Here is a 72,089-nt window from a genome sequence, read left to right as displayed (position 1 = left end):
CAGGAGTAGCGAGACAGGGTGGGGACTTCAGCTGTGAGTAAAACATGGACTGGTAAGTCTTTTTTAATTTTATGTCATAACATTATTGTAGTGCCGTAAAATTTATTTGGCAGATAGGTGTAAGGTCCTCTTTAACATCAGGCGATCAGCACAGAGAAACCAACTGGTCAGGACAATAAAAACTTTGTTACTAATGCATATACTCTACTCATGCCCATTGTTCAATATTGCATGATTTCTACATATACTGTGTTTTGAGTGCTTCAGTAATCAATTCTAAATCTGTAGCCAGTGGTGCTATAGCTGCCTTAAACACTTCAGTACTGGGCACTTTCACCCCCTTCCTGTCCAGGCCAATTTTCAGCTTTCAACATTGTCACATTTTCAATGACAAGCATGAAGGATCTGGACAGGAGGCACAGGAGGAGTCAGAGAGGACAGCAGGAGCTAGTACTTCAGTCTTCAGGAGGGAACCACCGTTCGCAGCCAGGAGGGCTGGTGAGTGACATGTGCAGTCGAGAGAACTGGAGAGGCATGCCAGAGAGCATTGAGAGGAAACAGTCAGAGCTGGGTGTGAAGCCAGTAGAGAGGATTGCAATATCAAGGGCAGTGAAGTCGGGCAGCTGCAGCCAGGAGGGCTGGCAAGACCTGAAGAGGACTGACTGGGAGCAGTAGTCCACCAGAAGGACAGCTAGCACTAACAGGACTTTCATATTTTCTGCTACATTGTAGGGACCCACGGTCCCTGCCTGCAAAGGGCAATTCCTAGGGCCTGGCTGAGCCAGTGTCAGGCCTAACCACGTGCTAGCTGCACCTTGAGAGAGAGAGAGCAATAGTCTGCAAGCAAGAGGTGTGCAGGAGGAGTTTAAAGGAGTGTACAAAGAGAGTACATAGTTGTCCCTAGCAACTTTACTATAATTCTAAGGGGCATCCCATATTTCCCACACCCCATCCTAGTTGAATTCCCCCAATAAAACAACAAAAACAAAGCAACGGACTATTCATTGTCTTGGAGTGTCTGGAAAGGGAATTCCGGGCTGGGCAGGGTGACAGGTGGGCTACATTTCTTAGCAGCCTCTATGGGGTGTACCGCTACATCTTTAAAACAAAGTCTCATATGACAAAAAACTGTTTTAAAAAAAATACAATCTTCAACTTGGTGTCCCCTCACTTCTTTAGGTTATTTGAATTTGTATATATGATATTTTGCAGTACCAAATAAAGTTATGCACATGAACGGCCAGCCCGACTCCTGTGTAACTGGTCAAAAATAATAGTAGATGACACTAGTGGTGTATGTAGGCTCTCTCAAAGCGCAAAGTACTGCGCAGTTCTTACCAGTGGTGGATGTGAGCAGATAACGTATCAAATCACAGGTGTTACATTTATTCATAGATTCATTTATATATTTACCCTTTTAGATATGTGGTCAGTAAATGCAAGGATTAAAACACACAAAACAAAGAATGTAATAAAAGAGATTTACTTAGCTTCGATTAAAGATGTATTACAGACAGGGCCGTCTTTAGCGCAGGGCAAACGGGGCACTTGCCCTGGGCCCAATTTTTGTTGGGGGGGCCCGCGCTAGCCATGAATTGGGGCCCTGATGACAGCTTTGCAGAGCGCACAGAGGACACGGGAGGATGTATTCCTCGCTAGCCAGCTGAGAGGGGGCGGGGCCAGGAGCTTCACTGACGCTCTGACCCCGCCCACATGCAGCCTGTGTACTCGGAAAAGAGCTTCTGTAGTGAGAGCCAGTGATCGGAGTGGGAGTGTCAGTGGAGCTTTCGGCCCCCCCCACCTCTATACTGGCTGCTGAATACAGAGGTCCGGGGGCGGGGCCGGGAGCTCCAATGACAGAAGTCTCTGATTGTCTCCTGCAGTATGTCCACAGTCTCTGATTGTCTCCTGCAGTATGTCCGCAGTCTCTGATTGTCTCCTGCAGTATGTCCACAGTCTCTGATTGTCTCCTGCAGTATGTCCGCAGTCTCTGTTAATCTCCTGCAGTATGTCCACAGTCTCTGATTGTCTCCTGCAGTATGTCCGCAGTCTCTGATTGTCTCCTGCAGTATGTCCGCAGTCTCTGATTGTCTCCTGCAGTATGCCCGCAGTCTCTGATTGTCTCCTGCAGTATGTCCGCAGTCTCTGATTGTCTCCTGCAGTATGTCCGCAGTCTCTGATTGTCTCCTGCAGTATGTCCGCAGTCTCTGATTGTCTCCTGCAGTATGTCCGCAGTCTCTGATTGTCTCCTGCAGTATTTCCGCAGTCTCTGGTAATCTCCTGCAGCATGTCCACAGTCTCTGATTGTCTCCTGCAGTATGTCTGCAGTCTCTGATTGTCTCCTGCAGTATGTCCGCAGTCTCTAGTAATCTCCTGCAGTATGTCCGCAGTCTCTGAGTGTCTTCTGCAGTATTTCCACAGTCTCTGATTGTCTCCTGCAGTATGTCCGCAGTCTCTGATTGTCTCCTGCAGTATGTCCGCAGTCTCTGGTAATCTGCTGCAGTATGTCCGCAGTCTCTGAGTGTCTTCTGCAGTATTTTCACAGTCTCTGATTGTCTCCTGCAGTATGTCCACAGTCTCTGATTGTCTCCTGCAGTATGTCCGCAGTCTCTGATTGTCTCCTGCAGTATGTCCGCAGTCTCTGATTGTCTCCTGCAGTATGCCCGCAGTCTCTGATTGTCTCCTGCAGTATGTCCGCAGTCTCTGATTGTCTCCTGCAGTATGTCCGCAGTCTCTGATTGTCTCCTGCCTTATGTCCGCAGTCTCTGGTAATCTCCTGCAGTATGTCCACAGTCTCTGATTGTCTCCTGCAGTATGTCCGCAGTCTCTGTTAATCTCCTGCAGTATGTCCGCAGTCTCTGATGGTCTCCTGCAGTATGTCCGCAGTCTCTGATTGTCTCCTGCAGTATGTCCGCAGTCTCTGATTGTCTCCTGCAGTATGTCCGCAGTCTCTGATTGTCTCCTGCAGTATGTCCGCAGTCTCTGATTGTCTCCTGCAGTATGTCCGCAGCCTCTGAGTGTCTCCTGCAGTATGTCCGCAGTCTCTGGTAATCTCCTGCAGTATGTCCGCAGTCTCTGAGTGTCTCCTGCAGTATGTCCGCAGTCTCTGATTGTCTTCTGCAGTATATCCGCAGTCTCTGATTGTCTCCTGCAGTATGTCCACAGTCTCTGATTGTCTCCTGCAGTATGTCCACAGTCTCTGATTGTCTCCTGCAGTATGTACACAGTCTCTGATTGTCTCCTGCAGTATGTCCACAGTCTCTGATTGTCTCCTGCAGTATGTCCGCAGTCTCTGGTAATCTCCTGCAGTATGTCCACAGTCTCTGATTGTCTCCTGCAGTATGTCCGCAGTCTCTGATTGTCTCCTGCAGTATGTCCGCAGTCTCTGGTAATCTCCTGCAGTATGTCCACAGTCTCTGATTGTCTTCTGCAGTATTTCCACAGTCTCTGATTGTCTCCTGCAGTATGTCCGCAGTCTCTGATTGTCTCCTGCAGTATGTCCGCAGTCTCTGATTGTCTCCTGCAGTATGCCCGCAGTCTCTGATTGTCTCCTGCAGTATGTCCGCAGTCTCTGATTGTCTCCTGCAGTATGTCCGCAGTCTCTGGTTGTCTCCTGCCGTATGTCCGCAGTCTCTGGTAATCTCCTGCAGTATGTCCACAGTCTCTGTCTCCTGCAGTATGTCCGCAGCCTCTGATTGTCTCCTGCAGTATGTCCGCAGTCTCTGATTGTCTCCTGCAGTATGTCCGCAGTCTCTGATTGTCTCCTGCAGTATGTCCGCAGTCTCTGATTGTCTCCTGCAGTATGTCCGCAGTCTCTGATTGTCTCCTGCAGTATGTCCGCAGTCTCTGATTGTCTCCTGCAGTATGTCCGCAGTCTCTGATTGTCTCCTGCAGTATGTCCGCAGTCTCTGTTAATCTCCTGCAGTATGTCCGCAGTCTCTGATTGTCTCCTGCAGTATGTCCGCAGTCTCTGATTGTCTCCTGCAGTATGTCCGCAGTCTCTGATTGTCTCCTGCAGTATGTCCGCAGTCTCTGATTGTCTCCTGCAGTATGTCCGCAGTCTCTGTTAATCTCCTGCAGTATGTCCGCAGTCTCTGATTGTCTCCTGCAGTATGTCTGCAGTCTCTGATTGTCTCCTGCAGTATGTCCGCAGTCTCTGATTGTCTCCTACAGTATGTCCGCAGTCTCTGATTGTCTCCTGCAGTATGTCCGCAGTCTCTGGTAATCTCCTGCAGTATGTCCACAGTCTCTGATTGTCTCCTGCAGTATGTCCGCAGCCTCTGATTGTCTCCTGCAGTATGTCCGCAGTCTCTGATTGTCTCCTGCAGTATGTCCGCAGTCTCTGATTGTCTCCTGCAGTATGTCCGCAGTCTCTGATTGTCTCCTGCAGTATGTCCGCAGTCTCTGGTAATCTCCTGCAGTATGTCCGCAGCCTCTGAGTGTCTCCTGCAGTATGTCCGCAGTCTCTGGTAATCTCCTGCAGTATGTCCGCAGTCTCTGAGTGTCTCCTGCAGTATTTCCGCAGTCTCTGATTGTCTTCTGCAGTATGTCCGCAGTCTCTGATTGTCTCCTGCAGTATGTCCGCAGTCTCTGATTGTCTCCTGCAGTATGTCCGCAGTCTCTGATTGTCTCCTGCAGTATGTCCACAGTCTCTGATTGTCTCCTGCAGTATGTACACAGTCTCTGATTGTCTCCTGCAGTATGTCCACAGTCTCTGATTGTCTCCTGCAGTATGTCCACAGGCTCTGTCTCCTGCAGTATGTCCGCAGCCTCTGATTGTCTCCTGCAGTATGTCCGCAGTCTCTGATTGTCTCCTGCAGTATGTCCGCAGTCTCTGATTGTCTCCTGCAGTATGTCCGCAGTCTCTGTTAATCTCCTGCAGTATGTCCGCAGCCTCTGATTGTCTCCTGCAGTATGTCCGCAGTCTCTGATTGTCTCCTGCAGTATGTCCGCAGTCTCTGGTAATCTCCTGCAGTATGTCCGCAGTCTCTGGTAATCTCCTGCAGTATGTCCGCAGTCTCTAAATTGTCTCCTGCAGTATGTCCGCAGTCTCTGATTGTCTCCTGCAGTATGTCCGCAGTCTCTGATTGTCTCCTGCAGTATGTCCACAGTCTCTGATTGTCTCCTGCAGTATGTCCGCAGTCTCTGGTAATCTCCTGCAGTATGTCCACAGTCTCTGATTGTCTCCTGCAGTATGTCCGCAGCCTCTGATTGTCTCCTGCAGTATGTCCGCAGTCTCTGATTGTCTCCTGCAGTATGTCCGCAGTCTCTGGTAATCTCCTGCAGTATGTCCGCAGCCTCTGAGTGTCTCCTGCAGTATGTCCGCAGTCTCTGATTGTCTTCTGCAGTATGTCCGCAGTCTCTGATTGTCTCCTGCAGTATGTCCGCAGTCTCTGATTGTCTCCTGCAGTATGTCCGCAGTCTCTGATTGTCTCCTGCAGTATGTACACAGTCTCTGATTGTCTCCTGCAGTATGTCCACAGTCTCTGATTGTCTCCTGCAGTATGTACACAGTCTCTGATTGTCTCCTGCAGTATGTCCGCAGTCTCTGATTGTCTCCTGCAGTATGTCCGCAGTCTCTGGTAATCTCCTGCAGTATGTCCGCAGTCTCTGAACCTCTCCTGTAGTATGTGTATTAATGTGCCCCTTTACTTGCTCAATTATTTGGGATTGCTCCACTGCTCAGTGAGAGGTAATGATGTGCATGAACCTCTAGCAACCAATCAGCAAACAGTAGTGATCTGATTTAATCTCTAGCAACGAATCAGTAAGTGCTAATGATGTGCTGTAACCCCTAGCAACCAATTAGTGAGCGCTAATAATGTACATTAACCTCTAGCAACCAATCGGCAAGCAGAAATTATGTGTTGTAACCTCTAGAATCCAGCCATTGAGCAGTAATGAGAGTGATCTGCTACCAGTAAACTGATTTTGAGTCTACCTGCTATTTTTTGTATGTCTCAGAATGGAGGGGTGGCCCCAAGATAATGTTTGCCCAGGGCCCAATCAAAATTAAAGACGGCCCTGATTACAGATGATACAATACAGGATAAATTCAGCATTCAATCCAGGGAACCCCTCAACTTCTGAATTTTCAGATAGTTCTGGAAGCTGACAGCCTGTTCAAGATCTAGGACCCCTCAACGAAGTTCACCGGCCTGCTCTATTGTCTGACCTTTTAAAGGCTAGATGGAAGGAACGAAAAAGCTGGTTTTATCTGGTGTAACAGAAGAAATAGGGAGTCCGCGCTAATGGGTGTAATTAGAAGCCTAGGTGGGAAGTATATTCCTAAATTGATAGACTGCTGCCCTCACATACGCTGACTCCACAGGGGGTGGAATGAGCTGAAAAAGTGAAAAAAGAAAAGTGTGTGAGTGTGGCGCTGTCCCAAAGTTGCAAAATAAATGTCTGCATATATACAATTTTATCAAAAGTGTCACGTGTGTATTCCCTTAAGTGAAATATGTATGGCAGTTATTACCACTCCTGTGGGTTAAAGTGACTGGTGATTTAAACATGAGAAGCATAATGAGTGCAATAAATCGCATCCAAGGTGCCTAGTGCTATATTCCCTCAAAAGGAAAAAACAGTATTAACCACTGCTAAGAGCATGAAGTGGTCTATGTCTAAACACTAGAAAACACAAAGTTGCAATAAATACATCACACGTGACATGCAAAAAATTCTAAAGTGTCTAGTGCTAAATAAATAAATATTAAAATGTTGTTCTACAAACGTTGCAAATAACAAAGTGACAAGTGCCCTATGAAGAGGTCACTCTGAAAATTGCTAAACACACGTGCCATGCAAATGGTTCTATGATAGTAAACAGTTCATATGGGTATGTGCCCGGTGCACTATAAGTGAAAAAAGTCGTCCTTTGTGGGATTCCTCAAAGCATACAACAGGTGTTAATCCAGTGCTGGTGTCTCGCGTTGTGATTGTGCAGAGACTCACCAGCTGTATATCCCCTGCAGGGGTAACGAGTAGTCACAGTATGTGCCACTGTGCAGCAGTACTTGGCAAGACCAGGACCAGGATGATATCATAAGGACATAAGAAGAAAGGATTCCATAGTGTGAAACCATTTAAAACCACTATTTATTAGGTCAGATAAAAAGGGTACTCACATTGTAATGGAAAAAATGAGCGGTGTACAATGCTTACAAAGATGTTCCTAAGCGTCAGCTTTGCAGGGAGATGTCAGCAAGGCGTTCAGTCAAAGGCCACGCCCTTTGCATGGCACGTGTGTTTAGCACTTTTCAGAGTGACCTCTTCATAGGGCACTTGTCACTTTGTTATTTGCAACGTTTGTAGAACAACATTTTAATATTTATTTATTTAGCACTAGACACTTTAGAATTTTTTGTATGTCACGTGTGATGTATTTATTGCAACTTTGTGTTTTCTAGTGTTTAGACATAGACCACTTCATGCTCTTAGCAGTGGTTAAAGGGGTTGTAAAGGTAAAAATTTTTTCACCTTAATGCATTCTATGCATTAAGGTGAAAAAACTTTTGACAATACCGCCGCCCCCAGCCCCCCCCGTTTTACTTACCTGACGCCTCGAATCTCCGCTGATCGTTCTCGTCATCTCCATTGCAGCTCAGCCTGGTCGCTGATTGGCTGCAGTGGATGGATTGAAAGCAGCGCAGCCATTGGCTCGCGCTGCTGTCAATCGCATCCGATGACGCGGCGCGCCGGGGGGCGGGGCCGAGTGATACAGCGAGCGGCTATAGCCGCCGGCTGTATCACGGGAGCGCGCCCGCAAGCACTCACCACCATGCGAGGGAGCTCGCATTAAGGTGGTGAATGCTTGCGGGGAGGAGCTGAAACAGCCGCCGAGGGACCCCAGAAGACCAGGTTCGGGGCCACTCTGTGCAGAACGAGCTGCACAGTGAAGGTAAGTATAACATGTTTGTTATTTTAAAAAAAAAAAAAAATTTACCTTTACAACCCCTTTATTACTGTTTTTTCCTTTTGAGGGAATATAGCACTAGACACCTTGGATGCGATTTATTGCACTCATTATGCTTCTCATGTTTAAATCACCAGTCACTTTAACCCACAGGAGTGGTAATAACTGCTATACATATTTCACTTAAGGGAATACACACGTGACACTTTTGATAAAATTGTATATATGCAGACATTTCTTTTGCAACTTTGGGACAGCGCCACACTCACACACTTTTCTTTTTTCACTTTGGTTTTATCTGGTACTAACAAAGCCTTGCCCGAGACAATGAGACCACCTGTGAATGACCGTCTGTGAGCTCAGAAACATACATTTTACATATATAGAAATATATATATATATATATATATATATATATATATATATATATATATATATATATATATATTTCTATATATGTAATCACCTTAAAACTATTACCAAGTTTCTTGTAATTCAATAACTAAAGTTATATATGAATATACAGGTAGACCCATACTACACATAGTAATATATAGATAAAAAAGGTCAAGGCAGGCAGTCACCATAAGGAACCAGGTGGTTTTCCTGTTTTTGCAAGAGCTTGATTTACAAACATGTTATCATAAATTAGGGAATTTTAATTATAAAAAATGGCTACCCAAAAAAATCCAGATGTCCGGAGGAAATTATGTAAGTGTTATCTTTAGCCTGCCTGCACATATATGTTGATATGATGGTAAAGAGGTAAAGGAGTTGATTTGCTAAATAGTAAATGAGGTAAAGCTTTGCTTTGCAAAAAATATCCAATCACGTGCAAGGAAAATAGAAGAAACAGCATTTTTGCTTGCACATGATTGGATGATGGAAGTTAGCAGAGATTCTGCTCATTTACTAAGCTCCGGAGCAACTGCTCTTGCAAAGTGCAAAGTGCAAAGTACAAAAACCAATAGACATGCAGTGCTTAAGCCCGGGTTCACACCTATGCGAATTAGATGCGGGTTACACCGCATCTAATTCGCAGGACATTTTAAAATACATTCATATGAATGTATCTGGTTCACATATGTGCGTTGCATTCGCACTGCGCATTGCACAAAAAACGTGTGCGTTTTTTGGGCATTGCGGTGCGAACTACAAGCCTATTATCTCCTATGGGAACGCATCTGATTCGCAGATGCATTGCGTTCTGAACAAGGATTTTCTCTTTCTCCTCACTACACCTCCCCCTCTCTCCCCCCCCCCTCCCTTCCCCTCTCCCTGCTCTCTAATCCTGAGCAAAAACGCAATGAATCCGTTGAACAGGAGATTGTTATCTCCCCAGTGAAACCTGAGCTTCAATTCGCACCGCACATGTGTGAAACCAGGCTTAAGTGGAGGGCCACCCAAAAAAAAAAAAATTGCACCAAAAATCTTAAAAAAATGTAAAAAAAAAAAACATGTGAAAAAAAAATTTTTACTTACCTGAAACCCTTGTTGCTAGGCAGTCTTCCTAATCTGCCTCTTCCTATTCAGCGGTGTGTCCTGCTCCTCGGTGAGCGGCCCCGTTGCCTTCTGGGAACTGTGTGTGTTCCCAGAAAACCACAGGGCCATTCACAGAGTGCCACGCCGCTCGCACAGTAGGAAACTGGCAGTGAAGCCGCAAGGCTCCACTGCCTGTTTCCCTTACTTAGGATGGCGGTGCTGGGACCCGAGAGCCGAGGGACGCGTCGGCGTCAGGCGGCCGACATCGCGGGCACCCAGGACAGGTAAGTCTACGTATTTAAAGTCAGCAGCTACAGTGTTTGTAGCTGCTGACTTTAAAAAAAAAATTATCCTGGCCGGAATCCCGCTTTAATGGAGGTATTATATTAAAATATAAACGTATAAATAGTTTATACAAAAGGGGTAAACAAGAACCCAATGTCCTTAAGGTATGAGAAATGTAAAAACAATAGTCCATATAAGAGAATCTTTTCCCTCTGTGATAGGTCGTAATCAGTTCTGATATATTTTAGAGCATCAGTCCATGCATAGGAGAAAACCTATCAACATATAATTGACAGTAGTCTTATCAGCTTACCAGAAGCAGTAAATGATAGAGCAAGATAAAATATCCATCCAGCATCACCACGTGCATAGGGACATCTTCATGTGTGAGCCTTCACCCAAATATTACACTCACCAGAAATACATTTCTATGACAGGAACATAAACCTCTTCAGTGGATGTTGCAGGATGAATGGGAATGATATCCAGATCACCACACTCAATAAAAAAGCTCACCAGCCAGGAGCCCAGAAAAGATCCTCAGCTGTCACTCCAAACACATAGAACCTGCAGCAAGACATCAGCAAATGGGCCTCTCACAATGTGTTTTGTGCCACGTACGTTGTCAAGGGAATGCCATATGCAGATGTGTGCGGGAGCCCTCAGTTCTGGCACGAAGCTCTGAAGGTCCGGCACCTTCAGAGTGCATGCGCCAGTGATATAACTGGCTGCATTCAGGGTGAATCTCTCCTAAATGGTGCACGTTTAAGGGATATTCATTGTACCTACAGGTAAACCTTATTATAGGCTTACTTGTAGGTAAAAATGACCAAGTGGGGTTTATTACCACTTTAACATTTACTCCTCTTTATTCTCCCAATGTAAAACTTGTTAAAGGAGAAGTAGGGCTAAAGCTCTTTTGGCTATACTTCCCCTGTGGGTCACAGGAGTGCACTTAGTTCAGCAGCCTTTGATCACTCAATTCTCAGTCTTAGAGGTGACAGATACAGCATCGGACCAATGATGCATGCACCCAGGTGAGTATGATTGTTTAATTTTTTAAATCCTGAACTTCTCTTTTAAGAGCCTTTCTCCTTCTCTGAAAATCCCTTCCATGTGCAATATGTCGTGTTTTGATCGTTAAGCATGTCAGTTACATTTCAGGGAACATACTGTTCTTTCGTAAATTATTTACTAATTCCCTTACCAACACTTTCCAGGCTATATTAGACATTATATTAGAAAAAAATTGTTTCATTTCATTTCGTTTGATTTGTTAATCTAGTTGTTTAGTTCAATTCTGTAGATTAGTTCAATTTGTATTTGGAATTCGTATTCAGAATTTTCAAATTTTTCTCGAATTTACTCATTTTTTTGATTTGAAACGTTCAAAACGATAAATTGTCGAAACGAAAATGTTATATTGTTTTCGATTTGAATGCAGCAAAGTGAACAAACAAAAGAAAAATCTTCATCAAATGATTACAATGACTCTTTAAATCACCTTTGGCTTAATAAAAACAGCATTATTTCGAAATGGTACTCTAATAACACACACAGTCTTTGATTTCAGCAATATGTGTAGTTATAATTTGACTGGAGTTCAATGTAAAATTCGATTCGCATTTCAGTCCGAATTTCCGAAATTCGGACGAATTTCGTTACGTTATTCGGAGCATTCGGTAAAATCTGTTTAGATTGTAATTCGGGTATTTGGATATATCTTAATCTCCGAAAAACCAAAAAATTGGCAGAATATTAATTCGGAATGGAATGGAATGAACCGCACATGTCTAGGCTATATCCTTCTAATTCAGGGTTCTTAAAGGGGTTGTAAAGTCTCATGTTTTTTCACCTTAATGCATTCTATGCATTAAGATGAAAACCCTTCTGTGCTGCAGCACCTTACCTGAACCCGATCGTTCCAGCGAAGAGGGGAAAAGCCCAGTACCTCCAGCCACGGTCTTGGGTCCTCATTGGATAAATTGATTGATTGTCAATCAAATCCAGAGACACAGGAGCCGGGGGCGGGGCCAAGTCTTGCTGTCTGTGTCAATGGACGCAGCAGCAGGCCTCGGGAACATGCCCGCACGGATGCCTCCATGGGAATCGGCTCTCCATTGGGGCACCCAATAAAGAGGAGGGGCTAGGAGCGCCTCTGGGGGACCCCAGAAAAGGAGGATCGGGGGCCGATCTGTCAAAAAAAACCCTTGCACAGACCAGATAAGTATAACACGTTTGTTATTTAAAAAAAAAAAAACCTTTACAATCACTTTAACTTGGACGCCTAAGTGGTCCATAGATTGGTTTCAGGGGGTCCATGAGAGTCAGATAAAAAATAACATTTACATTTACTATACAGCCCTCCCTCTTGTCCTAATCAATTGTTTCCCAACAAGAAATGAAAGAAAATGCACCCTGCCACTGCTTATAGTGCCGACCACCAAGCATCCCTTGACTTGTTGTTGGCTCATATTTACCATTTAAATTTGTATCATCCTTCTCATCTTGTGCCACTCCATATTAGCAAGTGTTAATTTTCATTTTCCTTGGTTTATCATGGCTTGATTCTCTTCTCATATACTGGGGAGGCCCAAAGCAGTATTAAACACAAAAGCAAACATTATACAGTATTGCAGCTTATCAATTCTTAGATACGATGACTGTATTTGTTTCCTTTTTCAGGCTTTCTTTCTTCTATTTTCATCTGGTGATCCAGCCAACCGGTCTGTTGTTTTTCAAAAGCACAACCTCTCCAGCAGAATGAATCAGTTTACATGGATGAGACAAAGCCATTTAACTCGGGCGGGGGTCATTAAAATAATCAGCATTTAATTATTCATTTAAACTTTGTAAATTCATGTATCCCAAAAGGAAGAAAACTGTTTACTGTAACTGATTATAAGGATCCATGCACACTGGATGTCATAACAAAAGCCAATAGCTTTAGCTGTAGAAAGCTGTAGCTGTAGAATAAGTTTTGCAGCATTTTTGCAGTAGCGTTTTTCAGCATTTTTAAATTTTTTTGTGTTTTTTAGCTGTAGCGGTTTTTAGGGTTTTTTTTTAGCAAAACTATACTCCCACAAAAGCTAATGGCTCAAAAACACCAATAAATGCAGAATATCCACATTTTTCAGTGTTTTTTTTAGCTTTTAGCAGAGTTAGAGCATTTTTACAGCTGAAAAACTCCTCTCAAAACCCACTAGTTCTGGAATACCTCCCAACTGTCCCAGATTCTGCGGGACCGTCCCGCTATTTGAAGTAAGTCCCGAGGTCTGACCTGGGCTGGAGTCCTGGAACCCAGGGCTGGCTCCACTCCGTAGTGGTATCCTCAATGGGTGCAATATGTGTTCATACACAGCACCAAGTGAGGATTCATGAGAGAATATCTGGCCGGCAACCTCTGCTCCCCCTTCCTCAATGCATTCACTGGTTGTTAGGACCGCCGGCGTCCTAGCAACCGATGACATTATTTTCAGGCCACCTCTCAGCTCTGCCCCCCTCTTTGGCCCCCAATCCCGCCTCTCATTTGCCCCCATGCCGGCTCTCAGCGATCCCCATGCCATCTGCCAGTGGCCCGATCTCACCTCTGAACAGCCCCGATTCTGCCTGTCAGCGCTCGTGAAAGGTAAAAGGAACTGAGCTCTTTCTCACACAGAAGCACTCCACCTGCACTCTAATACAGTGTGTTAATGGGCAGATAACCAGGAGAAAACAGAGAGAAAAAACAGAAGAAAATAAAACCAAGGGAGCTACCACATCTAATGATTGGAAAGCTGCAATATATTTCATTTTTGCCTTTGGGTTTATTACCACTTTAATTGACCACAATCTCTTTCACAGTAAGGCTGAAGAGTGATATGTGTAGCATGTGTAAGATAGATAGATAGATAGACAAGGTTTTGTTTTATGTGTACAAGATTATCGTATGCCATTTTTGTAATGAGTGGCCATTACCTTTGCATAAAAAGGAGTGAGTCTTTTGTTACGACTGTTTACTTTGACCAAACTTTGTATATGTCATATGTGTGGAGCAATCAAAGAACATACATTAATTGCATGCAAAGTTGCATTTATGTGAATATTTCTGGGGAGGGGGTCCATAGCTTTCTTCAGATTATTAAAGGGATCCGTGACTCAAAAAAGGTTAAGACTAGGGTTGTCCCGATACCACTTTTTTAGGACCGAGTACAAGTACCGATACTTTTTTTCAAGTACTCGCCGATACCGATTACCGATACTTTTTTTTTAAATGTCACGTGACAGTGTTTTTTTTTTTTTTTTTTTTTGCTTTCTTTTTTTTCGGGGAGGGGGGGAGGGGGTGAACGGTGTCTGTGTTGTTTTTTTTTATCTACAATTTTTATTTTTTACAATAATATTTTTTTTATTCTTTATTGCAATATGTGTGTTTTTTTTTTTAATCAGCCCTGTTGGGGGGCTTTGGTGAGATATCAGGGGTCTTAACAGACCTCTGATATCTCCCCCTTGAGACAGAGAAAGAGACAGAGGATAGAGATTCCCCAGTCCCTTTCTCTGCAGCCTCAGCTGCACTGAGAATGAATGGAGAGAAGACAGCGGCTCCTCTCCATTCATAAACTGACACATCGTAATCACAAGAGATTACTATGTTTCAGTTATGTGAATGGACAGAGTCAACTGACTCTGTCCATTCACAAAGGAAGGAGGAGGACGGCGGAACGGAGGGGACAGCGGAGAGGGACAGCAGAATAGAGGGGACAGCGGAGAGGCACAGCAGAACGGAGGGGACAGCGGAGAGGCACAGCAGAGAAGAGGGGACAGCGGAGAGGGACAGGAGAACGGAGGGGACAGCGGAGAGGTACAGCAGAACGGAGGGGACAGCGGAGAGGCACAGCAGAACGGAGGGGACAGCGGAGAGGGACAGCAGAACGGAGGGGACAGCGGAGAGGTACAGCAGAACGGAGGGGACAGCGGAGAGGCACAGCAGAACGGAGGGGACAGCGGAGAGGCACAGCAGAACGGAGGGGACAGCGGAGAGGCACAGCAGAACGGAGGGGACAGCGGAGAGGCACAGCAGAACGGAGGGGACAATGGAGAGGCACAGCAGAACGGAGGGGACAGTGGAGAGGCACAGCAGAACTGAGGGGACAGTGGAGAGGCACAGCAGAACGGAGGGGACAGGGAAGGAGAGGGGAACGGCGGAACGAAGAGAGACAGTGGAGGGGGACAGAGGAACGGAGGGGGCATGGAGGAGGATGCAGTGACAGTCAGCAGTGATCGCGTGTGGGGGAGTTACAAGCACCGATCACCGCTGTATGTCACTAAAGCAGCTGAAAGCCACTGGGGGAGAAGCTTATAACTCCCCCAGGCGCCGATCACTGCTGACAGTCCAGGTATCGGGGTAAGCATCGGGAGCATTTGCCCGAGTACAAGTACTTGGGCAAATGCTCAGTATTGGTGCCAATACCGATACTAGTATCGGTATCGTGACAACCCTAGTTAAGACCCCTTTCACACTGGAGGCATTTTTAAGGCACTTTAGCGGTAAAAATAGTGCCTACAAAGCGCTTGAAAAAAGCCTCATCTGCAATCCCAGTGTGAAAGCCCGAGTGCTTTCACACTGGGGTGCTGCGCTGGCAGGACGTCAAAAAAGTCCTGCAAGCAGCTTCTTTGAGGCACTTTAGGAGCGGTGTATACACCGCTCCTAAAGCGCCCCTGCCTATTGAAATCAATGGGCAGCGCCGGCAAAGCACCGCAGCAGCGGCACTTTGCGGGCGCCTTTAACCCTTTATTCGGCCACTAGTGGGGGTTAAAAGCACCCCGCTAGTGCCCGAAAAGCGCCGCTAAAAATAAAAACTACTGACACCATCCACTGCCCTACTGACACCATCACCGACACATACTCCCCACCCCTTCTCCAGAAGCACTGTGAAAAAAATATTTAAAAAATCTATTTAAAAAAAATAAACAACAAAATTGTAAAAAATAATAGAGAAAATAATACCAACAAAAAAAACTACTGACACACTGCTCTACTGACACCATCCACTACCCCCACCCCCAATCATTGTGAAAAACAAAAAAAAGAAAAATTGTACAAAGTAATTAAAAAAATAAAATTGTAAAAAAATAATAACAAATATACCATCCACTGCCCTACTGACACCATCCTGCACATACTACTCACCGCTGTACACTCCACACTCCTCACATGCACATTATACCCACCTACATACGCTCCGCACTCCTCTCCTGCACATACTACCAACCGCCATACACTCGGCACTGTACAGTCCCTAGTTAACGTTACTACATTCTGCACTATGTAAGTCATCTCAGACTCTATAAGACCACACCCCATTTAAGCCACGTTCAATATGTAGCACGGTTTAAGCCATGCCCACCTCCCTGAAATGAGTTTGCCACCTCCCTGAAATTAGTTTTTGCAGGTTGGGATGTCTGCAAGGTCTCAAGTGTGAATGGGGAGCAGGTGTGTTACATTTGGTGTTATCGCTCTCACTCTTTCATACTGGTCACTGGAAGTTCAACATGGCACCTCATGGCAAAGAACTCTCTGAGGATCTGAAAAAAAGAATTGTTGCTCTACATAAAGATGGCCTAGGCTATAAGAAGATTGCCAAGACCCTGAAACTGAGCTGCAGCACAGTGGCCAAGACCATACAGCGGTTTAACAGGACAGGTTCCACTCAGAACAGGCCTCGCCATGGTCGACCAAAGAAGTTGAGTGCACGTGCTCAGCGTCATATCCAGAGATTGTCTTTGGGAATTAGACGTATAAGTGCTTCCAGCATTGTTACAGAGGTTGAAGGGGTGGGGGATAAGCCTGCTGTCAGAGCTCAGACCACACGCCGCACACTGCATCAAATTGGTCTGCATGGCTGTTGTCCCAGAAGGAAGCCTCTTCTAAAGATGATGCACAAGAAAGCCCGCAAACAGTTTGCTGAACACCAGCAGATTAAGGACATGGATTACTGGAACCATGCCCTGTGGTCTGATGAGACCAAGATAAACTTATTTGGTTCAGATGGTGCCAAGCGTGTGTTGCAACAACCAGGTGAGGAGTACAAAGACAAGTGTGTCTTGCCTACAGTCAAGCATGGTGGTGGGAGTGTCATGGTCTGCGGCTGCATGAGTGCTGCCGGCACTGGGGAGCTACAGTTCATTGAGGGAACCATGAATGCCAACATGTACTGTGACATACTGAAGCAGAACATGATCCCCTCCCTTCAGAGATTAAGCCGCGGGGCAGTATTCCAACATGATAACGACCCCAAACACACCTCCAAGACGACCACTGCCTTGCTAAAGAAGCTGAGGGTAAAGGTGATGACCAGCTCCATGATATTGTCATGGAGGAGTGGAAGAGGACTCCAGTGGCAACCTGTGAAGCTCTGGTGAACTCCATGCCCAAGAGGGTTAAGGCAGTGCTGGAAAATAATGGTGGCCACACAAAATATTAACATTTTGAGCCCAATTTGGACATTTTCACTTAGGGGTGTACTCACTTTTTTTGCCAGTGGTTTAGACATTAATGGCTGTGTGTTGAGTTATTTTGAGGGGATAGCATATTTACACTGTTATACAAGCTGTACATTCACTACTTTACATAGTAGCAAAGTGTAATTTCTTCAGTGTTGTCACAAGAAAAGATATAATAAAGTATTTACAAAAATGTGAGGGGCGTACTCACTTTTGTGAGATACTGTATATACGTGAAAAAATAACAATTATTTAATTTTTCTTGCTATATATGTTTTATTTCATTTCCCTTCATTACAGGATCATCATCACAGAAAAGAAACTAAGAATGCAAAATGTACAGTAACCACACTTTAGTAAAACATTTTATTCTCTTAGGCTTCTCCCTTGACAGAAGCACTCAGTTGCTTTTATTTGTCTTTTTTCTGAGTATTTACTCTATGACTTTAATGTCCAACCTGCTCATAATCACCCTGGTGACATTCCAGAGATCACTTCACAAACCAATGTATTTTTTCATTGGAAATTTCTCTTTCCTTGAAATGTGGTACACAACGGTTACTGTCCCCAAGATGCTAACAGGCTTAGGCACGGGAAATAAAACTATCTCCACCAGAGACTGCATTTCCCAGTTCTACTTTCTGTTCTTCCTCGGGGCCACACAACATTTTCTATTGACCATAATGGCCTATGATCGATTCTTGGCCATCTGTTACCCACTACGTTACACCACCCTAATGAGTAGATCTATCTGTGGAAAGCTTGCAGCTATGTCTTGGTTTGCTGGCTGCTTATCCATCTCTCTGCCTGCTGTTATGATGACACAGTTAGTGTTCTGTGGTCCAAGCACAATAGACCATTTCTTCTGTGACTTCAGTCCTCTACTTCAGTTGTCCTGTACAGACACTTGGTTGAATGAGATAATCTTTTCTGCAGTAGCTTGGGCAGTTATTCTTGGATGTTTCACCTTTACATTTATGTCCTATGTTTCTGTGATCATTACTATCTTAAGGATACCATCTTCTCTTGGCCGCCAAAAGGCATTTTCCACTTGTGCATCTCATCTTGCCGTGGTTGGCATATTTTTTGGCACAATTATTTTTATGTATATACGTCCAAAAGCAAAGAATTCTTCCCCAGTTGACAAAGTAGTGTCTGTATTTTATTCTGTTATTGTTCCCCTTCTCAACCCTATGATCTACAGCCTGCGAAACAAAGAAATGAAGAATGCACTGTTCAGAGCTATATCCAAGTTAAAAGGAAAATAACTCATATAATATGCCATATCATGCCATATATCATTTTTCACATGAAAAATTACTTTATTACAACATGATGGAAATACACACTGGTGACTTTTCACCTATTGAACCTTCAGTTTAGAGCATTAATGGTCCTATAGCACAAGGGCCTAAGCAGAACTCCACACAAAGATAAGACAATAAAAATGAATAGCCCGTTAAAAGATCAATTAATAAAATCAGCTTTCACTGCAAATATTCATCTTCCATCCAGAGCTTCCCACAGTATTTTTTCTGCCAAAAGATTTCTTTAATTTTATGGCCAGCATCATTCAAACCTCGTCATGCGAGCTCAGGTCATGGACTTGCCAGAGTAACTGAAAAGTGGATGGAGAAGCAGTGGAGTGATGGGACCATTTCCCTAATATTCTGCCTTCTCCTCTTCTATTGGCTCCTTGTACTGCTTCTCTCTCTCATACTCCAGCCCTGCTGTACAGAGACAGGACAAGGTATTCAGGTACTTACACTGCTTGCATTTTAAAAATGAATGTAATGATGGACGGCACAGTGGTGTAGTGGATAGCACTTTCAGCTAGCAGTATGAAGGGTCACTGGTTCGAATCCCGACTATGACACTACCTGCCTGGAGTTTGCATGTTCTCCCTGTGTCTGCATGGGTTTCCTCCGGGTACTCCGGTTTCCTCCCACATTTCAAAGACATGCTGGTAGGTTAATTGGATCCTGTCTAAATTGGCCCCTAGTATGTATGAATGTGAGTTAGGGACCTTAGATTGTAAGCTCCTTGAGGGTGTAGGGACTGATGTGAATGTATAATGTATATGTAAAGCGCTGCGTAAATTGACGGCGCTATATAAGTACATAAAATAAATAAATAAATAAATGTATTAAAGCAGTTCTTTTTTTATTTAAATGTTTTCTTGTCTGTATTTGAAGGTATAGACAGCCCACTTAATTTCACTATCAATAAGAATCATTGTACAAAACGTGTAAACGTGTTTTCATTTATTTTTAATAAACCTCAATTTTTTATGGAAGATTTGTCTGGAGGTCCTGGCATGTGTTTCACTTTTTGGATTCCATATTGAAGGACAGTGTAGTTTCAAAAACAACTGCATATTGGTAGGTGTATTCTGAAGTACCAAAATGCAAGTATAAATAAGGTAAATTTTTCCAAAAGTAAACATGCTTTGTGCATTCTGGCATATATGGGTCTGGTTTAGTTTTTACATTTACCTATCAGCATATCTATGTAGTCAATTAGGAGGTAAGATAAGGGGGGGGGGGGTCTATTTCAAGGCTCATAGCAAATAAAGGCCCAACATTTTACAACATGATGTATCTATGGTTTTTTCTTAAGGGCACAAAAGCTAATTTCTTTGAGCAAATTCAATTAACACATAAAAAGAGCGAGGCTGGATATACACCTATGTGTTGCATAGGTGTAACACTTTTTTTTAACAACAACCAGTGCACCTTCTCAATGCACTCACATAGCAATGCACTGCAGCTTACAAACGACAACCATCTGTGCATTGTGGTGCGGCGTATTTGTAGGTAGCCTCCTCACATACACTTAACTGTGACAGGACAGTCTTGCTGGCTGGGAGGAGAAGTGGGACTACAATTGTATCATACTTACTTTCCCATGCAGAAATGTCATATTATATTCAGAATGTGTTTGTGTTTTCCTGCTGTTTTGTGAAATCCTTCTGAGGCTGTAACTGTTCTCTGAACTTGTCTCCAGCAGCCATCTTGGAGAAGCCTCATGTTCTGCTTGGTACCAAGTTCTCTCGAGATTTTGTCCACCATTTTCTGTTAGCTTCCATATAAAAGAGGGCCCAGACACCATTTTGAGAGACATGTGTGTGGAATGAGTGAGGGAAACATGCACTGCTTGTGAGGGAAAGCTAGGCCTTACTCAGGGAGAGTGTTCCAGCCTGCAGGGACAGAACAAGGATCCTCAGGAGCTCTGCCTATCAACACTGCTTCTGTGCTTGTGATAGAAGATCATCTGAGACAGTGTATCTTCCTGTTAAATCATCTCTACTGCATCTGTGGAACCTGCTTATGGACACCAGCCAATGGCAAGTAATCAAAATGTGCCTTGTATACCACTGATGTGCCTGAAGAGAGGAATAATAACTACAATGGCAGTTTACTGAGCTGCATTCTGTATTTTTGGTGAATGTACTCTGAATCTGTGCCTTATATGCTAACAAAAGAACTGTTTACTCCACTTTTGTAAACATAATTTTCCACTGCTGTTTAATCGGCAATTAAAGTTACTTCATTTACAATACCATGCAGTGTGTTTCCCTATATTTTACAGCCACGCTAATTCCCTCGCTTACATTTTAGAACCGTCATCCATGGCGTTAGGAGTGGCTAGAGGGTTAACCATGGCACCTTATGGAGCAGCTCTGGCACTGATCCCTAAATTTAATGGCACAAATATCTCCCTGGCAGAATGGGTGGAGAGATTGGACAACTCAGCCCGCGTGTTCCAAATACCATTTGAACGCATTGCAGATTTGGCTATTAATGCACTAGAAGGTGAAGCCCGCCGGGCTGTGATGGTTCTGCCAGAAAAGGACAGAGACACCAGGACAGCTATTGTGGTTCGTCTGGAGAGTTTGTATAGTTAGAGCACCCTTATAGCTGATCTCCGGAGGAGATTATATACCCGGAGCCAGCATGACCAAGAGACTATGGGGTTGATTTACTAAAACTGGGGCGTGCAAAATCTGGTACAGCTCTGCATAGAAACCAATCAGCTTCCAGGTTTTATTGTCAAAGCTTAAATGAACAAGCTGAAGTTAGAAGCTGATTGGCTTCCATACACAGATGCACCAAATGTTGCACTCTCTAGTTTTAGTAAATCAACCCCTATGTCTCAATATGCTGCCAGGACCAGTGTTAGAATGTTATTCCAAATTCATAATTCGGCACTTATAGGTGTTATATTACATTTATGGCAAGCTTGCAAAACATATTTGGTTTTATGATTAATCATAATAAATAGAGTATGTGTAAATGACCTTGATCAATTGATTTGACATGATTCTTCATCTAAAGCTGAGCATTGCTGGATTTTTCTGGTGTAGCCAATTTAAGTATGACATTTAAGGTTTCTTGGTATAGAATGTCACGAGAAGACAAAAATAGGCACGTGTCAACGTAGCTAAAAGAATATACATTGTGGATTATATCCTGTTAAGTTAGTTTGTAGTTCCAGTCATATTAATAAGTACTAGTATATAGTTACTTAAAGTGGAGTTCCACCCAAAAGTGGAACTTCCACTCATCAGATTCCTCCCCCCTCTGGTGACACAGTTGGCACCTTTCAGGGGGGAGGGGGGTACAGATACCTGTATATTACAGGTATCTGTACTCACTTCCGGCATAGATAGCCGCAGAATCTGCGGTTATTTACGCCACTTCCTGCTCCCTCCCCGCTGCCTGCTGGGAAACACACGGGTCCCAGAGGCAGCAGGGACCATCCGTATTGCGCTGCGCGACTCGCGCATGCGCAGTAGGGAACCGGGAAGTGAAGCCGCATGGCTTCACTTCCTGATTCCCTTACCGAAGATGGAGACTATCAATGCTATTCATCCGGAAGCCCCTCTGAGATACAAGAATATTAGATATTAATAATATTCTTCAACCAGTTTCTCTTCGGTGTCCAGTCCTCTTCATTAAAGAGAGCCTTAAGAGATAGAGTGAGGGCTGATGACACAGTAAAGTTTGCTGTTATCCTGCAAAAGGCCATTGAGAGAGAACAGGAAGAGCTGAAACACGAACAAGCTATTGCCAGAAGCCAGGTTACCTGCATTCATGGAGTCAGGTGGCCATTAGAGCTCAAGGAAGTGACTGCTCCATGCCCCTCAACAAAGCCCCTCAACAAACCCAGCTGTTGTGTTGTCCTCAATAGAAAGAATTGTAAAGGACCTAGCTGATTCCATGACCTCCCTCAAACAGGAAATGCCAGCTACTCGGTGCGGGTATATCCAACCTAGAGCTACACGCAGCCCACTCTGGAGAGACCCGGATACAGATCGCAGGTGCTGGCAGTGCGGACGGTTAGGCCACATTTCCAGGAACTGTGTGGGAAAGAGAGCAAAGATTGCCCAACAGCATCCTTTAAACTAGAGGTTCCCGTGGCAGAGGGGCAACTCATGGGATGCGTTTCTTCACAACCCCAACAAGATCCTATGATGATATCTACATGCCCAGTTGTAACTGTGACTTTCAATGGCCAGCCGGCCAGCTGTTTGGTAGACACTGGATCAGAGGTCACTGCCATGGCATCTCACTTCTACCATCACCATTTTGGCAACACCCCAACTCAAGATCCTTTCTGGCTAAATCTAAAAGCTGCAAATAACCTGCCTATTGCTGTAGTAGTGGTCACCTGGATGTCCCTAAAAGTCTATGGGCAGACCCTCACCCAGGTTGGGGTGGTGGTGAACCGTGATGTTTCCTTCCCAGATATTCCAGTGGTATTGGGCATGAACGCCCTGAAGGAACTGCACTTAAAGTGGTGTTCCACCCAAAAAAAAAAAATACATGAATGTGCATAAAAAAAATAAAAAAAAACTAGGGGGTCCCACGTAGTCTGCCTCTTTCAGTGCCTGGGCTGGTGACATCACTTCCCCTCGGCACAGGAAGGGCTCAGCTCTACTTCCTCCCCCTTGTCAATCATCTGGGACCCATTACAGGTCCCAGATGACTGAGCGGCCAATCATGGCACGCAGCACCGCTCGCGCATGCGCAGTGGGTGCCCGGCTGTGAAGCCACAGCCCGGTGCCCACAGTTGCAATGCCGGCGCAGCTGAACGGAGGGGGAAATGAGGGCTTCGATCCCCCGCATCGCTGAACCCTGGGACAGGTAAGTGTCCAATTAAAAGTCAGCAGCTGCAGTATTTGTAGCTGCTGACTTTTAATTTTTTTGTTTTTTTATTTGGAACTCCTCTTTAACCTGCCTTCTTCAGGAGCCTTCTACACAGGGGTCTAAATGGCCAGAAACCCAGCTACAGAATTCAGACATCAAATCACAAATATACAGAGAAAGTTGGGGTCATCCGCCTTCCCGCACGCCAGCGGATTACTATACAACCCCATCAAGAGCTGGTATGCCCCCTTCCTGTTGTGGCTAGAAGTCACATAGAAGGAGCCACTGTGATGGTAGAACCACAACGCAATCTAGAAATAAAAGTTGAATGGTTAATAGCCAGGACTGTTGTCCAGCGGGGACAGGTATTTGTGCAACTTGTTAACCTGGGGTCTGCTGCTCTCCATGTACCCACTGACTTGGCTATTGCAGATGTGTATACAGTACCTAGAAACGGCATCACTGATCCTTGCCCTGGAGTGGAAGCTGCATGTGCTTGTTTGCAATCTGCTCTGCCTGATTCCGAGGACTCTTATATTTTGCAATTATTAGTACAACTCGCACTTCCAGTTCAAAATATGACTCCTGATCAATTAACTAAAATACAGCAGTTGTTTCACAAACATATCATTGCATTCTCTCTGGGCCTGGATGACTATGGCTGTACTACTGCTTTGGATCATCCAATCCACACTGGTGATGCTGCTCCCATCCGTAAAAGGTATCGTAATATACCCCCTGCCCTTTGTCAGGAAGTTAAAGACTTACTACAAGGAATGCTACAAGGGGGGGGGGGGGGATAGGAGAGAGTTGCCATCCTTGGGCTGCTCCCATAGTTCTTATCCAAAAGAAAGATGGAAATTTACGTCAAGATGCTTACCCACTGTCACAGGTCGAAGAATCCCTAATGGCCTTAGGCCAGGCTCATTATATTTCTACTCTAGACATGGCCAGCGGATACTGTAAAGGAAGACGACCGTGAAAAAACAGCTTTTATTACCCCTCTGGGACTGTACGTGTTCAATCGTATGCCTTTTGGCCTAACCAATGCCCCCAGCACTTCCCAAAGGCTAATGGAACATTGCTTGGGAGACTTGAACTTTGACTCCGTTCTGATTTACTTGGATGACATCATCATCTTTTTCAAAATGTTTGAGGACCATTTGAAGCATTTGGACCAAGTCCTCTCTCGGCTAGCTCAATATGGACTTAAGCTTAAACCAGAAAAATGCCATCTTATGAAGACCAAAATCCACTATTTGGGGCATGTGGTTGAGACAAAGGGGGTGTCTCCAGATCCAGATAAGATTCAGGCTGTGCAGGCTTGGACCACTCCAAAAACGGTGACGGAGCTTCGCTCCTCCTTGGGGCTTCTGGGTAATTACCGCAGATTCATTCCGATTTTTGCTAGTGTTGCGGCCCCACTCACCCACTCAATGTGTGGTCAACCTGCCCATAAAAAGGGAAAATCTTCCCCAAGTATTAATGAGAGTTGGGGGCCAGCACAGAGTGAAGCGTTTAAGACCCTCAAGGCAAAGTCGACTTCTGCACCAATAATAGCTTACGCTGACTACCGTAAACCCTTCCGGGTGTACACCGATGGCAGTCTCCAAGGCTGGGGGGTTGTACTTGCTCAGGAGCAAGATGGGACTGAGCGAGTGATAGCATACGCTAGTCGCAGCATTGCAGCCTACAGAATGTAATCCAGCCAACTACAGCTCTTTTAAACTTTGGAGCAACGTTGGGTGGCCCGGCTTGCCCAGTTCAGCTATACTATTCACTACAAGTCAGGGCGCTCCAATGGCAATGCTGACACCCTCTCAAGATTTCCGCTTGACCAGCCTCAGGAGGATAGAGATCAACAGCATGAAGAGTATGGGTTTGTCTCCTCTAGAGTCAACCTACGAGAGCAACGAGCATTCTTTTTAAGTTTCTAATTTCTTCTTCTTTTTTTAAGATTTTTTTCTTACATCCTGTAATCAGGATAGTTCATTGTCGCCATAGTGACACTGTACTACTCGGGGGGGGTCAGGGATTTTTTTTCTTTTTACACAGTGGTCACAGGTTTGCGTCGCTGCACGCCCCACGGGGTGTGGCAACTAACATTCGCCAGCGCACCATGGATCCTCAAATATCGGCCGAAGATTTTTTTGCAGAAAGATCACATCACAAAGGACTAAGTGGAACAATTCGGAGCCACGCAGGACCCCTTTGTCAGGCATGTACGTGTACATTGCTGTGTCTTGGGGATGCTGCTCGCCAGCAGTTGATGTACTGTTGGCAGGTGGCAAATAGTTAATTTACGTTTTCATTTAATTTTATTGCTATCACAAGGGGGCTAACAAACCCCCTATGTAATAGCATTGGGCAGGTGACGGGTACCATTTATGGAGATATCAGAGGTCCTGCCCTCTGTTCCAATGGATCAAACACAGAAGTGTGCTTGATCCCCTTTATACACGACTTTTTAGCTAACAACTGTGAACCTGGAACACTTCCAGGTTCACACTCAGCAGAGGAGATTGGGCGCTGTCGTTCCCTGATCTCCTCCCACTCAACATTCTGAAGCGGTTTCTATTCGTGTAAATAAAGTTTTTTATAAAGACCTGTTGATCCTGGTACTTTTTGCTTTCTCTCTGAGGCATTTTTAAAAGAGTTACCAGCAGCTGTCAGTTCTGCAGGGTGGTGGTCTCCCTGTGTTTTTATACAATCTAATACAGTCAATGCCAATGCTGGTTGATTGACATTTGCTCTGATTATTAAGCAGCTGAGACAAGGATTTCCTGCAATTGTGACTGCATCTTTTTTTGTTTTGTCAGCTTGGTACTGTAAAATACAGCTAGTGAAAAAAATAATGTGTCTATTTTCAGGATCAACAGGTAATACAACAGGGGGACTCATTAAAAAAAAACACTTCTGTGTTTATGCTAGTGACAGATTGCATCATATATGCCATATTCTTTATTTGTGCCCTTTAGTTACACATTAACCCCTTTACTGGCATGTACATCACCAGAAAACTGCTCACAGAATGCCTGTTCTGTAACCCTTACGTACAACACAGTCTCAGAGTCAATGGGTTTGATTTGCTAAAGGCAAATAAACTATGTACTTTGCAAAGGAAGTTGCAATTTTCGAAAAAAATAATCCTCAGAACAGTGAATGCATTTTTTTTCTTTCCACTTGCACATTATTTGGTATTCTTTGCAAAGTAATACGTTGCTGTATTTATTAAGGTCTGGGAAAAATTCCCAACCTATTTGCCGTAGTAAATTATCCCCTGTAACAGTGGTCTCTAAACTGTGGCCCATGGGCTGAAAGAGGTCCTTTGCTTGCCTGTATGCAGCCCTTGGGGTTTGTTCCTCCCACAGACAACAATAATGTGGCTCATACCTTCAACTGTTACCAATGATGGGGCATTTATGTACACACAGAAAGCATGCACCAGCAACTCAGTTTTGCTGGCGACCAGTTGTCATCCTACACACACGATTAGATCAGTTCTACTTGGTGAGTCTATAAGGCCCCTTTCACACTGGGGCGGTGGGGGCGTCGGCGGTACAACAGCGCTATTTTTAGCGCTGCTGTACCGTCGTTCTTGCAGCGGTATTTGGCCGCTAGTGGTGCGGTTTTAACCCCCGCTGGCGGCCGAAAAAAGGGTTAAAATCCCTCGTACAGCGCGGCTATAGCCGCGGTATTGCCGCGGTATAGCCGCGCTGTCCCATTGATTTCAACGGGCAGGAGCGGTTTAGGAGCGGTGAATACACCGCTCCTTCACCGCTCCAAAGAAGCGGTTTGCAGGACCACCGTCCTGCCAGCGCACCACCTCAGTGTGAAAGCCCTCGGGCTTTCACACTGAACAAACAGCGGAGGCTGTTTAGGGCTCGGTTTGCAGGCGGTATTTTTAGCGCAATACCGCCTGCAAACCGCCACAGTGTGAAAGGGGTCTCAGAGTTAAGAGAAATTGTTTCACTGAAAAAAGCTTTGTCCAGGAGTGTGACACAATAACCTCTAGATTAGTAGCATGCAAATATAACTCCAGGGGTGTTAACAGAGCAATAGCCACAGCTGCAGACAGGGACAGATCCACATTATTAAAATACAAATCCCATAAAAACGGTAAATCTGATGGCCAAGATATTCTTACTTTTGTTACCACCTATTCAGGAGAATTTAATCTAATTAAGGATATCAGTAAAAAACATCTACCTGTCTTGTCCACCAGTTGTGATCTCTCTCCATTTCTAAAGCAAGTGTGTAGATTTTCCAGCCGTCGAGCTAAAACTTTGGGAGGAATGTTATCACCTAGCTTGTTTTTGTCCAAAGGTGTGGAGAGGACATGGTTAAGTGCCAATGGATCATATGCCTGTGGCACAAACACATGTTGTTTCTGCCACAAACATACCAAAAAATCGAAGTTAGTACAATCTTGTGCAACAGGGAAGGAGTTTTTTCTGCGGGACTACATAAACTGTGGTTCCTCCAACATAGTTTATGCTATAGAGTGTACTTTGTGCAGTCTGCAGTATGGGCTGTACGATCAGATCTCTCAGGACATGGGTGAGAGAACACTTTCATGGAGCTTCATATCAGAATGATAAGGGTTTATTGAATGTATCTAAACATTTAAATATGTGCATCATGGTAATATGTCCTTCTTCACTTTTTATGGCCTAGAGAGAGTAAAAAATCCACCTAGACGGGGAGACACCCACCGCAAGCTATTAAGCCTCGTACACACGATCGGATTTTCGGCAGGGAATTGTGTGATGACAGACTGTTTGCCTAAAATCTGACCGTTAGTACGCTCCATCAGACAATTGTTGTCCAACTTTCCTCCAACAAATGTTGGATGGCAGGCTAGTAAATTTTCGGCGGACAATGGTCTGTTGTCAGATTTTCGTCTCATCTGTACACAAAATTATGGATGGCCTCAAAAACAATTTTAGTGACGAGATAAAATCAAGTAAAGATTGTACCATCATCCAGAAATTCTTTTGAAATAGGGGGTTGGGAGCCTGGTTCTTACCAAAAAGCTAGGGGGTAATTGGACTATCAAGGTACAGTACAGTGAGGTAAATCCACATATATGAACAATCATGTAAAAAAGTATACAAAGCTTTATTAATACAAAATATGTAACAAAATTGACAACAATTTATTAAAAATAGGTGACGGTTATATATTTATCACCAAGATAATGCTCCCCTGATGGGGAGAAATCACAGTGGGATAGCTGGTCATGGACAATGTTTCTACTAGTTTTGCGGACTCAGCCGCTTCATCAGGAAAATATCTGCGATTTAATTAATGCACAATCAAAAACAGTGCATTTAATCACATCCAGAAAAAAGACATTGTTTCAAAAGATATATGAATTAGGCAATATACAGTTGTTATAAAGGGATGGACCGCTTACCTAAATCCCAATGTGCAGGAGACACAAAGCGTCACCAGTAGGGGTCTCCCACGGCGACCGAGTGTGTGTACACAAGTCCATCACACAAAAGTCCAAAGTACAAACACGCATGCTCGGAAGCAAGGACGTGCCGGAAGCGGACGGTCTTGTAAACTAGCGTTCGTAATGGAGAATTAACATTTGTGACGCGGCAAATTATGAAATCTCGAAATGCAGCGCACATTCTCTTCTTCTTTAATGGGATAATAATGAAGCTGCTTTGCTGGTTATACTGATGGAGTTCTGCCAAACGTATTTACAAAGGCTTTATTTTTCTAGTGATATCAAGAATAATATTTTTATGCTTGTTTTTTTTTGGCCAAGTTACCACAACACTATTATCCCGTAGTTTTTAATATCAAAGATACAACTTTGTTGGTGTCCCTTGTTAATTTTACATTGTATTTTTGAAAAAGTACTGGCCTACTCCCAAACTGCCATTTGAAGTAAAACACATAGCCAGGAATTATTCTACCCATTTTTTTTTTATTGTGCATTAAAAAAAGAAAACAAATAAAATTAGACATGCTATCTGCCAATAGAACTTAACCAAAAAGTGCATTCTATGCATCCAAAAATATATAAAATAAAACAAATCAAATCATTATTCAAACAAAAAAGAAAATAATAATTAATAAGTGTGGAAGGGGTGAATGTCCCCAGACCAGCAGCCTTGTTGGGGGTCTTGGGGCTGGTATTGCCATTGACCGCCATGCTGCTGTGGTGGATGGGGTTGCTGTAGTGGGTGGGTTGGCTGCGGAGGTTGTGTATGTGGGCCCACAAAATCACACAGGTGGGTGGTGGCATAGATCTCACCCATCGCCCCCCCTGGTGAGGAGCTGCAGGATGAGCTCCTCGCACCTTCTCCTCTGGTCACCGGGCCATCCCTCTTAACCTATTGCTGTCACCATGCCAAATCCCTCGCACTCATCTGGGTCAGTACGGATGGCAGTAGTGGCCTGGCTGAGGAAGGCAGCTATGGCCTCGTCCAGATTCCTACTCTTCCTGGCCCTTTTAGCAGGAGAGCATAGGGGAGGGATTTGGGACTCCGTCTGGCTGCTGGCCACAGGCTCTTCCTGACTGACACTTTCCTGTGTATGAAAATGGGACATAATTAGCATCTTTTTTAGAGTTTGGTCATCAATCACACACAATTTTGATCTCCTCACTGTTGCAAATTGAATGTGGACAAATAGAAAAGACTATCATTCTGACCTCAGCATTTTTTATTCTTGTACAAATCATTTTTGGTCACTACTGTCTATTGATATGGAAACCACTTTGTTAAGGCAGAAATATTTTAACAATAACATCTAGTTATCATCATTGTATTTTTGTATACAAATATGTTCAACAATGCTATACTTGGGTCAAGCTGGGCTCCTCCACATCTTCATCCTGTGCAGCAGGACCTGTGTGGACCTCTGGAGCTGTGGCCTCAGCAGATGTCGAAGGGAGCGTAGACAGCAATGGCCTGGGTTCTATCTGGTCCGACAAAAACCGCAGGCTGTTGTAATACCACAGCCTGGGGACATATATGTCATCTGCTGATGCTCCAGATCTCTGTGAGTCCATGACCTTGTTGAGCTCCCTTTTAAAAGTACTCCTCAGGTTTGATATTTTTGTCTTGACATAGTTGATGTCTGCCCTGGGGTACACTGGCTTCACCAACTCAAGCAGTTTCTCCAACGCTGCCTTCCTTGAGATTTTATTCCAGTAGTCTCGACTCTTGACCTTCCAGAGACAGGGCAGCTCCCGCTACAGGTCAATGAATTGGGGCAAAAAATCAGGACCAGTAAATTTATCTGTTATGATAAATGATATGATGCCTACAAGACAGAACACAAGACAAAACATAATGTCTGGCTTAACTCATAAGCTGCTCCCAATCTAGGCCTCAATCTAAGCAGAATAGGCCACTAACCACCAATGCCCCAATTTCCAATTGTCCCTTCGTTTTCTGGCTCCTTTTGTGAGTTGGGGATGGCGATCGTTCGTCCTCCACTCCAAGATCATTCCTACAGTCATTCCATCGACCGTGCGTTATGGCTTTATATACACTGCGCATGCGTGAAACTCCACTCTCAGTGCGTCATGGCGCTGGGGCGTGACCATCTCTTCTGCATGCGACACACGGCGCAACATTCGGTAGGGGCAACATGGCGGATTCGGCAAATTCCAGGCAGCCCCGCGGTGGTGGAGCTCCTAGGAGGCATAAAGCAACCCCCATGAGCAAGGATGAGATGGTGGAGACTACGCCTGCAAGCTGCACAGTTATGAAAGGCTCAACAGCCGAAAGGACAGCATTTTGGAGAAGGTCATCGCCGTTTTGCAGAGTGATTTTTTGGTGGAATGATCAAAGGACCAAATCAGAAAACGATGGTCTGATCTCAAGCACCGTGAGCAAGACCAGATAGGGTATATACATCAGATCATAAAAAAAAGTAAGTAAGATTTGTATCTAACCAATATGTATATGTGTAAATTAGCTGTCTTTATATGTTCTTCCTCCAAGTAGCTCTAGAGAATTATATATAAGTTTATCTAAAATCTTTGTATGACTTGGTATTCGAAAGATGAAGGTAAATATAAAGCAGATATGAACATGACCAAATCTTATTTGGTCATGTTTTTGGACATTTCTTTATTTTTGTAACAAATTTTTTAATCTCCTTTCAACAGGGAGGCACCAGCCAAGCCACCACAACGCACGAAGGGAGGCTACCCTCACTTGGGCCCCAACAGGGGAGGCAACAAGGGCATCTTCCCCCAAAAAAGTAAGTGACAACTTAAAACACACTTATTTAGCCACCGACAGGGGTGCTTTTAGGTGGGCCAAAGGCCATGGGCTTAGGTCAGAACTTAAGGGGTAAAGAACACTTTCTGGTTGCTGCCTGCCTCAACAGTGCCCATTAATGCATCTTTGCCAGTGTAGACATGGGTAGAGGAGAGGCCCCGGGGATCACAGTCACACAGAGTCACGCCTGCTAAGATGATCATCATATATCCCCTTTCCCATAGGAGACAAGAGGGGTGGGGGGCAACTGCTGTTGGCACTTGTCCAGTGTTTGCCATCTGTAAAATGACATCACCATCCCTTTTCTTTGCATTTTTCACAGGAAAACAACCAGAGTGCAGCATGGTGGAGTCAACAAGTCAGGAGCAAACATTGACATCAGACCAAGTGCAAGGTTGGTCAACTAATGTAGCAAAATGGATGCTAGAAAAAGATGGGACTTGGGGTGGCTTAATGAATGGTGTACTGTTTCTTTTTAGATGAAAGAGAGTGTGGTGTGCTCACCCAGGATGTTGTTTGGGAAGCATGGGATCTGACTCCTGGACCCAGGACAGATGTACAATACTCTGACGCAAGTCACACTTAGGGCCAAAGCGAAGAAAGAGGAAGAAATTATTCGGCAGCCATTTGTTTGTGCAAGTAAGTATTGTTGGACTCTTGTTTGGACATCAAAACACTCAACATGTATACACATTTGAAGCCAAACACCAACTCCACACATTAGCAAAGTATGTAGTGCATTAACATTAGCATGGAGAAGGAAGAGGTGGAAGGAGCTGGCAGTGTTGCTAGGTATCCGAGTTTTGTAGACCCAGGCACCAGGGCCAAGATTAAAGAGTAGTTGCAGTGCGTACATTCCTAGTAGTGTAGGTGTCTGAAGGGCAAGCAGGCTGCAAGCAACAATAGACTGGGTAGGTAAGTATTTACTGAATTTGACCATAACTCACTATGTAGGGCCTCAGCCACTTGACCATCGTTACCTTAATACTTTTTACTTTTCTTACTAGGTCATGATCTTCCACAATGCACTATTGGCCGATATGTTGCATTGTTTGAACATACTGGAGAAAAACAAGGAGGCTGCCACTGCTTTACAGCGAAGAATCAGAGATTTTGTGGACATGCTTGCCAAATTTTAATTTCCTCTTGCCTGTTTTAAAGTTTTTTATTCCATTTGTTGGCTCCTGTTTACCCTTTTCTGATTTAACATGTTTTTCAGACTTGGAAATGTGAAAGTTTAGGGACAGAACTCAGTGTTTCTCCACTCCAGTCTTCTAGGTGCACCATCAGGTCATGTTTTCTGTATTTTCCTCAGTCAAAAAATGACTGTGTGAATTACTAACAGTGAACTTGACAACATCACCTCTGCCAAATTCTACAAGTATAGAAAACATGACCTGGGTTTGCATCTTGAGGAGGAGAGTTGGGAAACACTGCCCTAACTAATGTGAATTGTAATTTTTCAGCATTTTTAAGAATATAAAACCCCAAATTTGAAGGTGCTCACAAATTGTGCCTTAACATTCTTATTACCCTTATGATCCCATGCCTAAAATGTGTGGATTTCCATACATCTAGTTTGCCAAAAGCCACAAAACACACAGTGTGTCAACATGTGCTATCTACCGTCACTGGGTATCAATGGACGCATTTTGGGGGTGCAACCCTTTTGCTCATAACTATAGAAGCTCAGAGGAAGGGGTTGCACCTCCGAAACATGTCCATTTATACCCCGTGATTGGAGCTAGCACATGTTGACACACTGTGTGTTTTGTGGGTTTAGGAAAAAAGTTGTTTGTAATTACACACATTTGCGGTATGGGATCATAAGGGTAATCTAGTTGTAATATGTGTACGTGGCTTCAAATTCTAGCTTTTAAAGGGGTGAGATCACCCCATATGAGGAAGGCAACATCCACACAGTCTTGGGATACTAATGTCTCATTTGGCCTGCACTTTACCAAAATCAAACTTTGTAATTTCCTGAGTTTGGGATGTTTATCTGATGTTTTTAAACATGCCTGTTTAGCCCCAAAAAAGGGGAAATAATGCAAAAATAATGCAAAACATACATGTTATACACTAAGATGTTGTTTTTTTTTTAAAACCTTAAAACGCACATGTGAATGTGCTTTGAGTAAATAGTTTTTTACTAAACAATGTGTGGCTTATTATTTAAAAGCTCAATAGCAGTGTATTTGTTAAGTAGTTGCATTTATAGTGACAATGTGCTCTTAAAATGTGGCCAACTCCTCATTTTTAGTCCTTCAAAAAATTATAAGAGTTGAAAAGGCATAATGTTTTTGAACTTCATGCATTAGATCCATTAAGAACAAAAATTTTGTGTGTGTGTGTGTGTAGCAGACCCACAGCACACCATAATAGTTAGCTGAAGAAGATATTGTCACCTCATGTAGCAAATAAGGTACATTTGCACTATTGGAGCAAGTGGCCACAATAAAGCCCATTTGTGAACATATTAGACCGATAAGAAACACAGACAACAGTAGTTCAAATGAAATATGAGTTTATGATCTCGAAATTATATTAGGCATAATCAGCTACAATTTGCTGCCAAGCCACTGCTCCTATACCCACAAAACAATCAAGGTATTTCTGACGTACAGCTCTAGCAATTTGTGAGGGCAATCCAGCATGGGCATTTTCAAGAGCCGTCAGCACACCCACAGACGGCCAAGCTGCAGCCTCTTCAGCTGGGCCTGCCACTGCAGGGTCCACGTCACTTGACAGTGAGGCAAGGTAGCTAGTCGCATTCCTCCTTAAAAAATGATGTAAACAGTCTGGCGCTCTGTTGGCCAACAATCGGATCGTGTGTACGAGGCTTTAGAGAGAGAAGTTTGGTGGATTTTTAACCTAAAAACGAGAATGCCGACAGGAATTAATTTTAGATATGATGTTGATGTATTTTTACGTTAATAAACACATCTAATAGGTTGGATGCGTAATTTTCTCATCTATATTCATATACCCTAATTTTCCCTCAATAGTTCTCACTATGAATCAGTTCTTTTCCTAAAACCTTAGTTTTGACCCACAAATGTTTTTTTTTATTCAGATTTATTAAATCACAGAATTCATGTATGTATGATGATTATTATCATTGTTTTTTCATGTTTATTGTGTCAATGTATAAATGCATTTTAAATCTATGCAAAAAAAGGTTTTTACCTTCAGAGAGTCTCTATACAATGGTGATTCTCATCTACAGCTAATTGCATTGATTAATGAATGGGAGTGGTTCGAGTTTCTTTTTGTATATATGTTGGTGCTGGTTATGTGGGTAACTGTGCTGTGAACAAGGCTCTTCACCGAAACATGTTAACAGTTACTCTGTACTTGGTAATTATCGAATAAAGAATCTGGATGGATTCCAGAGTGCAGGTTTCCATATATTCATATTCCGATGGGGCATTTTTCCTCCCACTGATGGGGCACTAAATTTCACACTGATGGGGCACCATTCCTCCCACGGACACCCATGATAGGGCACCATTCCTCCCACTGACACCAATGATAGGGCACCATTCCTCCCACTGACACCAATGATAGGGTACAATTCCTCCCACTGACACCAATGATAGGGCACCATTCCTCCCACTGACACCAATGATGGGGCATTATTCCTCCTCCTACTGACCAGAGGCGCTATATAATTTTTTTACTCCCACTGACCACCAAACCTGAGACAAAGGGGGTTATTTACTAAAGGCAAATCCACTTTGCACTGCAAGTGCAAAGTGCACTTTGAAGTGCAGTTGCTGTAGATCCGAGGGGGACATGCAAGAATAATAAAAAAACAGCATTTTAGCTTGCACATGATTGGATAATAAAATCAGCAGAGCTTCCCCTCATTTCAGATCTACCCCTCAGATTTCAAGTGACTGTACTTCCAAGTGCACTTTGCACTTGTAGTTTGCACTTGTAGTGCAAAGTTAATTTGCCTTTCGTAAATAACCCCCATTGTCTACTTCCTCTCACACTGGGGCATTTTCTACTCCAAATGGTTACAGTCCAGATCTCCTAAAGTCTAATGGACAGTAAACCGACCCTTTGTTCAGAAAGTTTTGAGACCCCTGCCCTATAAAATCACTTCATAAGTACATGTTCAAGTTACAGCCATCTGGTGCCCAGGACTGCCTACAGTTTTTAATAATTGTGATTGGTGGCCAACAAGCCACCAGTCACATATATTCATAAAATTTACATCACCCCCCTCTATGCTGCTGTAGTAATTCTCTGGGAATATAAACAAAAAAGCAGTGGCCAGTGAGTGTCTGTAGTAGCATGGAGCACCTTTATGAATGGATGTGATCACATGTGTTTACAGATCTCCTGCAAAGAAAGGCATTGTTTACAAGGGCGGCACTCTCTACCGACCATCTGAAAAGCGACTACCACAAAGGGAAGTAGAACAGTAGCTGCCAGGCATTCAGGAGGCAATACTGCCATCTCCTGAATGCCTATTTTTTTTATTGAAATAAAGTTTCAGTCAAATGGGGATTTTGCCTAGAAATACCATGCCGCGAGTCATGTTTAACAGTGACACTGTCTGCTCCCGTGACCTGCTGTATAACTTTTAAGCATTTTGGCTGTGGCAATACGCACTGCCCTTCCTCCCCCAGCCGCCATTGCACAGTAGGTGGGTGGAGAAAAGTGGCTCAACAAAGCCTTCAGAACTGCTCATTCATGGCAAGGTCACAGTGTTGAAAATAAGGCTTGGAGACACCACAAAATTACTTTTATGTTTTAAATTTGTGGTGCTAATGCTGCATACTCATGATCAGAAATTCATCAGTTTCTCCCCCTTCTATTTAAATGTCTTCTTTTTTTAAAGCATCATAAAAAGTACATGTAGTTTGATCACTAAGCTTTGCTCTGTGCCTGGACGGTTCACTGAATTATTCAACATGGTTGTCTCCACAGTGAGGTTATTATTACATTGTGGACATTATTCTAGACAATGACAACAAAAGGCTTATTTTCACCAGTGTATGGTAAAAAGCTGTAAAGGCGCTCCATACACTGGTGAAAATTAGCCTTCCTTTGATCATCAGCTCCACACATTTTTAAAATCCACATGGTAAACATTTCTATCAGCTGTTGCCGATAAAGATGATCTGTGCATCCAGCACAGAAATACAGAAATTATGTGGGCGCTATATCCTCCAAGAAGAGAAAAAATATTCCACTGGCATATAGACAGTCTGTAAAGGTGCTTAACCCAAATGTGAATTTTAAGCTTATCAGATCCAATTACGGCAAACTGCATCAGAGAGGTAGGTCAGTCTGTCTGTACTTATGGTAAATTTATGGAGAAAGCAGCTACCAATGACTTTATAGGCTGTCTCCTATCCACAGATCTCTTTGGCTTGTGTCCTGTGCATCGCCTTTCAATATTATTAGAGAGATCATGGGAGACACTCAGTGAACTGCCACTGTAATCTTCACAAGTGGCTGTTTCCCTTGTACCCAAAACCCTCGACTTGGATGGAATGGATGGAAAACCTGCATATAGTGTAAACATGTTTCAATATTTATTTAAACAAAAACGAATACAAAATTTTTAAAATAAATCACTGGTATGATAAAGCAAACTTGATGCTATTGCAAACAGGTTATGTAGTGATGTCGCACACAAAACTCAGCAGTACATTTTGCTGTATTGTACATCATGTGGGCACTTGTGTGTGGATGTTGATATGCAACTTAAAGTGGAATTACATCTCTGCAAAAAAAAAAAAAAAAAAGCAAATGGACCCCAGGAGCGTTCTCATAATTTGCTAGTATGAAAAGTATATTAGCACATTATGGCAGACTTACCAGACTAGTGACCCCTCCAGCGCTGCCCTGTCAGTGCTCCTGTTGGTCACAAACTTCACTGAGTATCCCTTACAGGTTCCGACTCTTTGACTGCTTGGTTGGCTGGGGCTGCGATGGCATCACTCCCATGCATGCATATAGAGCCATGTAAGTTGAGCTGCGAATGTGCGGCTCAGTACACAAACGTTGCAAGGCATGGAGAAGGGTTTAAGGGTCTCCTCTGCCATAAAAATCCCAGGCTGAACTGAGTGATCATATGACCGCTAATCACTCAGTTGTCGGTCAACTCTGAATAGAAAATGGTGACTGTCAGTCACCGCTGTCTGCTCTGCCCCTCCAGCACTCACTGGAGCATTGGGCTGGAGAGGAGGCTAGAGCAGCTGGCTTTGAGCACTGAGAGCAAGAGCCAGCTGTCAATCACGCAGCTGGCTGGGTCCTGGGTCAGAGGAGAGCGCAAGTAAGTGCACTCCTGTGAACCACAAGAGAAGTATGGCCCAAAACTCTTTGGCCATACTTCTCTTTTAATATACACACTAATTGAAGCGTTACTAAACCCAGGTCTGCATTCACTTTGGTCTCCCACACTACACAGAACATGGAAATACAATTATTTTTGTAAATATAAACTGCTAAATACCTTTTCTCATCAGCAGTATATAGCAGTCTTGTGACTTCTATCAGTGACGGGTAAAGCTTGTAGGAGGAGCTTTCATTCTACTCTGACTGTCCTATGAGAAAGTCCCTCCTCCCCACCCCTAGATGAAAGAAAAGAAAAAATGCCCGTGAAGACTCATGGTACTGTATGTATGACATAATTTTGGCCTAGGCCAGAAACGAGGAAGCAAGAAATGTAAAAAAAAAAAAAAAACATTAAAAGAAACAGGACATTAGTAATGTTCTTATATAAGAGCAGGGATTTTTTAGGTGCCAATAATTCAAGTCAAAATCAAGATTTAGATCTCTCAAAGGTAATTTTCGGGCGCTGACCTCTATACAGTTGTGCTCATAAGTTGTGCTCATACCCTGGCAGAATATATGATTTCTTGGCCATTTTTCAGAGAATATGAATGATAACACAAAAACATTTCTTTCACTCAGGGTTAGTGTTTGGTTGAAGCCATTTATTATCAATCAACTGTGTTTACTCTTTTTACATCAGAATCACAACAGAAACCACCCAAATGACCCTGATCAAAAGTTTACATACCCCAGTAAAGCCCCATGTATTTTGTGGTACCGTCTTTTGTGGCATTTGTGGATGAGGCTCTTTATCTTCTCAGATGGTAAAGTTGTCCATTCATCCTGGCAAAAAGCCTCCAGTTCCTGTAAATTCTTGGGCTGTCTTGCATGAACTGCATGTTTGAGATCTCTCTCAATGATATCGAGGTCAGGAGACTGAGATGGTCACTCCAGAACCTTCACTTTATTCTGCTGTAGCCAATGACAGGTCGACTTGGCCTTGTAACCAAAAAACTGCGAGATGATCACATAATATCTCACACTCTAGTAATTGTGGAGTTTATGGTTCGCTCTCTGTCACTCCTCCACTTTGGAGGTCCTGGCCGTAGCTTGTGGCATATGTATGTATAGAAAATTATCCCAGGGAGGTCCACAGATTGGATGTCCCTGGTATAAAAAAGACAGCTACTTATGGTCAGAAAGGACAGTCTGGGAAATTATAAGTAAAAAATAAGTATCAAATTTTATTTGTGTTTCATAAATCAAGCTCACTAGTATAAAAACATTAAGTTACTTTCCATCAGGATTAGTAACCTTGACACCACTGACAACCTATCATAAAATGACACTATAGATGTATCACATAACAAATGATGTGTCAATGTAACAGATAACAATCATGGGACCGACAATACACACACTAATACAAACCAACAAATAACATACAATGCAGGCGCCTGATGTGATCTGCATTTGCATAACAGTCCCTATGGCAAATGCCAAATACTATTGTTATTAATAAAAAAAAAAATCTGATTATATAATATCCAAATGGGATTGCTATGCAAAGGTGGTCCCCGGGGATACTAAGTTAGCTAAATGAGTATGCTCTTGTGTGGGGCAATTAAGTCAGGGAGCGTTTAAAGATGCGGTTGCTGAAGCAGCGAAAGACTGTAATGGCTGAGCTTATATAAATCCCTCAAAATACTAGGAAGTCCTCTCAACTTGTTAATATCCAGTTTCCTGTTCCATACTTGTATTAGCAAAATCTGGATTTAAATATACGAGGTATTTCTGTAGACTTAGTTCATGATTATAATCAGCTTAATCACGCAGTGACTATAAGCAGTTGTGTGCATGCGAGTAATCGGTAATAGTGGAAGCGCTGGATTAGCAGTCCCTTGTTTTTCTAATTATTCCCCAACTTGCCACAACTTGCAAATCATTCAGAGATTTTCTGTACACATCAACCACATTAAAAGGTTGGAATGCTTTTAGATGGATAAATCAATACTTTATATTATGTTACCGTCTTTCTTTCTTGTGTGGACACCGATGTATCAGGGATGAAATTGGCTCCTTGCCTTTCCCGGTTACCCTGCGCTTGAATAGGAGGACAGCTGTTAGTAAGTGTAGGATCTCCGTGATCTGACAGCTACACGTCCCGCTGTGCTGGATGGCTGGCTGGTTCCTGGTGGATCAGGTGTCCCGGTAATCAGGCCGTTGGTCGTCCGTTGTTCCACGGCACTTCAGTTTAGCAGCGGTTAGCGCTAGATATGCTTTCCGCTCCGCTCGCTATGTCACTTCGTGTGCGATGGATCTTCACTGCTCCGCTCTCTTCACTACCATGAAGTGCCCGGGGGATCACTGACCCGGCGTCGCTGCATGTAGCTTACGTCCGCGTTTCGCAACATTTGGGTTACGTAGCTTCAACTGGACGTTGAAGGGGCTGATCTCCACTTCTCCTTTATAGTGATTCGGGGTATGATCGCTCCTCCTTTTGTTTTCATTCAGGAAAAGTTGTTTTAAGAAAAAAGGACAAGCTTAAATAACAGCTTGGATGGTTGTCTTTCGTTTATCTGTGACATCTCCATGTTATCCTTATATTTAACTAGTATTACAATACTCTTTTCTATTTACTAGTAGTTATCAATTCATTCGCTGCTTCCTATATTTCTAGTTGAGGAGACATTAAACATGTAGACTTTGATATTACAATTTACTTGCTGGGAGAATTTGATGAGGGATTTAATACACTTAATACTTTGTAAAAGTGAGATAGATTTAGACATGGGCCATAATCAGAGAGTCCGACCAGGAGGTCAGGCTGGTCCCTCGATTGTAGCTACTGTCCCAAATTCTTTAGGGTTAACAAGAAGCTAGAGGAGCTCAATGTTTGGTGGGGGAGGGGGGAAAGAAAAAGGGGGATGATGGAGAAGACCAAAAGAATAAACAATAACAAATAGTAAAAAATATATAAATAATGAATAATAGGAAAGAACCAAGAGGAGCACATAGAGGGTAAAGTAGGTGTATATATAATATACATTACGGAGAGTTTTAGCTTTATCTCTAAGCGGTTTCATTGGTCTAGAAATGGTTGTAAATTTAACTCTGTGTTCATACCAAGGGGTGCTAGAGATTTCAGGGTATATATCCACCATTTTTCTTTTTGTAGGAGGATACGATCAAAGTCTCCTCTTCTCTCTGGAAGTTTCAGGACGTATATACCTTTAACTTTTAGGCCTTCTATTTTACCATGATGGTGTTGTGCGAAGTGTTTGGCTACTGGTCGTTCTTCTTTTTTCTCCTTTTGCCCCCACATTTCCTGTGCCTTTGTAGCTCACACATCCCCAAAACAATAGTGATCCATCTCCGTGTTTCACAGTAGGAATGGTGTACCTTTCATCATAGGCCTTGTTGACTCCTTTATGGTTGTGGCCAAAAAGCTCAATTTTGGTCTCATCACTCCAAGTTACTTTGTGCCAGAAGGTTTGAGGCTTGTCTCTGTGCTGTTTGGCATTTTGTAAGCTGAATACTTTGTGGCTTTTGCGTAGTAATGGCTTTCTTCTAGCGACTCGACCATGCAGCCCATCTTTCTTCAAGTGCCTCCTTAATGTGCATCTTGAAACAGCCACACCACATGTTTTCAGAGAGTCCTGTATTTCACCTGAAGTTATTTGTGGGTTTTTCTTTGCATCCCGAACAATTTTCTTGGCAATTGTGGCTGAATTTTTAGTTGGTCTACCTGACCGTGGTTTGGTTTCAACAAAACCCCTCATTTTCCACTTCTTGATTAGAGTTTGAACACTGCTGATTGGCATTCTTAATTCCTTGGGTATCTTTTTATATTCCTTTCCTGTTTTATACAGTTCAACTACCTTTCCCCGCAGACCCTTTGACAATTCTTTTGCTTTCCCCATAACTCAGAATCCAGAAATAACAGTGCAGCACTGGATGAAAGTGGACAGAAACTCATTGACCTTTTATACACACACACACTAATTACAAGCAAACAGATCACAGGTGAGGATGGCTAGCTTTAATAGCCATTCAAACTCCTTTGTGTCAACTTATGTGCATGCTATCAGGCCAAAATCACCATGGTATGTAAACTTTTGATCAGGGTCATTTGGGTAGTTTCTGTTGTCATTATGATTTAAAAAGAGTAAACACAGTTGATTGATAATAAATGGCTTCAGCCAAACACTAACCATGAGTGAAAGAAAAGTTTTTGTGTTATTCATATTCTCTGAAAAATTGCAGAGAAGTCATAAATTCTGCCAGGGTATGTAAACTTATGAGCACAACTGTATTTCGATACTGTGTTGTCAACCTGTAACAGGTGCTAGTATTTGTTCATAATGTGACGTACAATGTGATGTTGGCCAGTAAACCTAGTAAAAATTCTAGTAGTAGAGGGGCCCATTTTTGTTTTGACCTGATACATTAATTGGGATCTGTCACTATTAATGACCCGATTGTATGCCCTCTTGAAGCAGAATCTACTATAACTTCTTTGTTGAAGACATACTTATAGTGCTTTGGTTTCTTTTTCAAAATCAAGAGGGTTAGTGCAATTATGTTTAATCCTGAAGTATTGACTATAGGGGATACTAGAGACTATATGATTGAGGGTGCGAGCTAGATGCATGAAGAATCGTGTTGCTTGCTGAGGGCTTGCGAAACAAGGATGATCCAATACTACCATCACGGTTGATAAAGATCCTGATATCCAAAAAAGTAATTGATTTTTGGTCATAATTCATAGGGAATTTGAGATTGTATTGATTTGTAATCATTTTTTACAGAAAAGTTTGTAATTCCAATTGGGTACCTCCCCAAATAAATAAAATATTGTTGATGAAACAATGCCAAGGAATGCATGTCTTCCTGCAAATTCTCTCTGGACAAAAGGTCACGCTCCCATCCCCCCAGGTACAGGTTCAAATATGAGGGAGCACAACGGGTCCCCATTGCGTCACCCTGTACCTGGAGGTAGTGGGAGCCCCAGAATATGAATATGTTCTGTGTCAAGATAAAATGCAATAATTCCAATACAAATTGATTATATCTGTGGGCAGATTGTCCCCTTTTGGATAGAAACCACTCCGTCACATGGATCCCTTGGCTGTGTGGAATGGAATTATATAGGGCTTCAACATCAACCGCAACTAACCACCTCCCTATTGGGACGTGCATGCCATCTAAAGTTTTTAAGTCAATGGTATCTCAGACCTATGATGTTATGGAGTTTACATGAGGATGTAGACATTTGTCAACTAATTGACTAGCCATCTATGTGAGACCGAGACTATAGGCCGGTTTGGAGGAGTTTTAGAATGAGTGGGGTTGACACAACTTGCTGGTATAGGTTTATACAATGTATGGTTGTTCAAAATGTCCATCACCATGGATTCATATTGCACTGAACCTATGACAACGTTTCCTCCTTTGTCAGCAGGTTTGATAACTATATGTTTATTGCATTCCAGTGAGGTAATGCTGCACATTGGGAGTGATTTAGATTGGGTGTCAACATATGTTTCCAATTGGTGTTGGTAATTTCGTTGCATACTTGTTGGGTAAAGGCCCAAATGTTTGCATTAGTCTGTAGAAAAAAAGACAATTAAATATAATATACCTTCCTATCTATTTACTAATGCGAGCAGCATAAGGATTAAAAATAATTACAGAAGTAAGAAAGTTTAGTTCCACTTTAAGGTCTACATGTTATAAATCAATAATCAATAATTTAGCCCAAATTACAAACATAAAAATCAACACAATGAACACAACATACACTGAGTATGATATGTCCATTGGGCTGATTCTTCTTGGCTTAGGAAACATTTTTGTCTTTCCTACCACCCCCCCACCCCCCTATTCCAGTGTGGCAGGGGTTAATACAACTGAGATTGTTTTTCATTCATAGAAACTGTCGTACCACCTTCTGTGAATGGAGGCGCTGGGTGGAAGGGGGAGGAGGTTACAAAAGTGGAAAATATCTTATAAACCAAGAAGAATCAGCACAAGAGACACATCATACTAAATTTAAATTACAGTGCTTTGAAAACGTATTGAAATAACTCTTGAAATTTTCCACATTTTGTCATGTTACAATCAAAAACGTAAAGGTATTTTATTGGGATTTTATGAGATAGACCAACACAAAGTGGCACATAATTGTGAAGTGGAAGGAAAATGATAAATGGCTTTCGAAATATTTTACAAAAAAATATCTGAAACGTGTGGACTGCATTTGTTTTTTGTTTTTGTTTTTTTTGAACCACATCAGCAAGCACTTTTGAGAAACTTAACTCAGCTGAGCAAATCATAATTTGTTTCTTTTCGTTTTCGCATCATTGTGGTTAGCTTTATCTTATGTTCACGTTTTCATTTCTTCCTTTTATTTAAACTTTAATTTTAATTTTCAATACATATAAATATTTATTTATTTAATACCCCCCTCCTCCCCCCAAAAGCAAAAAAAAAAAAAAAAAAAGGAAACACTCACCCCGTTCCCCCTCAATCCCCCTCTCTCTCTCTCCAGCCTCTATACATCCATAATCTTTGTACATCTCTCCGTATTCCTGAATTCCAGCCATTTTGCGCAAGTCCTACAGTATTTCTCCCGTAAGCCTTCCATCGAGTATATTGACTCTTCCATACCTCTTACCCAATCCACCCTTATTATACACTCCCTTAACCTTGGGGCTTCCTGGTTTTTCCAACAGAGCGGGATCAGCGCTTTAGCAGCGTTTAGGAGGTGCGGGACTAATGACTTGTTATATTGGGGAACCTCTTTCTCCGTATCGTGGAACAAGCACATCCATGGATTTTTATTAACCCGCTCCCCCATTATTTGCAGGATTTTTCCCAGGATTCCCTCCCAGTATAACTGTATTTTGGGGCACTCCCACCAAAGGTGCACAAGTGCTCCCAAGGCCCCGCACCCCCTCCAACAGGTTGGGGGGGTCTCAGACCCGTACTCACGCACCCGCTGGGGCGTCATGTACCACCTAGCGATCAACTTGTAGGCCATTTCATACGTCCAGGTGTCTCTTGCCGATAGGTGTACCATTTTTAATATCTTATGCCTGTGTTCCTCGTCTCTCAGGTGACCTATTTCTCTTTCCCACTTCTCCAAATAATTGGGGAACCCCTTACTAGCTTCCCCCCTGAGCATTCTGTAGAATTTAGATATACTGCCATTCATGCTTGTGGGAGAACTTAGTAATTTTTCTATTGCTCTTAATTGGTCTCTTCCCCTCAGTGGTTGTGGAAGTGATTGTGTGAAGTGCTGCATCTGGGCATACCTCCATTTATCCAGTGGTTTATTCCCCCATACGTGTGTCATTTCTGTGTAAGTGTATAATCTATTTCCCCTCATCACATCTTGTAATTGTATCACATCTTTTTTCGCCCACCTTGTGAAATATAAGTGCTCCTCCTTCCCTGGCATAAAATAATTAGTGTTCAACAATGATATCAATGGGGAATTATATTCCCAGTGAAATTTCTTACTTAACCCATCCCAAATCCTAAATGCGTTCCTAGTCAAAAAATTAATAACGTGTCCTAACTCCCGAAATTGTGGTGGGATCCATATCATCTTTTCTATATCAGCTCTACTTTGTGCGATTTCTATATTCACCCAACTTTTCCCTTGCTTACTATACAGCCAATCAGAGATTCTAGAGATCGAAATGGCTTGGTAATACTTTTTAAAGTCCGGGGCTCCTAGCCCTCCCTGTTTTTTTTTTCCTTCACCAAGGTATCGCACACTATCCTAGGACGCCTACGTACTCAGATAAACCCCAAAGTTATAGACTGTAGCTTATTAAAGAAAATAGAAGGAAGAGCTATTGGAATCATTTGGAAGGTATATATTAGCATAGGCAGAACAAACATTTTTACAGCGTTTATTCTGCCGATCCATGATAAGGTTCTATACCTCATCCTGTTTAATAGATCCCTAATCTTATTGAGTAAGGGAATATAGTTAGCGGCAAACAAATCCTTCGGAGTCGGTGTCAATTTTATGCCCAGATACCTTAACTCCCTCCCGCACCAAGGGAACCAAGGTTGGATAGCCTTCTGCTCCTTTACCCATGTTTATTTTGAAGTTTGTCAATCCTCCATAGCGCTCAAATTCCTTGAGCACCATGGGGATTGTTGTTCTAGGAAAGGTGATATAACAGAGCTAGTCATCGGCAAATGCCGCTACTTTACACTCCCCCTCTCCCACCCGGATTCCTTTAATATCTTCATTCTTGCGGATCGCAGCTAATAATGGTTCCAGAGTTATTATAAACAGGATCGGGGACAGGGGACAACCCTGTCTTGTCCCGTTAAATAATTCAAGGGCAGAAGACAGGGTTCCGTTTACTCTAATTCTAGCCTTTGAATGTGTATAGAGGGACATAATCCATCTCAACATCCTCTCCCCAATTCCTAGATGCTTCAATGTTGCAAACATAAATCCCCAATCCACTCTATCGAAGGCCTTTTCGGCATCGATTGACAATAGGACTGCAGGGGTGTCACTCCTAACTGCTTCCTGCATCAGAAAGATTGATTTCAGAGAGTTGTCCCTCCCCTCCCTTCCAGGTACAAACCCCACCTGATCATTGTGTACCCACCGATGCAGCCCGACTTTCAACCTTCATTTAATAAAGAGATTGGCCTGTAACTACTTGGAGATGCTGGATCCTTACCTTCTTTCAGGATAAGGGTAATATGAGCCAACAGGGACTCTTCTCGGGACACCTCACCTTCCCCCAGGGCATTCAGATAGTTACACAATTTAGGTGCTAAAAATTTAGAAATTTTTTTATAATATGCTATGGAGTATCCGTCAGGGCCCGGGCTCTTTCATAGGGCAGTATTACTTATCGCTCTTTCTACTTCCTCCTGCGAAATGGGGATCTCGAGGCGCTCAACTTCCTCCTTCTCTGCCCTGGGAAGGTCTAGGCCCTGCAGGTACTCCCTTATCACCTCCTTCCTACTTTCACCCACCTCCTCTTTCTGAGCTACCTTGTATAGGGCGCTATAGTAGGAGTGAAATATTTTGGCGATATTTGGGGATGAGAATTCCAGCCCCCCCCCCCCCATCCCTGATTTTGGTATAAAGGTCCTATTCTTTTTTTCCTTGACCTTTCTTGCCAACCACTTTCCTGACTTATTTCCCTCCTGGTACATATCCCTATTAATAGTGTAGAAGGCGCATTTCCTTTCCTGTTCCAGTAGCTCATCCATCTCTCTCCTTTTCCCTATTAGCTCTTTCTTTTCAGGGATCCCCCTGGGTCTTGTACCCTGCTCTAATTCCTGGATCTCCCTGTATAAATGTGACATCTTTTCCCCCCTTTCCTTCTTTTTCCCCGATCCGATACTGATCAAAATCCCTCTTATGTACACTTTATGTGCTTCCCAAAGGGTGGCCCTAGATATTTCTGCTGTATCGTTTGACTCAAAATAATTCTTCAATTCCTGCTCTATTTTCCCTGTGGAATCCGGATCTTGGATGAGAGAATCATTCAGTTTCCAATTCATCCTAGTCCGGGCCGCCCCAGCGATCTCTAATTGAATTTTCATTTGTGCGTGATCGGAGAGGGTGATTGCTTTAATTTCTGCCACCTTCAGATGAGGGACCAACTGATATTCTATTAGGATATAATCTATCCTTGAAAATGATTTGTGCGCACAAGAATAATGAGTATAGTCCCGTTCCTTTGGGTGGCAAATCCTCCACGCATCCTTTAACTGAAGACTCATTAGCATTTTTTTCAGTGCCACACCTTGTGTTCCGGACTTTGTGGCGCCCCTTGAAATATCTAGCCCAGGATCCATACTCCAATTTAGGTCCCCTGCAACTATTAGTATACCTTCTTTAAAGGTCTCAAGCTTCCTCAAGACTTTCCTCAGGAATTTATCAGAATTTTTATTTGGGAATAGATATTCGCTATTGTAACCATCATATTGAACAACTTCCCCTTCACAAAAAGGAACCTACCCCCTGGGTCAGCCAGCCATTGTCCTATCAAACCCAATAGCCACTCCCCTAGAATGTGTTTATCCTGCATCCCCATAGAACCATTTTGGGAATTGATATGATGCCAGTCCGCCTCCTGATGAATATGTGATATAAGTCTCCTGTAGGCACACCACATTTGCTCTCAAAAACTGCAACTCCTGATTCATTTTATACCTTTTTTTGCTGTGTCGAGTCCCCTTACATTATACGTAACAAAATTTAAGACTCCCATATTTCACCTCCGTAAGAGCATCTGGCCAATCCAGTAGGGCAATCCAAGGAGAGAGAGAGGGGGGGAGAGGGGAAAAAAAAAAAAAACCAACCCTGCCCACATTCCCCCCCCCCTCCAACCCCTCTCCCCCCCCAAGTCTGGAACAGATCGCCTAAAATGGCTGGGCAGACCCCTCTATTCATTATATGGGTCTGATGGTGGTCCCCATCCTCCTGGTGCCACCCTGCCCCCATGTTCCCTAGGGGCTCACATCACAGACACCTACAGACCCACCCTGCCCCCCCTCCCCCCCACCCCGCTCAACTCATGCTGGAGCTAACCCATACCCCAAGGCTCTGCTTCATTTCATTTCTGCTGACCTGGGCTATCCCCAGATCCCCCTCCCCTTCTCCATCCCATTATTCTTCGCGTTGGTAGAGCTCTCTCCTCCTCTCCCCAGCCTGGGATGTGGGGGGGGGATAATGTCCAGCTTACTACAGAAGTCCTCTAAATCCTCAGGGAATCTCAGAACCGCGGTTCACCCGTCTTTTTTCCCAATTAAACATGCTGGGAAACCCCATTGGTAGGATATCTCTGATGATTTCATGAGCCCTATAAGAGGTTTCAATAATCTCCTTCTTAAGAGGGTCTCCGCCGACAAATCTGAGTAGGCCTGTAGTTCCACACCTTCAAAACCTAAACCTGGCAGCTGCCGCAGTTTTCCCATAACTTTAGCTTTTTCTTCTGCATAATTGAACCTTATTATCACGTCTCTCGGGCTCTCTGACCTGTTCCGGGGGTATCATGCAATCTTATGGACTCTATCTAATTTCAAAGGGTCTGTTATTTCTTTTTCCAATAGGGGATTGAACAGCTGCTGTATTACTGACGTCAGCTCATCACTCCCATATTTCTCAGGAAGTCCTTTAATTCGCAGGTTTTTACGACGGCTGCGATTCTCCTGGTCTTCTAATTTATATTGGAGATTTCTATGTGTGTTTTGTAGATATCTTAGTTGCTTACTGATGTCCTCTAGTCTTGCCCTATGTTTGTTCTTACAGCCGCTATGTCTGCTTTCAGTGATATCTCCATTTTTAACAGCATCTCAGCAAGCATATCTTTAATTTGTGGGGCTTCCTCCTGGGTTCGGGAATATGGAAGATTTTCTCAACCGCAGTCTGCTTATAACAGGAGCAGGGAAGTATCGGCCTCCAGACCCCTTGCTATACTGATCTCGTTTCAGGGAGACCACGGAGGCACACAAACACTCTCACCTCCTCCTTCGCTGCTAATCACTGAGATCCTGTGACGGCGCTCCCCCTGCCCTTGCTCCGTCCAGCTCTACCAACCTGCTCGGTGAGGGTCCTTCAGCGATACCTCTCTCCGGCTCCAGCTCCAGCGGTGTCTCTCTCTAGCTGATGCTCTGGTAAGCGCGGACATGATGTCCGAGGTCCTGTGGTAGTGGGGGAGATGGACGTGGTTGCCCGATGCCAGCAGGAAGAGAGCGATAACTCACCAGGCAGGGCCAGCTCTATCTCTCGACGGGGTAAGCGGGGCTATGAGGAGGGCTGAGGTCCCAGGACGTGTACGAAGCACGCCTATGTGTTGACGCTCCGCTCCATCCTCCCCTATCGCCTCTGTGACGTGTGGAGTGCATTTGTATTCCGCTCCCTCGAGTCAATACCTTGTAGAACCACCTTTCGTTGCAATTACCGCAGCAAGTCTTATAGGTATGTCTCTACCAGCTTTGCACATCTAGAGAGGGATTTTTTTGCCCATTCTTCTTTGCAAAATAGCTCAAGCTTTGTCAGATTGGATGGAGAACAGCAATTTTCACGTCTTGACACAGATTCTCAATTGGATTAGGCCTGGACTTCAACTGGGTCATTCTAACGCATGAATATGCTTTGATCTAAACCATTCCATTGTAGCTCTGGCTATATGTTTAGGGTCGTTGTCCTGCTGGAAGGTGAACCCCAGTCTCAAGTCTTGCAGACTAATGCCCTGTACACACGGTCAGATTTTCCGACGGAAAAAGAGCGATCGGATTGTGTTACATCGGACTTTTTCCGTCGGAATTTCCGACACACAAAGTTTGAGAGCAGGCTATAAAATTTTTCGCAAACAAAATCCAATTGGTTAAATTCTTATCGTGTGTACACAAATCTGACGCACAAAGTGCCACGCATGCTCAGAATAAATTAAGAGATGAAAGCTATTGTCTACTGCCCCGTTACGTCACCACGTTCAGAACGATCGGATTTTGCGACAACTTTGTGCGACCGTGTGTATGCAAGACAAGTTTGAGCCAACATCCATCGGAAAAGAAACATGGATTTTGTTGTCGGAATGTCCGATCAATGTCCGATCGTGTGTACAGGGCATTACAGGTTTTCTTCTAAGATTGCCTGGTATTTGGCTCCATCCATCTTCCCATCAACTCTGACCAACTTCCCTGTCCCTGCTGAAGAAAAGCATCCCCACAACATGATGCTGCCACCACCATGTTTCACGATGGGGATGGTGTGTTCAGGGTGATGCGCAGTGTTAGTTTTCCACCACACATAGCATTTTGCTTTTAGGGCAAAAAGTTCAATTTTCTTCTCATCTGACCAGAGCACCTTCTTCCGCATGTTTGCTGTGTCCCCCACATGGCTTCTCGCAAACTGCAAACGGGATTTCTTTTGGCTTTCTTTCAACAATGGCTTTCTTCTTGCCCACTCTTCCATAAAGGCCAGATTTGTGAAGTGCACGACTAATAGTTGTCCTGTGGACAGATTCTCCCACCTGAGCTGTGGCTCTCTGCAGCTCCTCCAGAGTTACCATGGGCCTCTTGGTTGCTTCTCTGATTAATGCTCTCCTTGACCGGTCTGTCAGTTTAGGTGGATGGCCATATCTTGGTAGGTTTGCAGTTGTGCCATACTCTTTGCATTTTCGGATGAAGAATTGAACAGTGCTCCGTGAGATGTTCAAAGCTTGGGATATTTTTTTATAACCAAACCCTGCTTTAAACTTCTCCACAACGTTATCCCTGACCTGTCTGGTGTGTTCCTTGGTCTTTGTAATGCTGTTTGTTCACAAAGGTTCTCTAACAAACCTCTGAGGGCTTCACAGAACAGCTGTATTTATACTGAGATTAAATTACACAAAGGTGGACTCTATTTATTAATTAGGTGACTTCTGAAGACAATTGGTTCCACTAGATTTTAGTTAGGGGTATCAGAGTAAAGGGGGCTGAATACAAATGCACGCCACATTTTTCAGATATTTATTCGTAAAAAATTTGAAAAACCATCCACTTCACAATTATGTGCCACTTTGTTTTGGTCTATCACATAAAATCCCAATAAAATCCTTTTACGTTTTTGGTTGTAACATGACAAAATGTGGAAAATTTCAAGGGTATGAATACTTTCTCAAGGCACTGTATGCTGTGTATACTCATACATTATAGCAAGAACAGCCACCACTCTTTACTCTATTGTTCCTCTTTAAAGTGTAGCTTTACCCACAATAAAAATAATGTTCCTTAGCAAGAGACATACATTCCACATTAAAGTACAATATAAGGAAAAACTTTTTTTTTTTCGTTTTGGATAGAGTAGAGAGGGATTAGAACACCTGTAACGTTTTTATTGCTGTTTATGCCCCCATTAGGGAGATTCAACCTCTCTATTTGTCCTGTTTACCATTATCATTGAGCCTGGGTTCACACATATGCGATGTCAGACATTGCATGTGATTTGCACCGCATTGCTGTGCAGATCACAGTCGATGTCTGTTGTATGGCTGAACTTGTATTGGATTCGCACGAAAATAGTACAGGAACCTTTTTTCTCCTCGCACTGGAATCGGATCGTATGGGTGTTCACACCCATACAATCCAATTGCTGTCCAAATTGACAGTTCGCACTGCGATCAGCGAACCGATCTGGGGGTGTCATTAACTTTCTATTGACACCCACAGCAATTCGCAGAGGGCAGTGTGAACTGCCTGCAGGGGAGATGTGATGCAGAAACTGGCACTGGAATTAGGGTTGCCACCTTTTCTTCAAGCCAAACCCGAACTCTTTCATGGCACACGGCAATTTTTATTTTAGTACACGATATAGGATTGTAAAATACCTGGGAAACCTTTTGGGTTACCCAAAGAGAGTAGTAATGATATGTGCTATGGTGAACAGTGGCTTGCTTGCATTAAGAGTGGGGGGGGGGGACTTAAAGGGGCATGGTTAAATAAAACAAAAGCATTTGTGTACCCATAAAATATGATTCGATTAATAAAAGAAATGTCAGTTAAAATATGAAACTAGCCTACCTTAAATGTTGACACTGTCAGCCAGTAGAGCAGTGGACGTGTCAGTAGGGCAGTGGATGGTGTCAGTAGGGCAGTGGACGGTGTCAGTAGAGCAGTGGACAGTAGGGCAGTGGATGGTGTCAGTAGGGCAGTGGACGGTGTCAGTAGAGCAGTGGACGGTGTCAGTAGGGCAGTGTACCTCCATCCAAAAACCTGAATCAGCTCTACTGAACCAATCCCAAACAAACTGTTCACAAAGTGGCACTGTGCATCCTACAACCCTTTCAAGCACCTTTTAATTACAAAAAAAAGCCAAAAAATCCAAAGCAATCCACAGGCACTCCACAAATAGAGAAGAAAATAACAGATTAAATATTAGACAGTGCCTGTGCACCCCCAATAGAGACCTCCATTACAGCAAGACAAAAAAACCCTTACCTTTCAGGAGCTGCTGCAAAGATGTGTGTGTGTGAACCTGTTAGGGGGCGGTGTCTGTAATACCATGCTTTCTCCTGCAAAAGCGTCCCTGGTTACTAGAACACCAGTTCAGTGGCCCTCCATTCATTGTCTCTGGTGGCATCGGCGCCGGTGGCTGGGTGGGAGAGAGAGAGCACACAGACAGACAGTGCAGTGTGACCCAGCTGCAGGACATTAGCCCAGCTGGGAGTGGGGGAAGAAGGGGGGAGGTCGTGCTGTTTGGGGGTAGCTGACAGAGGGGGGGGTAGCTGACAGAGGGAAGGGGGTAGCTGACAGAGGGAAGGGGGTAGCTGACAGAGGGGAGGGGGTAGCTGAAAGAGGGGAGGGGCAGCTGACAGAGATGTCAAAACCCGGACTGTCCGGGTCATTCCCGTACAGATGACAACCCTAACTGTTATCGCGCTGGTTCCCGCATCGCAGATGTGTGAACCGGGGCTGAAAGTGAAAGTAAAAGAAAATCCCAAATTTTGGGTTGTCCCTAGAAAAGTAATAGAGGGGAAATCTTCTAATGATTACACTAGTTCTGGTGACCTGGGGGTCCCCAAGGGATTTCCTCTCACTTCCAGTTTGGCTATGAGACAGGAAAATAAGAGAAATTTCTGAAATGGGACACAGATGATGAAAAAAATCTGAGAGGGGTTATAACCCTCCCTTGCTCCATCCAAAATGAAAAAAAAAAGGTTTGCGTATAGTTCTACTTTAATAGCTACTGTATGCTACCAAAATTAGCATGTGTTGTAAATTGCCTCCAGCATTGCTCCTGTCTCTTCTTGCCATAGGCTGCCATTTTGCTTAAGCCCAGAGCCCCTGAACAGCAGGAAATCATTAGGCTGTCAGCAGATCGGCCTCTACAAATGCCTAAAAATAGAAAGCAAATGAGCATGTGCAGAGCAGGGTGAGACAGTGTATTAGTGGAATTTTTAAAAGCATAGGCACTTATTTACCTCTGCCGGGTTAGCGCCCCCATATCAAAATTTTTGAAAAAATCTTATGCAGTTTGTTAGATCTTTGTTAGATCAGGTTAGATCAACCGTTGTTTGTGTTAGATCTCACACAGAAGAAGCAACATTAACAGTTGTTTGCTGGGGGGGCTAACCCGTCATCAGCCCCCCTTATCAAAAAATTGACCAAACAGTTAGCTATTTTGGAAGCAATTTGTTAGATCTGGTAAGATCAAGTGGTTTTAACGTTAGATCTCACATAATTAGAGACTTATTAAGTGATTAATGAAATTTTCTGGCCAAAAATCATTCAGGCTAATAGATATTCATTAGATCCGGTAAGATCAAGTGGTTTTAACGTAAGATCTCACATCATTTCAGAGATATTCCACATCAAAATAGAGATATTAGGTGGTACATATGGATGGGTTAGCCCCGCCTTATCAAATTTTCTGGCCAAAAATCATTCAGACTAATAGATTTTCGTTAGATCCGGTAAGATCAAGTGGTTTTAACGTTAGATCTCACATCATTTCAGAGATATTCCACATCAAAATAGAGATATTAGGTGGTACATATGGACGGGCTGGCCCCCCCTTATCAAATTTTCTGGTCAAAAATCATTCAGGCTAATAGATATTCATTAGATCCGTTAAGATCAAGTGGTTTTAACGTTAGATCTCACATAATTAGAGACTTATTAAGTGATTAATGAGGGGGGCTGCCCCCCCCCCCTTATCAAATTTTCTGTCCAAAAATCATTCAGGTTAATAGATATTCGTTAGATCCGGTAAGATCAAGTGTTTTTAATGTTAGATCTCACATCATTTCAGAGATATTCCACATCAAAATAGAGATATTAGGTGGTACATATGGACGGGCTGGCCCCCCCTTATCAAATTTTCTGGTCAAAAATCATTCAGGCTAATAGATATTCATTAGATCCGGTAAGATCAAGTGTTTTTAACGTTAGATCTCACATCATTTCAGAGATATTCCACATCAAAATAGAGATATTAGGTGGTACACATGGACGGGTTAGCCCCCCCTTATCAAATTATCTGGCCAAAAATCATTCAGGCTAATAGATATTCATTAGATCCGGTAAGATCAAGTGGTTTTAACGTTAGATCTCACATAATTTCAGAGATATTGCACATAAAAATAGAGATATTAGGTGGTACATATGGACGGGATGGCCCCCCTACATGCAATTTCCTGGCCAAAAATCATCTAGGCTAATAGATATTCCTAAGATCCAGTAAGATCAAGTGGTTTTAACGTTAGAGATATTAGGTGGTAGTACATAAGGATGAGATTAGATCTCACATAGAGACTTATTAAGTGATTAATGAGGGGGGCTGGCCCCCTCTTATCAAATTTTCTGGCCAAAAAATCACCCCGGCTAATTGATATTCATTAGATCCGGTAAGATCAAGTGATTTTAATGTTTGATTATCCATAATTACAGGGATATTATGGATATTTTGTAGCGATGCACGGATATCCATACTAGTGTCTATATCCAGTGAGGAGGGCCATTGAGCATACCGAAGTATGCTGAAATTATGTGGGTCGACAAGTGTGTCCAAGCCCAGTGAAGCCTGAAGCACAGTGCCAGAAGCCAGAGGGAAACTTCGGAGGGCTCTGGTGAAGGAGCCAACCGGGTGCCCATGTACGGTACCTGGCTCAAAACCAATGACACGAAGAGACAGCAGCGAAAGTCCAAACCCTTGCAGAGGGCCCCCCGTTGCTGCCTCCAAGCAACCCAGTGTCCTGTTTCTTTAGACAAATGCTGCCTGGTGTTGGAGAGTCAATGCACACCAGACTCCCAGAACTTAGCACAGAATTAAGCCCGATCAGAACCTCGCAGAGAAGCGCAGATACAAACCACCGAACAGGCCAGGGCCACCACTTCCTCCATGCTCCCTGACAAGCTCGTGGGACCTTCTCCTGTTGTTCCCATCCAAGTAAAGGGAGTCTACACCAAGGCCCTTCTGCATACTGGAGCTTAAGCGATCCTTCTCTACAGAGACTTCTATGACAGGCACCTCAAGCACCTGCCTTTGCAGAAGTTGGAAGAGCTGCAGATATGGGGCATTGTGACTCAGAACTTCCCCTATGATGGCTATCTACCGCTATGGCTGGTACAGCCAGGAGCGTAGTCAAGTCCAAGCCAGAGGTCGATGCAGGCCAAGATCAGGGTGAGTCAGGCAAGCCGAGTAGTAAACAGGAATCAGGTAGTCAGATGCAGGTAGCAGGTACTGGGAACACAGGAAGCTGATGATAATCCAGCAACTTGCATACAACTGCAGCAGGTTTAAATAGGCCAGAGGGCGCCAAACACCATCACTGTGTGCGCGCGCACATCTGCGGGCACCTGCCGCATTGCATCTGCGTGTGTAGCCATTATCGCGCATCTGCATGTGCGCATGCGCCTGGGGATGCGCGCGGCACGGTGATGACGGCTACTGGCAGGATCACCAGTCCTAATACTATTTCCCTGACAGAGGGTATGTGGATCGCCTGCAAAGACGTCTGAAAACCGCCTATGATGAGGCTCAAGCTGCCTCATATGCCCGAGGACAGAGAAACAAAATAAACTTTGACGGGTACGAGTGCAGGACCTACAGCCGGATGACAAGGTACTGCTGGGAAACCTGGGTGTCCCTGGAAAGCACAAGTTGGCTAACCGTTGAAAGTCGCAGCCCTATGTCGTTTGCAAGCATCTGCCAGGACACCCAGTATATCAAATCCCGGAGGGAAGCACAGGCCTGCTGAAGACTTGGCATCACAATCATCTGTTGCCTCTGTCAGTAGCAGTTCATGTGCCACTACAGCCAGATTTACAGTCCACACCCACGGCCTCTCAAAGATCCTGGCCAGTGACTAGATCTCACTCTGTCCCCCTTGCTGAAAATGAAAACAGCGAGGATGAAGAGAAAGATTGTCTGTGGCCATCTCAAATGCCAGGGCCTGCCACCCCCCCTTTCTTCTCCTCCCAAGGTGACTGAGGTGACTCTCAGGCCAGAGGCTCCTGAGTTTGTACCTCAAAGTCCACCTTTTGAAGAGTTGGAAGACCCTCAATCTTCCCTGCTGACAACAGACGCCTAAGACTTTCGATCCTTCATTGAGGAAGCTGAAACTGATATGCAGGAAGAAGAAGAGACCAGTGTGGCTGTAACCCCAGAACCTAAAGAACAGCGAGAGCGAAGGGTTATTCACCCACCCAAAAGACTAACATATGATACTTTGGGTGAAAGCTCTGAGGAGGTCGTTCTCATTGCAAAAAGGACTCTTGAAGTAACTGACCCTTCCACCGCAGATTTGGTGGTGGACAATCCCAACTCACTGTCAGGGCTGGGCTCAGCCCTTCCTTCTCTGAGCTGGCCGCTCAGCTGTCGGATAATTGCCAGCTCCTATCTCTCCACAGTTACTCAGCAGTTGATGATATCCTGCTCGTCAGTCCTGCCTACTTAAGCCGTCCAGTCCAGAGGATCTCTGCCTTTGCCTTGGTCAACATCACAGAAACAATCTCCTGCGATCCTGTTCAAGACTTGCTTTGCTGACATCCCTTCTGGCTCCAGATCCTGCTTGCTGTCCACTACATTGATCCCTGACTTCTGGCTTGGCTGACTATCCGTTCCGGTTACTGAACTTTGGCTATGTTTTGACTACGTTTGTTATTTTTACTTTTATTATTAAACAAGTGTGATTTAACTGTACTTCTGTCTCGGCCTGATTTCTTGGTTTCTGACACTTACCCCCTGGCACATCTAGCTGGGCCTTTCCAGTTAAGGTGGCCTGTAGGCAGGACAATCTCCCCTCCTATGCTAATTGGTGGGATGTTCCTCTGCCCGGGTTTCATGCAGATATAAATTGTATGGTTTCCTGTGCACACTAACCTGTTTTTTTTTTCGCGTGTATATCAAAAGCATGTAACAGGTCATAGACTCTTTACCTCCTTTGGCGGACTAAAGGTTCTTTGGTGGGGGGAGTGTATAGCGGGGGCTACTCTATCACCCGTGGTCCCGCACCTCCCGCCATTCCTGCCAGTGACCGCCGGACTGAATAGACACTGACACAGGCACTCACTGAGGGAGAGCACGTCTGTCAGTCCCTGTGGGGGATTTCTCCCCCTCCTTCTCCTCTTCCTGTGTCCCTATTGGCAGGGAGAGGGAGCCAATCAAGCAGCAGCAGAGGACCATGGCCCACAATACAGCCCCATTAATTTCTACAGGGGGTGGAACTACCAAGCCCAGCCTGCTTTGCAAGAAGGGGGGCTAGCTAAAGACTTAAGCTTGTTGGTCTGAGGAGAGATCACCATGAGACAGGGAGGTGAACGGAGGTGTGAGGAGAGACTACAGGCACTCGCTGAAGAACCATGCAAAGAAGGTTCCAGAGACCATCCAAAGACGGTTGAAGATGGATATACATTCTGTACCACCTAATATCTCTATTTTTTATGGAATAGCTCTGAAATTATGTGAGATCTAAAGTTAAAACCACTTGATCTTACTGGATCTAACGAATATCTAGCCTAAATGATTTTTGGTCAGAAAATTGCATGTGGGGGGGGCCAACCCGTCCTTATGTACCACCTAACATCTCTATTATTATGTGGAATAACTCCGAAATTATGTGAGATCTAACAGTAAAACCACTTGATCTTACCGGATCTAAGGAATATCTATTAGCCTGAATGATTTTTGGCCAGAAAATATGATAAGGGGGGCTAACCTGTCCATTTGTACCACCTAATATCTCTATTTTGATGTGGAATATGTCTGAAATGATGTGAGATCTAATGTTAAAACCACTTGATCTTACGAATATCTATAAGCCTGAATCATTTTTGGCCAGAAAATTTGATAAGGGGGGGCTAACTCGTCCATATGTACCACCTAACATCTCTAATTTGATGTGGAATATCTCTGAAATGATGTGAGATCTAACGTTAAAAACACTTGATCTTACCGGATCTAATGAATATCTATTAGCCTGAATGATTTTTGGCCAGAAAATTTGATAAGGGGGGGCCAGCCACCCCCTCATTAATCACTTAATAAGTCTCTAATTATGTGAGATATAACGTTAAAACCACTTGATCATACCGGATCTAACGAATATCTATTAGCCTGAATTATTTTTGGCCAGAAAATTTGATAAGGGGGGGCCAGCCCGTCCATATGTACCACCTAATATCTCTATTTTTATGTGGAATATCTCTGAAATGATGTGAGATCTAACGTTAAAAACACTTGATCTTACCGGATCTAACGAATATCTATTAGCCTGAATGATTTTAGGCCAGAAAATTTGATAATCACTTAATAAGTCTCTAAATATGTGAGATCTAACGTTAAAACCACTTGATCTTACCGGATCTAACAAATTGCTTCCAAAATAGCTAACTGTTTGGTAAATTTTTTGATAAGGGGGGGCTGATGACGGGTTAGCCCCCCCCAGCAAATAACTGTTAATATTGCTTCTTCTGTGTGAGATCTAACACAAACAACAGTTGATCTAACCTGACCTAACAAAGATCTAACAAACTGCATAAGATTTTTTCAAAAATTTTGATATGGGGGGGGGCTAACCCGGCAGAGGTACTTATTAAGTGTTCTTGCATAGCAAGACCACTTACTGTTATCTCACATATATATTATTATTATTATAGCCAAATTTACCACCCTAACTCCTCCCACAGTTTTTACACTATATAGACAAGTAATATACCGAAACGTGTGGATTGTTCCTGATTGGTGTGCTATTACTTTGTGGAACGTTTCGTCGAATGGTTCACGAAATATCGTCGTTTTTGCGGTGAAATTGGCCCCATAGGAATGAATGGGGAAATGTTCAAAACTAGAGTGGGAGGTGACAAAAGCTGAAAAATCAGAACATGATTTCTAAACTGCCGCCACTTCCTCATTTTCAAGCCCACCTACACAAATCTTATATCAAAATGTTCAGCTATCCCTGCTGCCACTAAACATGTCCACGACTAAGCCATAGTCCTGATAGTTTTCACAATATGACCATTTGTTTGTAACTCACGCCGTCCATTGACATTCATTGAAACTCTACTCTAGCCCCCTCCAAATTTGAAGGGCAATATCTAAACTGCGACTGTGCCTTCATTTTTAATATTTCAGAGACATACTATGCATCAAAATCTATGTCTGTGTCTTGTGATTCTCACAATATAAAGATCTTCGCTGTAGGATTTATAGTTTTTAAAATACGATCGTTTGAAGTACTGCACAGTTATTACAGCTATCATCATCCTGTGCATTGTGTATTGAGCAGTGGTTGTGAAGCATAAACAGGGCATGAGCGTTGCCAGGAAACAGTGAATGTAAACACTGATTATCATCAAACTGATAGCACACCTTCACCTCCATTCTACGTCAAGATGCTGAGACCCCCCAAATGCATGTGGTCATACCTTCATCTGCTAGGCTTGATAATGCTTGTAGACTACTGGTGGAGGCAAGAACACTTCACACAATTTCCCCAGAAATTGTAGCTTTTCTAGTTTTTAATGTTTTACATAGCTATACCTGCAAAAGGGGCCAGCCTGAAGTGATGTAGCAAGACTTACATTTCTGACTAAAGTTCCACTATAAGATATTCTATACTCTGTACCTTTAGCTGATTGGGAAAAATAGGCACAGTTACGAAATTGTTGCACGCTTTGATCAATTCTGAAACAATTGCGAAATACCAGTGCAAGCACTGCTAATATTAACACCAACATCTGCAGACTGGCATCAGAATCACAGATGGCTGGATCTGTTTTAATTTTGTATGACTCTCTCTTTTGATGTGGCAGAGAAAATCTCAGTAAAACACTGTACTCCAAGAAAGTCAAACTTACCATGCAATCATTTAAATTTGGATTGGAATGGATTTACTTATGTCATGGAAATTCAAGCTTCAGGAATGGAAGTTGAGCCCAATCTTTAATCAATAGAATATATATTATAGCAGATTCAGACACAGACACCAATGTAACGTAGCCTGTTCTTATTTAATCAGCAAGAAGAAAGAGCTTATATACATGTGGAATGAAAAAGAACAATAGAACAATAGCTGAATATTTACACAGTAATTGGCTGTACACCCAGAGCCCGTGGCCAGTCTTTCAAACTGGTATACATGATGAAAAAACTGGACGAAAAATTCAGCTTTCAACGCGATCATACTATAAGCTGATCGTTAGTACCCAGCTGCCGTCCGAACTTTTCTGAAGGGGAAAAAAAAATGAAAATGTTTCTCGTACGTTACCAGATCGTATGATTTTCGTTTAATCAGCACAGTTTTCGTCCAAAAATACAACACAAATACATTACAGCACTTCTGAATTTTTTTCTGTTGTATGAAAACTTTTTTACATTAGTGACCTATTCGCATTCGATATGGAGAGACTAGCAAAAAAAAAAAACAGTCGATAATTCGTCCAATAATCTCATCGTGTGTACTACCCTTAAGCCTGTATGCACACCAGGGCAGAGAGTGAGCAAAGTGTATTTCTGGTGATTTTTAATTTTTTTTTTTTTCCTTTACGTTATTGTGTGCATAAAGCGTTTTACTGGGCTCGGCAAGGGAAACTGTTTTACAGGAAGAGAGCAGTTCTTCAAGCACAAAAATGCATGAAAACCTGTCGCAAATTTACAAGCACTCCCGTTGATAATGGCTATTATCAAAATATAGCATATGGCCTTCTTTGAGCATAGGGCGTCGAGCTCCAAGCAACTAAGCATTGAAATGTAAACAGGCACAATTACAAACAATGGGATTCTGTGTGTTGAGCATAGTCGGGCGTAGAGAAACACACTACAGCATGCTGAGGTATGAATAGGGGTTAACAAAAATAGGATATACAAAATACTAGGGCTTCATTCATTCAATACTTAGAATGACATATTCATATGAATGGAGCTGCTCTGCACCCACCCTAGGTGAGGTGCAGTAGTGGGGGCTTTTAGGGCAAGTTCACACTGGCAGAAAAACTGCTGCATTTAGCATATAGTTTTGCATGCTTCTAAACGCAGCGTTAAAGTAATCAACGAGTCCATGCACACAGCATGCAAAAATGTGCCTGCGTTTAATGGCGCACAAAAGAATCCATGTGTTCATTGACGTACAGATATGTAGATTTTATAGGTGTACGTGCATAAACTCGTGTAAATGTGCAGAAACATATCCACGCATAAGCCATTAGAAGAATTGTGTGTTTCCATCTAAATGTAAGTACTTTAGGCACATCATTTATGCAGGATCTTCTGTTAGCTTTTCCAACAAGAACCTGTATATTGTGCAGAAACTACACATATGCCCAATGCCTTTAAGGGTTAAAAAGAGGTGCTGAGGTGGGGCCTCCCAGGCTGTTTGAATGTCAACTGCTCCTTTCAGAGGGGTGACAAGGATTGTCCCAAATATAAACAAGTACCTTAGTGAATAATACACGCGCATGTCTGTTGAAAGTTACCATCAACAGGTCTGATCATTTGTTCCTGAACCCCTCCCCTTTGTGTATGGCCATCTTAGGCAGCAATTGTCCCACTCCATGATTACCCAGTATAAACAAAGAGAAAAGACTTGCAAAGTATCTTTTGCTAAAAAAAAAAACATTTTTTTCCCAGCATTTTTAAAAAATGTTCTAAAGTTCCACTTTATGGTCCAAGTCACGTGGGACTTGCTAGCAGACGCCTTCCTGGTTGCTATGGAGTCGTTCCCTTACTGGTCGGACCACTGAAATGTCAATGTTTTCTAACCGCATCTCAGGCCAGCCAGAGAATGATTCCATTAAATAGTAGCTCTAGGCAAAAACTTTTGTTTTAGATTTTTCAACAGAGTTGGGAAAGGTTAGATCCTGTGTCAAGTTCTTATTGCTGCCCACGTCCACATTGGGGATATTCACGTCTCTGTGGGCACCAGTGACCATTATCACCAAGAATGGAAGTATGGGAATATTCAAAAGTTTAGGCCCCATTCACACCCGAGTGTTTTGTAGCTCCAAAATGCTCCACATCCAAAATCCTATGGTTTTCAGTTGTGGCCGGTCATACCTGAGAGTAGTGTGACTTGAAAAAGCACATGACCTTTTTTTGAGCTCCAAGCTTCAGCCTTTTTGCCCCAATAAAGGTTAATGGTAGTGTCTGAAAAAATGCACCTATTACACTTTTTTTTTTTTTTTTTTGGCAGTAACTAGTTTTTCATTGAGTAAAAGTAAAAAAAGATCAAGCTTCAGACGCTCGCAAATACACCTGTACAAATGTTGACAAATAACGTCTGCAAAATGACCAAAAATGCTGTCGTGTGAATGCAGCCTTAGGCCTCGTTACACTTGAGCGTATTAGAATCGAGGGCAGAATCATTTCTTAATGGCACCCTAAATGCGGTGCAATTTTGGCACGATTGTTGCGTGGCAAAAATTACAACAAAATGCGCGTCTCCAAACACACCTGGCTCAGTGCCGAAATTTGGTACATGAGCTTCTTTGGCGTGCTTTTGAAGTGGAAGGAGGCCCATTCAAAATGAATGCTGTGCTCCAAAAATGTGCAAGAAATGTGATGTGCAAGTGACTCTCAGGTGTGCGCAGGGCCTTAGGCCTCACTCGCACTGGGCATACTATACCGTGTTCTATGCAGGCAGTCCCATTAAGGCCAAGTGGGACACAACGGCTGCACGCACACAGCTGGTGTGTCCCAATATGACATCCATGTGGATGCGGGACCTTGAATGCAGACAGTGCGAGTTCAGGGATGCACATCTGCAGTGGCGTTGCAAGGGGCGTGAGGACCGCACCCGGGTAACACCAGACAGAGGAGTGACACCAGAGGCAGACTGCCCAACCGCTCTGATGCCCACTGAAAGGCTGCACCACTTCCGCCACAGATGTGCAGAACCTATGATAGACGTCATACTGGTCCAATTTCCAAGCATTGCACCAGCGTGGTGTCTATTATAGGAGCCGATCCAGGAGGAGGGACTTTGTTTGACAGTGACGGCGTCTCAGCTCTAATCGGCGATAGATCCCTTCTCTGTCTGCCCTGGTCGGTTCTCGTTCAGGCTGTGATCGGATGCAATGTGTCATCTTTCCCACAGTTTTATTTAATGAATGATTGCTTCTCCTTTTGTAAGTGCCTTAAAGTTTTTGTTTTTAATATAAATGCTTTGTTTATGGCTCTTTTTCAACTTGGTTTATTATTTTTCACAACTTGAGGGCTCATTCACACTATAAATTACACAGCGTGCTCCTGTGCGATCCACATGTGATCCGAGCGCAGTGCAATTTCAGCCCATTCATTTTTTTCAAATGGGCTGAAATCACACTACACCAAAAGTAGGGCATGCCCTACTTTTGGTAATGCACTACAACTGCATTGCATGGTACTTCGGTACCATGCGATCCGGTTGGGAATAATGTACTGCAGTTGCGACCTGCATTTGGGGTGTCTTGACACCCGCTGTAGATTGAAAGGGCAGTGCGTTTGGTATGTAGTGTGGGAAACATGCAGAGAATGCGGGTTTCCCAGACTGCGTACCAATGTGAACAGGCCCTGAGAGAGTTCCCCCGCTCCACTATCCCTGGCTGCATAGGACTGCCTCACAGATTTAGGCCCCTTTCACACTGGGGCGGTAGGGGGCGTCGGCGGTAAAACATCGCTATTTTTAGCGCTGTTTTACCGTGGTATTCGGCCGCTAGCGGTGCGGTTTTAACCCCCCGCTGGCGGCCGAAAAAGGCTTAAATCCACTCGTATAGCGCGGCTATAGCCGCGGTATTGCCGCGGTATAGCCGCACTGTCCCATTGATTTCAATGGGCAGGAGTGGTGAATACACCGCTCCTTCACCGCTCCAAAGATGCGGCTGACAGGAGATTTTTTCTTCTCCTGCCAGCGCACCGCTTCAGTGTGAAAGCCCTCGGGCTTTCACACTGAACAAACAGCGGAGGCTGTTTTGGGGCTGTTTGCAGGCGGTATTTTTAGCGCAATAACGCCTGCAAACCGCCCCAGTGTGAAAGGGGCCTTAGGGTCTTTCACACAAGAATGCAGTGAGGGAAAGCCACGTTCTTGTGAAGCATTCCAGTTACACTGCACTTGCGATCTGCTGCGGGTGTCAGTGCAAAGTTAGCAAAACCCCAAATGCAGGTTGCAAAAACTAATGGAGGCAGGGTGTGACACCATGTTTTACCACATCAGGTAACACCAACCCTAGTGACGCCACTGCACATCCGCACCCACATGGTTGTCATATTGGGGAACAGCGGCTGTGTTCGTGCAGCTACTATGTCCTAACTGACATCAATAGGACTGTCTGCACAGGGATGTATGGAACATGGCCCTGCACAGGAATATGGTGTATTACAACCTGCATGCAAGAGGCCATAGGCTCTTTTCACAGCTCAGCATACTGGAATCGCAGCAAAACGTGGACGCGTTTGCTGTGTCATTATTTCTTAATGGCACCTCAAACGCGGTGTGATTTTGCTGCAAATGTCATGCAACAAAACACATAAAAATCACCAAACGCGCCCGGCTCAGTGCCAAAATTTGGTGCGTAAGCGCCGTTTCACATTAGAAGCGGCACGACTTGCAGGTCACCTCACCGAGGCGACCTGCACACGACTGCCGCGGCGACTTGCAAGACGACTTCTGTATAGAAGTCTATGCAAGTCGCCCCCAAAGTAGTACAGGAACCTTTCCTCTAAGTCGGAGCGACTTGCGTCGCTCCGATTAGAACGGTTCCATTGTACAGAACGGGAGGCGACTTGTCAGGCGGCTAGGTCGCCTGACAAGTCGCCCCCCGTGTGAACCGGCCCTAAACGTCTTTAGCAAGTTTTTAGAGCTGAGGGAGAAATCTAGCCTCCTTGGATTTTTTTTCTATCAACTTATTTTCAGATTTTGGAGGACAGATACTACCCCTCCGATTAATCTTTGGGTGGGTACTATCAATGACAACATGGTTATGGAGGAGATGCAGACCAGAGAACTGGACAACTGGAAAAAGCACAACAACCTATGGGGTGTATGGATTCACTATTTGAACTCAGATAAGTTTCAAAGACGATTTTTCACCTGAAGAGGATATTCTTTCCTCTCAGGGGATGAATTCTTTGATGGTTACATAGAGATGACTTGTTCATTATTGCACTTTTCATGTCTTCCCTCTTGGCCATTTCCCCTTTTTTCTTTTCTCCTACTTTGTTTTCCTCACTTTCTGCTGCTCTTATCCCCCCCTTATGTTCTTGGATATGATCCACTATTATGTGTGATACAGGTGGGGCCTTTGGCCCTTTTGTTACCAGATTTTATGATGTACCAGTTACTTTGTTCCCCCTCCTTATTTCTTCCTTTTTGTACCTGCATGTGTTTTGATGCTCTTTATTTGAAAACACTGATATTAAAAATATATTCAACCTAAAAAAAAAAACACAGTAGGGTTGCTCAGGTGTGAATGAGGCCTTAGGCTCGGTCCGCACTGCTGCGACTTGGGATCCGACTTGTGAGACCCCCAAGTTGCGTGACATAAGAAATCCCATTTTTGTCAATGAGAACTGTCTTAATTAGCACTACTGAAGTCGCTCCGACTTTAGAAAAGGTTCCTGTACTACTTCAAGGCAACTTCTATCCGACTTGTGCTCATAGACTTTAATGGAACAGCACTCCTACACCGCCCCTGCCTATTGGACTGCATGGGTAGCGCTTCCGAAGCTCCTGAAAAGCGCTTCGGAATCGTTGCAACACGGGCGGTTTTAAGTTAACCCTTTCTTTGGCCACTAGCTGAAGTTAAAAGCACCCCGGTAGCGGCCAAAAAAGCACAGCTAAAACGCCGGTAAAAGGAGCGGCTCTTTACCACCAATGCAGTCGCAGTGTGAAAGTAGCCTTAGGGTCCTTTCACATGGGCTATCCATTTTCACGGACTCCGCTTGCTCAGCAGGGATTGATCCCCACTGAGCTGGCAGATGATAGGTCCATCTCTGCTCACTGTGCAAAGACGGACCTGTCAGAGCCCCGCTCTCCTCTATGGGGGAATCGAATGAAAACAAATCCGCCTGTCCGTTTTCTTGTGATCCAATAAACGGATGGAAAATAGGGTTTCCAAGTTGTTTCAGCCCTAAACCGAACACATATGAATTACACAGGTTCCGAGGTGAATTAAATGCAGATAAGGAACCAAGTGAGTTTAATTACCACCTTAATCAACCACAGACCTCTTTAATTAATATATATTCGGTTTTAAAGGGATGAGGCTACAAAATAGCTTATATGACTTGGCTGTAAGCAACCCCTGCAATGTTCTGGAACTGTATGCAGCAGCCATGCGCAAAAAAAAAAAAAAAAAAAAAAAACAAGCATGGCTGACAAACGACTGTTCTATTAATGAATGTTCCTGCATGGCGGCCAGGAAAAAAACCCCGCGTACACGCCTGCACACAATAGGCTGCTCACAAGCCCGCTGAAACCACTCAGCAAGCTACCTGCCAATCAGGTTACTACGCCCTACTTTGCCTTCTCCATAGCAACCCACCCACGTCACTTCGGTAAAGAAAAGCCGGTTCCCATCCTTTGTTCTCATTGGTTGACCGTGTTTCCAAGGAGACCGTCCTCCCACGTAAGACCCGCCTTTTGCTTTTCATTGGTGGCGGCTCCTCCCGTCATGCTGTAATTGGTCGCTTTGCCGTCCAGTCCCCTTTCGCTTCTGATTACGTCTATCTCTTGGTGAGCTGCGCAGGACGTTCACTCACCGCCATTTTGTGCCAGAGAAGGAACAGTCGCCTCCGTCGTCCTCCTCCTTTAGTCGGTGCTCCCTTGTTTATTTATTAATCCCCCTTCTCCTTCGTGGTCCTTGGTGTAGTCACCGTCGTTGTCGCCGCGTCAAGCATTTAAGGCAGGTTAATAACCTGAAGAAAAGAGGTAAGTGGAGCGCGCCGGCAGTATGTGAAAATGGCCACCTAGGGAGAGGCCGCAGTGTAGGCCTGAACGTCTGCGACGCATCCTATGAGCGCTTCCCCTGTGTCTGTGTGCCTTGTGGCCTGAGTACAATGTGCTTCCCCTGTACGAGCCCGCCATCTCCCATTCATCGAGATCATCATTTTTTTTTTTTATCTAGTATTTCATTTAACCCCTTCCTGACCTAGAGATAGGAGAAGCCATGTGCGGCAGCACTTCCTGCTCGTACATTACAATGGGATAGCTCCCAGGATCACGTGTTCATGTGCTTTTTTTTCCATTACATTTGTTCCTTTCTTGTATATTTTCCTTAAATCGCTGTAGGCCTCTTTGTGAAAATGTTTGAATTGAAGGGATCGCAGCCTGTTTTGTTTCAGCCATGTTCCCATACATTCTTAGGGCCCATGTGTGACTGTGCTCCAGGCACTAGCAAGTCTTCTTGTTAGCTTAAAGATGGATACACACTATATACAATTTTCTGGGTTTTTTTTCCCCTTCAGATTTACCAAAACCATATAATATGGGAGGTCAAACCTTAGGAGTTTCAATTTGTATGCAATCGGGCAGGCCCTTGAGCTACATGGTTTTTATAGATCTAAAGGAAATCGGATAACGAAAGTTGTATAGTGTGTATGGGATCTCTGTATACCTAGCCTTGTATTCTCCTGTGCTGAATTGCTAGATCGAATCTTTAAAGCTGTATTTAAAAAAAATGTAATATTGCAGCCTACCAATCACTAGACGTGGTGGCTGCATTCATTCATTTTTCTTTTGTCATTTCCATACCTCCCAACATTTTGAGATGGAAATGAGGGACACCTACTGCCAAACGTATGTAGGTATAGGACACGCCTTCTTAAAGGAGAATTAACCAAAAGAAAAGTTAATTAAATCCACAAGGTTTTTTTTTTTTATCACTACTATTCCTTTATATTGGCTTTTAAAATGTACAAATGCAACAATTTGGATGAAAGGTTTAGCACTGGGAAACACTTTTTGAAAGATAAGTGATCCCTTTTTTTTTTTTTTTTTTTTTTTTTTTTTTTTTTTACACACACCTATATGGATCAGACCAAAATGAGGGACAGTCGGAACTATGCATTTCCTCTCCCTGGTTTTTAGCTGGTGATCTGGCCAGTAACCCCTCCTGTAATATGGTATCTACACTCTAGATCAGTGATTCTCAACCAGGGTTCCCCCAGAGGTTGCTAGGGGTTCCTTCAGCATTGGGCAATTTCTGCTGCTCAGATAAGTTCCCACTGACACCATTTGTTCTTTTTAGCTATCTGTAAGGAGGTAATTCTTCCCAATGACCACAAGTTGTAAGGACCGTTCTTCCCACTGACCATCACACTGCTGTATCATGAGTTGATTTCTAATTTTTCCTAATTCTATTCTAATGAGAAGATTTCTAATTTTTAGAAGGGGTTCCCCGAGATCAGCGAACTATTTCAAGGGTTCCTCTGTGTTGAAAAGGTTGCTCTAGATCAGGGATATGTAATTAGTGGAACTCCAGCTGTTGCAAAACTCTGACAGCCAAAAGCATGACACCCAGAGGCAGAAGCATGATGGGACTTGTAGTTTTACAACAGCTGGAGGTCCGCTAATTGCATATCCCTGCTCTAGATGATCTTTTGTGAGTCTTAGGGGAGAGAAGTGTTAGGCCTCATGCACACTGGATGACTTGGAAATCTTCCTAAAAGCCTTTTCTCCTGGCAGCAGAGGTTTGGCAGGGAAAAAAAACACCTGATGCTTGTAGGGCTGCATGCACACTATAAGTAAGAAAAAATGCTCACGAGTGTTTTTATGCCAGCTTTTAGGGGCGTTTGTTTTTTTTTTTTTTTTTTGCTTTTATTTCTGCTGGCAAATCGCCAAATCTCCCAAAAACACGCTTCAAAAATGCTTTGTCTAGAAGAAGCATTTGCAAATCCAGACTTAAATAGCATGCATGAACACATAGGATAGCACTATTTGCTTCTAGAAGCAGAGAAAAATGCTCAAAAGCTGCGGCTAGAAGCGTTTGTTTTTTTTGTTTTTTTTTTAAGGAAGTGTGTAAAGCATTTAGCCGTGTTTATAGGCATCAAGCGCAGGGGCAATTAATTCAGTTCATTGGCCAGACTAATAATTCTGGCCATTGAAATAAATTACCACTTATAGGAGAAGTATAGCCAAAGCTTGTTTGGCTGTACTTCTATGAATCACAAGAGTGCAATTTGTTTTGCACTCCTGTGACCCGTTTGCAGCAGAGAGCGGTCTGAAGTCCACTCTCCTGACCTCACAGAAATCAGTCCAGGCACCATGTCATCCTGACCATGGAGTCTGCATCCACCTGACACCCGGCTCAGCCTCTTAGCGAGCCTTTGGGATCTCAGCTCCCTCCACAGCTTAGCGCTCCAATGAGCGAGGAGGGAGCAGAGAGCTGTGGTTGACAGTCAGCAGATCTCTGCTTATGGAGGTCTGAAAACTGAGCGATTAGCGGTGCTTGATCACTCGGTTCTCAGAGTAGAGGCGCAGGGGGACTGATGCTGCATCCACCAAGGTAAGTATGATTCAAGGGGAAAAAGTTCCTTTACTTCTCAAGTGTTAAACCCGCCTAGCTTTTATATATATATATATATATATATATATATATATATATATATATATATATATATATATATATATATATATATAATTTATATTTTTTTTTTTGCCCAAAACATCACTTCTCTTAGACACGCTGTTAGTGAGACATTTTCTTGCCTCTAAAAGCCCCTGCCCCTAAATGCTGCAAAGTCTATGGGGTTCATTTACTAAAGCTGGAGAGTGCAAAATCAAGCTCACTTCTGTATACAAACCAATCATCTTCTAACCTCAGCTTGTTAGTTTTAAAGTGGGAGTAAACCGCTGGGTGATTTATTGTTTTCCTGAACAGTAAAGGCAATAATGTGCTAGTATGCATCACATACTAGCATATTATGTAAAACTTGATTGAAAACAAAGCATTTCAGTGATGCGCTCTCATCGCTGGAGGCTGTTTGTCTTCCTCCTGGATCCGTGGACTCTGGCTGTGCATGCAGGAGATTTAATAGGCCGGAAAAAGCTTGATGCTCCTAGGAGCAGCTGCAAAAATCTCCAGTGTGCATGAGGCCCTAGGTGTATTAGCAGATTTAGAGACACTAACAAATTGAAACCAAACTCCACCTCACGCTATAAGCTATTATAGCAAACCGTGTTTTGTTTTATTTTTGTTTTTGTTTTTTGGATAAAGGTTTTGCATAACTAAAACTTATCACTGCAAGCAACCCTGCCAGTGTTAAATGACTCAACCCAGTGATATCTGCAAGAGTTAGGAGAGAAAAATTACAGCGCTAACACAAAAAGTAGCTGCAGTTCTAAAATTGTGGGATATGCACGATTAATAAGACAATGGATAAATGTGAACCGCGCTGCAAACGGATGTACTATAATATAAATAGATCCCTGAAGGACACACATAAATGTCAGAAAGTAACACTAAACACAACCTATGTGGTAGAGAAGAAATCACAACAGTGAAATAAAGTCCAAATATAAAATCCCAATTATGTCCAATAAGGTGCAATAAAACTAATAAATCCTTCAGATGACACCAGGTAAAATAAACGCTTACCAAAGGCAAGCTGTGAATCCGCTTGTAAATAAACCAGGTGCACAGTCAATGATCCCGTCCTGATACGATTCGCAATGTGGAGAAAGACAGACCAGGATGGCTCCGTCCACCACTATACCCCTCAAACACTGGGGTTTGGGCTTCAGGGGTCCCAAAGTGTAGGGTTTTCACAGTTCAGTTTGGCTCATTCTAAGCTTCCCTGCTCACTCAGGTGTGTCCTGCTCCCTCCTTCACAGACTGCACATCTTTCTTATAAAACCCAACAGGAATGTGTGCACTTCATACATACCTGTTTAGCTTTATGTGAGTCTTTTATATGAAGTTACCAGCAGTGTTCTTCTTTGCTTCTGCTTTGTTCACTCCATATACCGTTTTGCTATCAAATTTGCATTGCAGCGCACTGATGGAAATGCTCTGCTTTTTAGTACATGGAACTTATTAAACTTGTTAATGCAGTGCAGTAGTATGAGTGGGCTGTTGCTAAGTTTACTTTCCAAGCCTGAAGCCACTTCCGATTCTCTTGAAGGTTTTGTATAAAGTTATTTATAGTATTATTTTCAAACAAATTGGGCATTAACAATGTTTAAAAGGTAAAAGCAATTACCTTTTTAAAAACGTGATTTTGCGTACCCTGGAACATGCAACAGGCTGTGCGCTTTTGTT

The 72,089-nt window shown here is 43.5% G+C and overlaps 2 protein-coding genes across 3 annotated transcripts in view; both read left to right on the top strand.

Annotated features, from left to right (window-relative positions):
- Positions 1-17,604: 17,604 nt before the first annotated feature.
- LOC141111856 (olfactory receptor 11L1-like) lies at positions 17,605-18,432 on the top strand. Its single transcript, XM_073604066.1, has one exon. The coding sequence runs from the start codon at positions 17,605-17,607 to the stop codon at positions 18,430-18,432; it is 828 nt and encodes a 275-aa protein (XP_073460167.1).
- Positions 18,433-67,564: 49,132 nt separating this feature from the next.
- The window catches only part of HNRNPC (heterogeneous nuclear ribonucleoprotein C), an 18,608-nt gene continuing 14,083 nt past the window's right edge, over positions 67,565-72,089 (top strand). For both annotated transcript variants that reach the window (XM_073631303.1, XM_073631284.1), the window contains exon 1: positions 67,565-67,759. The gene's annotated coding sequence lies outside the window, so the exon portion shown is untranslated. The remainder of the gene's footprint in view (positions 67,760-72,089) is intronic.

The sequence above is a fragment of the Aquarana catesbeiana genome, linkage group LG01, assembly GCF_042186555.1.
Source record: "Aquarana catesbeiana isolate 2022-GZ linkage group LG01, ASM4218655v1, whole genome shotgun sequence".
Lineage (NCBI taxonomy): Eukaryota > Metazoa > Chordata > Amphibia > Anura > Ranidae > Aquarana > Aquarana catesbeiana.
The sequence above is the reverse complement of the archived record's forward strand: the minus strand, read 5'-3'. Positions and strand labels throughout refer to the sequence as shown.

Bases quoted from the DNA above. Each gene is read 5' to 3' on its own strand.
- LOC141111856 (XM_073604066.1), top strand. From the start codon at position 17,605: ATGACTTTAATGTCCAACCTGCTCATAATCACCCTGGTGACATTCCAG.